Source organism: Gadus morhua, chromosome 3 (assembly GCF_902167405.1).
Source record: "Gadus morhua chromosome 3, gadMor3.0, whole genome shotgun sequence".
Lineage (NCBI taxonomy): Eukaryota > Metazoa > Chordata > Actinopteri > Gadiformes > Gadidae > Gadus > Gadus morhua.
The window spans coordinates 26,216,063-26,288,151 of NC_044050.1; the positions used below are offsets into that span (position 1 = coordinate 26,216,063).

The following is a 72,089-nucleotide window of genomic DNA, read 5'->3' on the forward strand; positions in this document are numbered from 1 at the left end:
ACCTCCTCTTCCCAAAAGGACACTGTACCGGGTTTAGTCCCTCCACCCCCAATTTCAAAGACGACATAAGGAATGTAAACACTAACAAGGGGGCCATCTTACGCGGTTGTCTGCCCCTGGGTCCTGGGAACCTTGGAACCGCGAAGGCTGCTGGACCACGGTAGACACCTGGTGGAAACTGGTTGGGCCCTGGACCACGGTAGACACCTGGTGGAAACTGGTTGGGCCCCGGACCGGGGTAGACACCTGGTTGACCATAGAAGGTCACGGGACCCGGGATTAGCCCAGGACTCGGGAATGGCTCATACATCAACGGACCTGGACCACGGGACCTCGCGCGGCTGGAAGACCTAACATGGTTTTGGGAAGGTTCGGGTACCTGGGGTGGCTCTGTTGAAATGAAAAGGCCGGCCATGTTATTCCATATCTATAGGCTTTCAGAGCATGGATTTGGAATTGATTTCAGTTTTATACTGGATTGTGCCAATGTGGCAAAAATTTGATCGGCGAGTATTAGTTCCTTGCAGGCTTTAAATCAGAAGATTGAAAGTTAAGCCAGTCACTTTGAACAAGTTTTCATCAAGTTAATCAAGAACTAAACTGCAGTAGAGGCATTTTATTAATCATTGAATCATTAATTCAATTTGAAATAAAGTATTAAAATGTTTGTTGATTGATTTATGCAATTTATCATCCTCGCCTTCGCATATAACTCACCAGTAGCAAATATTCCATTATTGAATTCTGGAAACAAGAAAGGATATTGGCTTAGGGCTCTGCCGAAGATTTGGAATCACCCAGAATATTAGTATTTCAAGCGAGCTCTATTGCTTTTGGTTGCAAAGAGCTATTTTGACAATTTAAATGTATTTTGGATGGGTCTTTAACCTCATGATCCCAAAAGGACCCTGTACCGGGTTTAGTCCCCCCCCCCCCCAATTTCAAAGACGTAATAAGGAATTTAAACACATGAGAAAGTAGACATGTGACACAACAATTCCACCTTTTTTAAATGCCGAACGACGTATTTGATAGAGTGGATAGAGAGGATTGGCTTTTCGGGTTGAAGAGGTTAAACCCGAGGGAAATTAGTACCAGATTAATTAGTACCACTATCAACCTAGACTACACTGTTACTTTTTCAGCTCAGTTTCAGTATATAGTGGTACTAATCACATTGGTTGAAAATGATTTTACCTTACACTAATGCATTGAGGTTAACCTGCACTATTTGTCACAGGAATTTTGTCCTTATTTATTTGTGATTTTATTAGTAGTAATTATAATGATAAAACCCATCCACTGCTTCAAAACTTGACATAGTGCAGGTATGATAACCTGATAACAGCTTCAGTAACAATAAAAACACAGCCAGCCTCGGGTTGTAATGTTGCAAAGTCCAGCAATAACAACCACAGCTGCTGTGCAGAAGAGACAGTTTAAAGGCCCACCTGGTTTCAGTATCGTTAGTCTCTTCGCAACAGGTTGTTTCAACAGGTCACACAGATAATTCTTGAAGACAACGATGAACGTCTGGGCGCCAATCACGTCTGTGGTGTCCAAATTCACCAGAGGAGTCTTGCACTCAGCATTGACAACAGAAGGCAGGTCCACTGAAGAATCCTTTCCAAAAACAACATAGATATAATTTTTTGGTATATGCTACACGTGTAGTGAATAGTATTCATGGAGCCTGAGGCGATTAATTGTTAAGTATTACGATATAACAAGTTACTGAAGGAAAAGGTTGACCATTGGCTCATTTAAATCAGACACTAGGAGCATATTGCCAAATAGCAGCCAATACAGATGGCTATTTGTGTGCTGTGTCTAACCGAAATTAAGGGGAGCTGAAGTCTTGTCGTCTCACCTGCAGAAAGGCTAGGGTGGCTGACTGACTCAGAAGATCGCTGATGCCGCGTTTGGCATTGTCCATCTCCTGGATATTCTGGGAGAACCTCTTTGTGACCTTATTGTACTTGTCCTCTCCACTCTGCAGCTTGCGGTCCACTGTGTTCATGGCTTCACGCTCCTCTTTGTCCAGCATCTCTCGGATCTGCTGGTACTCTGCCTCCAGGATCTTCTTCCTGCTGGTCACAGATTCCTAACGGGAGCCCATAACATACATGACAACGTTATACAGGGCTGGGTAATAATTCTATGTCATGATTTATCGTCGTAGAATGGTATTGCATTATCATGAAATCAAGATATGGATTTATCGCGACACCCTGTTTTATCTAGCATATGATGTTTCATGACAGTTTTAATCTGATACCATTCTGAAAAGGTCCATATTCTTCAGTGTAATGAACCGCGGTTAGACTGACATTTTTATTTTCTAATTCAGAAGGGGATCGTGATATTTATCGATTTTGTGTCAAATTTCCCATGATTATCATAATACATTTCTTCAAGGGGTGTAACCAGCACTCGAGTTGAGGGGGGATGAGGGGGGAAGGCATTCCCCTTTGGAATTAAAATGATCAAAATCATCCCCCTTCTGAAACAGCCATCCCCCCTTCTCATCCCCTGTTATTTTATCAATTAATGTGGAAATATTACCGCCATTTCATTATAGCGGTTTCCTTTTTCACTTCGGCGCAATGTAGGGTTGCCGCGGCTAGGACATTTTCACACCGAGTAATACACTCGTGTCAACACCGGTATTACCGAGTATAAACGATATAAACTTTGAAACTAGGTCAACCGCCATCTTCTCCGTCAACTCTCTTCTCACACTCGATGACAGCGTCTGGCAGCGCGCTAATTCTCGGTGACAGCGTCTTATAACGTTCTATAATAGTATAATATAATTTTATATATCATAATATCACGGCCAAAAGCTCTGTGCGCCTCCGGATGGCCGTAGCGCGGGAAGCTCTCGTAGGGATTGAGCTTCACAGGGATTGTTTACTGGTGTTGCTATGGTTACCGGTCTTGTGTTCCAACGGTTTATTAGGTAGCCTATCTATTATTATATCTATTTATTATTATTATTACATTATTATTTTCTTAATTATAGCCTATTATTAATTTCTACTGAAAAAATGAATTATTACTAGAAAAAAAAAAAGAACTGTGTTGCCAGTATCCTCAACACCGGTAACACCAGTAATACCTCATACCGTGGCAACTCTAGCGCCAAGTTACTTTTCCCAGGGACAGATTTGATAGAGATACTGCATTCTCGGGCAGTATGCTATTGCACAAGCATACAGGCGTACTTCCACAAAAGTGCCCTTACGTGCTCCACCATAAGCGCAGTCATCAGCACAAATGATCTGTCCCTTTAAGTAAAAATCCACCATCCCCCCTGGCTTTTTTTTTACAACTCGACCACTGGGTGTAACGGTACACTAAAGTCCCGGTTCGGTAACCACCTCGGTTTTGAAGCCACGGTACGGTACAGGAGGGTACGGTTCAAAGTTAAGGGGAACATTTAAAAAAAACGTCTTGTTTGTAAACAACAGAGAATCGCCGTAGAACGGCAGTAATGAAAACACCAATTGACTCGGTTAAGGCATTTGCCTGTTCTGAATTCCCAGACGAGTTGTTGAAATAGTGTCGTGAGCTGGGTTTGGACAGCTTGTTCTTTTTTTCACAGCAACAGTGATAGTAACACCTTGATGGTGCCTTTTCAAATGCGTACATGTGTGTGTACATGTGCAGTACGTAGTCATGGAGAGCCCTCTCTGTAGACGGAGAGCTTGTCGGAGACCCTCTCCGTAGCTTACGTGCACATCCAAAAAATTTTAACTATCCGTCGACGCATCGGGTACGGCATGGGCCGTGATTGGTCCTCCAAGAAAATCATTTCCGGAATCACTTCTCCGGTTTGACTTTGGACCTTATTTACTTTGTACATTGTTTCCTTTGCACATTAAGGACCAATAAAACACCAAATAAGTTTTGAAAAGCTTTGGACGTTTATTTACATCCCGACGGAGAACTGCGAATACTCGAGGGGTCTCCGTAGTTACGGAGTTGGAGTAGTATACTTTGGCTAAACAGTCCGGGGGGAACTCCGAGTTCAAAGTTTTAAATTCCGCATCGCAAAACAAGCCTTTACATTCGCAATAATTAACTACGTACACCACATTTACGCCCCGCGGTCCACCTCTGTAACCGCCCAGAAGTGCCTATACCGTGACGGTTCAGGACAAATACGTGTATCGTTACACCCCTAATTTCTTCAGAAAGTCCTGCCCTGAGAGGAGCAAGGGAGCAAATTAGTTTCTTCTCGTACTCTCTGACAGACAGAACGGAGTAGCAAGTGTAGTTTGCAAATAACATGAAATTCTGTCTTCCCTTTTTAAGGTTATCATTGATTTATAGTACATCATACGATTACAGTGGTCTTTGACCGTGAGGACCCCAATGCACGTACGCAAACAGCAAAGTAATGTTAAATATAATGTATTTACTGTACCTTTAACTTGTTCTTTTCCACTGTCACCTGGAAAATGGCAGCCTCGGTCTTTTCAATCTTTGAATCCAGCGACAACAATTTGGATTTCAAATCAGACTACAGAAAAGAAGAAGAATTAGTTACACACTGAAAAGATGAGCTCTATCCACAAGTTTCCACCATCCTGTGATGCTTTGCGTGAATTGTGGGCTTCACTACCGGTTGCTACGAGATCGATGTAAACAATCGCCGTCTGTCATTCATTAATTCATTACAATGTGGGAACACAACCTCACGAGTTATAAAACGGCAATATAATAATACCTTTGCCCTCCGCAGTTACTGTATGGGAAGACGAAGTTAAAAACACAGCTGACTAAGTTAAAAACACAGCTGAGGCGTCCGGAAGTGTGGCCCACAAGCGGTAACCACCCCAGGAAACTTGTGGATAACTTTCAATCTTTGAATCCAGCAACACCAATTTGGATTCAAAGTCAGACTGCAGAATAACAATAAGTAAAAAGTTAAAAATAGTAACACACTTTTACAATAACAAAAGATGGACACACAATAGGGCTTTGACTCCGAACTTCGTTATTTTAATATAATTTGAATATCAAAAAATAAATCAAAATTCGAACTAATATTAGGCAGCCCTTAATATTCGAACCTGTTATGGGCAGGCCAAGAGGGAGAGACGTCGGAGAACCCCAAGCAGTCTATTCATAATATTGTAATGACCACGGAAGAGGCAGTGAATGAAGTATTGATTATTAGACAGCGAATTATTAGAAACCTAATAAACCGTTGGAACACGCAAGACCGGTAACCATAGCAACGCCGGTAAACAAACCTCGCGAAGCCCAATCCAGGTCTTACTGAAGGCATTTAATGGTCAAAAGGTTATTAATAAATATTCGAATATATTCTAATATTAATATTAATAAACAAACAAACTTCGAATATGATTTTTCTGGGCAAAAGTCAAAGCCCTAACACACACACACACCTCTTTCAGAGCCTTTTGTTCATTGGGAGTCGAGAAGGCGCATCCCTTGTGGACCTGCTGCAGGCAGAAGCTGCAGATACAGCGGCTGTGTTGGACGCAGAAGAACTCCATCAGCTTGTGGTGGTCGGGGCAGACGCGCTCGCTCATGTCCGCGAGCGGCTCTCTGAGCTGGTGCGCGCGGTAGTTTGGGTTGTCGTGGTGGGGCCGAACGTGCTCGAGGCAGAACGACGCCATGCAGGTGAGGCAGGTCTTGTCCGCCTCGGAGGCCATACACGTATCGCACATCACAATGGGCTTTTTGACGGCTTCCTCTTCCTTCCTCTCGAGCCCGAACTCGGTCATACTGGAGCGGGTTCTGAACTTTTCCACTACAGTACTGAGTACCGTGTTCTTCTTGAGCTCTGGCCTGGTGGGGAAGTGGGCCCGACATTGAGGGCAGTCATAACTCTCCTTCCAGCTGGAGGTAAGACAGTCTTGACAGAAGTTGTGTCCGCATGAAATCGTCACCGGGCATTGGAAGAGAGAGAGGCAAATGCTGCAGGTGAGCTCGTCCTCCATGTCTTTTAGATATTGATCATGGCTGGTTGACTCTATTTCTGCCATGGTGTTCTGCAGTGGTGGACAAAGAACACAACTACTTTACTTGAGTCAAAGTATAGATCCTCTTCGCCAAATACTACCCCAATACAAGTTAAGTTGTTAATTTCTCCTTCTTGACTGGAGTTCTTCAAAATACCTTGCCCCAAGGCATTGACAGAACATAATGACTCAAACAAAAATATACTGAATGCAGTGGAGTAATAGTCAGACGTTTCCAAATAAAAGTACAGATATCCTACTATATAATAACAGTACTCAAATAAATGTATTTCGTTACTGTCGACCCCTTGGTCTGTTGCAATAGAAAAACGTATTCACACCAGGAAATTCCTTTAGTTCGCTTTCTTTGGTCCGGACCACAACACAGTGTTTTATTTTTTGGTTGAACGGTCGAACTCCTTCTCCCTCATCCTGGTGCTGAATGTGTTAAATGCATTGGCATTTTTACGTGTGTTTTTAACGGCATCGTTTTTCCGTCGGGTGAAAAGTAGTCGTGGTTAAACATGGAGCAAAGAGGAGACGGAATGTCTATTGGATATCGGACCCAAATATCCAACAGATGTTCTTCTCCTCTTTGCTCCAAGATGAGCAATGACTAATTTTCACCCGACGGTCCGACAATGTGCTGCTAACTGCAGATGCCGCTAATCAAACACTATTTTCCATAATGTGCGCGGCCGAGCGGTTGCCCGTGCCATGTCCAAAGAGGCGTATGATTTCTAACTAGATCGGACAGTGGTACGATCGCTTTCACATCTCAAGCGAACCGTACACCAGGGTTCGTTTGGAAGTGAATCGAGACCAACTTTCTCGATTTTCTCAAGGACAGTACTGTTTGGTCCGCACCAGAGTCCGATGGTTTGTATTCACACCAGCCCAAAAGGTCCGCACCAGCGACCTTTTTGGTTTGGTTTGAACCAAACAAGGCAGGTGTGAATACGCCCGTGCCGTGGCGTAGGCCTACACGACAACATGCCGAGGCCAGCTGTCAGTAACCGGATAATAGAATGACCCGTAAAACATTTGTCATCACATTTCCAATCATATTTGCACGCACACTTGACACTTAAACAATCCTAAACCGAAGCCTACTATGTTTTTTGGGTTACTATATGGACTTTAATTCTTCCGTCCTTCAGTTATCTGGTAAACGTTTGGGTGATGGGGTTTATGTCAATAACAGAAATAAAAACAAAGGGTAACTTACACCGAGGGCTGTGTGTTTCTGGAGCTCCAGCTTGACGGCGAGGTGGCTCCGGTATTGAGGGCAGTCGTCGGCCATGCGTATTGCTTAGTGAGGAGCTCAGTCTACGGAGAAACGCAATAGTAGAGAAACGAAACTAGGGAGCGGGTGACGCGAGGTTGGGAAAACGAAACCTAACTAAAAGATAACGACACGATGTGGGCGTATTGAGTCATAGCCTACTGTGGGCAAAACTCTTTACTTATTTTATTTAAGAACACTTATGTTACCCGTTAAGTAGTAAATTATATTGTGATTCTTATTTTTTATATAAAAAATAAGAATAGGCCTACATATTGTATGTGTAGCCTTCTTGGTAAATTACATTTGAGCCAAACTCATTTATTTATTTTATTTGATAAATAAGAAGACATAGGCTACATAGTAAGGTTTACTTCAGGTAAACAGGTGTGTTTTTAGCTGACACATTACATGAACTGTTTACATGCGCTTGAAATTAAACAGGAACAGTGAGCCCCAAATCATTAACTTACGATTTTAAGTTGTTTGTTTTTTTGCCAGTCTCCGCCAAGTTTGGGTCTACTCCTAACTCTTGTTGTAGCCTATTAATTCGGGGGTTAAAGCCGAGGAGGGGTATGCTTTCATATAGGCCCACAACATCGCTCATTACAACGTTCACCAAGTGAAGGAATGTCGCCATTGCATTTGGCTAATTTATTACAAAGCATCACTCATTATAACGCTCATATCGCTGACATAAATCAAGATAAGCACGCCATTTATATTAAAACAACGACCTACCTTTATATCTTTATGCCTGCACAGACAAGGCTGTCACGGCAACCACTTCAATCCATTAGTTGTTTTCTCTACAGGTGCGGCCCATCTTGTATCACTTGGTTGCACTTCCTCATCATGTGACTCGTACAGTCCAGAATGGAAAAGCTGGCTGTGCAGGTTAGCCAAATGTAACTATGTGTCACTCTCTTTATTACACATACTGGGGTGTGTATCAGCGGCTGGTGTTTTTTTAAAGGTCCCATGACATGCTATTTTATGTATTCTTTAATATAGGTATTAGTGGGCAACTAACACAGTATTCAAAGACGTTCCCGAAATTCAGCCGTGGTGCAGAGTTACAGCCACTCCGAGCCAGTCGCACATTGAGCTTCCCCCAAATGCGCTGTTTTGGTGTCTGTAGCTATAATGCAAATGAGGAGGAGCGAGGCGGGTCAAGGAGGAGGGTGGGGGTGTGGCCCTGAGCAGCTTGCAGCCACGGTACCATGCGCTCTGTTTACAGTGGATGTATCGCAATGGCGAGGCGCACAGCCTTTAGCCGAATATTCTGTAAATATTCTAGAACACACGGGAGTCCTGGAGCTCTATATCTAAATATTATCATATAGCCTACATAGATATCTATATCATATAATATATATTATCACGGCCAAAAACTGTGTGAGCCGATATTATGAATCTCAAACGACCGCGTTGGGTTCTCCGACGTTCCTGGTTCTTCAACGTCCTCATCAATGTGAAGTAGACTGAACCGCGACAAGGAGGAGGAAGGGATCGTTGCCGGGCAGCGCTTAGGCACCTCCGCCTCCGGCGGTGGTCCCTCAGCGTGTCTCAAGCGGGAGACATTCACCGCCAACAATCCCTTTCTCCTCCATGTCGTGGTTCATGTTCTTGAGGGAGGCAAAGCCAAAGTTCCCTCCCCCCAATTCATTCTCAACCTTGTCTGAGATAACCCCCAATACGAGTCTCGTTGTAGAAATACCAGAGACGAGAGTCTGACGTGTTATGCGCCATAACACCAAAAGCAGAACGGTTATCCAAATAACAAGGAAGTGTACAACACTTGCGTTACAGTCCTGGATCTCTATATCTAAATAATATCATATAATACATAGAAATCCAGATCATGTAATACATATTATCACGGACAAAAGCTGTGTGCGCCTCCAGACGATATTATGAATCACAAACGACTTTGTCGGGTTCTGCGACGTCTCTGGTTCTTCCACTTTCACATCAACCTGAAGTCGACTGAACCGCGCGCTGCCTGCTGCCGGCTGCCCGCTGCCGGGCGATGGTGCCTCGCGGCAACGGCGGCATGTCGCAGTTCATGTACTTCAGCGAGTCAAAGCCAAAGTTCCTTTCCCCCAATTCCTTCTCAACCATGGCTCAGATAACCCCCAATACGAGTCTCGTTGTAGAAATACCAGAGACGAGAGTCCGACGTGTTATGTGCCATAACACCAAAAGCAGAACGGTTATCCAAATAATAAGGAAGTGTACAACCAACACAGTCTCACTCCCAGTCCCTACTCGTCAAATGTGCGACGCATGGCCATGGATCCCTGGCGTCAATTTCCGACGAAAAATTTGTACCTTTTTCGTCATTTTTCAACGCCAGATAGACATTCATGTTAATCCCTCACCGTCGGATACGAAAGGAAATCAATGTCTATCAACGGTGATGCCTTCACGTTATGCAACTATTGTCGATTGATTTGTTTGACAGATTCACCATTAAACGTGTTTCTGATGACATTTCTAGTGAGAAATGTACTTTTTCCTTGAATAATCTTCAGTCAGTGAATGTGTATGATCTTTATTAATCTTTATTATCTGAATGGGAAATGCAATATTTTAGGACCGATTCACCGTTTAACGTGTTTCTAATAACATTTCTAGCAAGAAATATGATTTTTTACTTGCATAATCTTCAATCAGTGATTGTGTCTGATCTTTAGTTTTATAGTTATTAGGAAGATTTTATCGGCTCGCTCGCATGTTTCAACGACGTCAGGTTGCTATGGACGCTGCTTTTCGCTAAACTAGCAGCTCACGTGTTTCCTGCGTTTGTGTTATTAAACCGTTACTTTACGAAATGTAAACCCATACAAATAAAGACTTCATGGTCATAATCATTTAAAAATCATTAATCTATCTATATTAATTAATAAATCATTAAAGAGTGTGTAGGGTGGTATTCTATTTCTTTCAACGGGGCTGCATCCAGTCACTTGACCGTCATGGTTGCTATGGTGGTTGCTATCGACCACCCCCTCTAATCCTTATGGCTCCAAAAAAATAGACAGATATTCCAAGGTATCCTTAAAAGGCACCTTGGATGTTTTTATTTTCTGCAGCTTAGACTTCTTCTATAATCTATTTTTGAAAGCAAAACACCAAACTCATTGATTTAACGAGGCAGGGTTATTTGAAACAATTTATTAAGTAAATATTTGCGAGAGGTCATTCCATCTCCTGAGTTTGCTTCCTAATTATGTCTAGTGTACACCCCTACTGTCCACAAGTACCCCCCCCCCCTTCCCCATATGGATTTGGATAATTGTTGCCACGTCCCAGTAGTGGTGGTATCATGTATATGAAAGAGGGCATTGAATTATGATCAATTAGGAGGCCGAAGCCCTAAAGGAAGTGATGCAATAGGTGACAACATTTAAGTAAGCTGTACCTTGGGATCTCTTATATATCAAAGGGGGTCTCAAAGGACGCATGTACGCTTCAACCTGTGGCTCCAGCCATACAGGAAATGACTCAGCAAGTGCTCCATCTCGTTGCACCTCACCCAGCGGCCCGCTCGCTCGCTGAAGTTCTTCCCAGACCTACACCCTAGCCATCCAACATGCACATTAACTTTTGTCTCATAAGCGGCGTGGTGCCGGCTCCTTTTGACCTTTTGACCCCAGACTTCAAAAACATGGCCACAGGCCAGCTGTGTCTACACACCTTAAGCCACAAAGTCAGCGGACGCTAACATTATGAAAATGTTTTCATATCTGTCATTAGTGACGCTGTAACGTTAACGTAGGCATGAGATTAGCAGGTGATGACATTGTATGTGGCTCTGTTTTGGAAGAGGGGGAGGTGGAAGACTGCTTTGGTAACATATGATTTTCCTGTAGGCATAGGAACATGAGACAATGTTAAAAATAATTAATTAATTAATAATAAATCAATGGTTGATAGTTGTGTGTGTTAGGCTAACTTCTGTATTTTGTGTCGGGCTGTGTGGGGGGGGGAGGGGGGTTTGCAAAAATGCAAACATGTTATATGCAATCTAACAACTGCATATAGACTTATGGCATGTGTCTTTGAGTGTTATTAATTATTATTATTCTTCATGTTTAACCTCTGTTTTCCTTTTATTCCTAGTCTGTTTTACATAGTTTTGAATGATGACTATATGCTCTGTAAGGTGACCTTGGGTGTCTTGAAAGGCGCCTCTAAATTAAATGTATTATTATTATTATTATTAAAAGAGTGACAGTATTGCGAAGTGAATAAAAAAAAAAAAAAAATTAAAATAAATAAATAATCTTTCTCTGCGGACCGGTACCAAATGACCCACGGACCGGCACCGGTCCGCGGACCGGGGGTTGGGGACCGCTGATGTAGCCTATAATATTAATATACTCGTATGTTTTGACTTGGTAATCATTATTAATTACATCTTGATGATATTTACGATGCGGTTTTCGCCCCGGACGTGGAACTACGGACCACCTCTTCACTCTCGCAAGGATCCTGGAGGGGGCCTGGGAGTATGCCCATCCGGTCTACATGTGTTTTGTGGATCTGGAGAAGGCGTATGACTGGGTCCCCCGGGAGAAACTGTGGGAGGTGCTGCGGGAGTATGGGGTAAGGGGTTCTCTCCTCAGGGCCATCCAATCTCTGTACTCCCAAAGCGAGAGCTGTGTTCGCGTCCTCGGCAGCCAGTCAGTTTCGTTCTCAGTGGGTGCTGGTCTCCGCCAGGGCTGCGCCTTGTCACCAATCCTGTTTGTGATATACATGGACAGGATATCGAGGCGTAGTCGTGGTGGGGAGGGGTTGCAGTTCGGTGGTCTGAGGATCTCGTCACTGCTTTTTGCAGATGATGTGGTCCTCATTGGATCATCGGCCTGTGACCTTCAGCACTCACTGGATCGGCTGGCGGCCGAGTGTCAAGCAGCTGGGATGAGGATCAGCACCGCTAAATCTGAGGCCATGACTCTTAGCAGGAAACCGGTGGATTGCTTACTCCGGGTAGGAAATGAGTCCTTGGCCCAAGTGAAGGAGTTCAAGTACCTCGGGGTCTTGTTCGCGAGTGAGGGTACTATGGAGCGTGAGATTGGCCGGAGAATCGGAGCAGCGGGGGCAGTATTGCGTTCGCTTTACCGCACCGTTGTTACGAAAAGAGAGCTGAGCCGCAAGGCAAAGCTCTCGATCTACGGGTCGATCTTCGTTCCTATCCTCACCTATGGTCATGAGGGTTGGGTGATGACCGAAAGGACGAGATCGCGGGTACAAGCGGCCCAGATGAGTTTTCTCAGAAGGGTGGCTGGCGTCTCCCTTAGGGATAGGGTGAGAAGCTCAGCCATCCGTGAGGAACTCGGATTAGAGCCGCTGCTCCTTTACTTAGAAAGGAGTCAGCTGAGGTGGTTCGGGCATCTGGCAAGGATGCCCACTGGGCGCCTCCCTTGGGAGGTGTTTCAGGCACGTCCAGTGGGGAGGAGACCTCGGGGAAGACCCAGGACTAGGTGGAGAGATTATATCTCAACACTGGCCTGGGAACGCCTCGGGATCCCCCCGTCAGAGCTGGTCAATGTGGCCCGGGAAAGGGAAGTCTGGGGCCCCCTGCTTGAGCTGCTCCCCCTGCGACCCGACCCTGGATAAGCGGATGACGATGAGGATGATGAGGTATGAGTCTTTCAGAATGTTGTGTGTCTTCTGCAAGCATCGGGAGTTGAAGATCGTGTCCATGGTAGGTCGCTGTTGGTTGATGATGTTATGAGCGGTTTTTATAATCCTCTGCAGTGACTTTCTGTCTGCAGCAGAACTGCTACCAAACCACGACAGGATTCCGTAGGTGAGCACACTCTCGATGGAGCAGTGATAGAAGGACCTTAGGTGCTGTTGTGAGATATTGGCTTTCCTGAGTGTGCGGAGAAAGAATAACCGCTGCTGTGCTTTCTTTACTATTGCTATTGTGTTTATTGCCCATGATTAGTTCTCTGAGATGTGTTTGCCCAAGAATTTGAAGCTGGACACTCTCCACCGTCTCCCCGTTGATGTGTAGCGGTGTGTGTGTGTCCTGCTTTTTCCTGTAATCAATGATCAGTTCTTTCGTTTTTTTGATGTTGAGGCTCAGGTTGTTCTCTGAGCACCACTCTGTCAGCCTTTGAACCTCCTCTTTGTAAGCGGCCTTATCACCTTTGGTGATCAGTCCCACCACAGTTGTGTCATCTGCGAATTTCACTATGGTGTTGGTAGTGTGAGATGGAGCACAGTCATGTGTGTACAAAGAGTAGAGTAAAGGGCTCAGTACACAACCCTGTGCTGAGTGTCAGAGTGGGGGAAAGGTGCGGTTCCATTCTGACCGCCTGTGGCCTGTTTGTCAGGAAGTCTTTAATCCAAAGGCAGAGGTTGAGTGGTGTACCTAGGTAGGACATCTTGGAGAACAGTCTAATGGAGACGATGGTATTAAACGCAGAGCTGTAGTCCACAAACCGTAGCCGTGCATAGGTCCATAATTTCAGGTGTCGGTGCCAAAGGCCTGTAGTCATTGAAAGATGTTATTGAAGTCTGTTTGGGAACTGGAACTATGGTGGATGTCTTCAGGCAGGTGGGGACAGTGCACTGTGATAGAGAGAGATGGAAGATATTTGTGAATACTTCACCTAACTCTGCAGCACAGTCTCTGAAGACCCGTCCTGGGACCCCATCTGGGCCGGCTGCCTTCCGTGTGTTGATCCTGCGGAGAGTGCGGATGCCGTCAGCAGGCTGAAGGACGAGGGTCTGGCTGTTGGTGTCTGGAGCCAGACTGGTGGTTGTCATTCCCTCCAGTTCAAAGCGGGCGAAGAACCGGTTCAGCTGCTCCGCCTCCAAGGTACTTCCGCTGGTAGTGCTGCTGGTGTTGTTTTGCCTGGTGATGCAACGTATCCCCTGCCATGCCCGGCGGGGGTCAGAGCTGCTAAAGAGGTCCTCGATCTTCTGTTTGTATGCTGCTTTAGCATCCATGATTCCCCTCTTACGGTTTGCCCTGGCGGTCTTGTACCGTTGCACGTCACCGGAATGGAAAGCAGTGTTCTGAGAAGAAGATGTAACCTGTGTTACATGTCTTGCAGATGCGGGTCGTCTTCGAGTCCATAATATCTATTTATATACTTCAGTATGCTACAAGATCGTCCTGAAGAAAATGGGAGCAGAGCGTCCACCAGCGCACGGTTATAAGGTCGGACCGCGGACGTGATTGAGGCCCACGCTGTTGGTGGGCGGGGATACAAATTTTTCAGTGCTACGGCTCACGCCTAGGGAAAACCCAATAGCGATAGCCTTAAAAGGCGAAGCCTATACGACATAGAAGCCTGTTCACTAACATCACAACCCGGCGGGGCAAGCGCGAACCCGCAGGGGCCAGCGTTCATAGGGGCAAGGGTCATTGGTGGACCTTTGCATGGTTAATGGAGGATCCATAGTCTGTTCCATAAGTTAATATAGGGAAACTAACGTAACCTGTAGGATTACACGTTTATGTGAATAAACAGGGTTTATAGAGAAATTTGTAAGTTGAATTTACTACCTTTTAATACCTTCACCATATTTTTTTAATGCCAGCCCGACTTCAAGAGAGAGACCATAGGAGTTGGATTAATCAAGATGTCCCAACGGGACTTGGTCCATAGTTTTTAATCAATATATCACAAGGTAGACAGACAGAGGGTGCCAGAGAGAGAGAGTTTTTGTGTCCAGTGTTGAAGTTAAGTTATAATTACCTCGTTAATATTGTTATTACAGTATAAAGGTTTTACATGAAAAAGAACCACGTAGTAACGCGTTACACACAACAGTATGTCTACTTCCAATGCAGATAGAAATATGGGACAGTTGCTTAATTTAGTTTATATGCTACAGGCCGAAAGACTAAATTAATATGCAACTTGTCTTACTTGCTCCTGCATGGGGAGTCCAATTCCGCTACTGAAATGGGTGGAAAGTGCTTACAACTCTCTGTTAGTTAGCGATCTATATCTTCTCTACATATAGTTGTGTTGCGCGAATGGTGCTGAGGGAGGTAGCCTATTTGATTGATTCGCTGAATTGTCCAATCATGTGGTGACAACAAAAAAGAAAAGCGATACCATTGGCCTTGGGCACACTGGTGCGACCCGAGGGCGAATTTTCTTGCGCCAATGAAAAGCTGTCTCTGCTTGATAGACAGCAAAAAGTTAGCGCGCTTACAGTACTCCAACGTGGCCGGCGCCCCTGACTTGGAGGAGGACTTTATTTCGAATGACCAATAACTAGCCTAGCTCAAATCATTGAGGTGGAGACACATTTAAATGGTTGCTGGCAGTGAAAAGTATATCACACAATTAAACGAGGATAAACGCTATGTATTCTTGTTGATTTATTTCGTATTGATAATAGATGATTAATAGTTGGCAGATATATTCAAATTAATATTTCACGGAGGGGCGGCGTCCTAGCGCCCTCCATTGACCCACCGCCACTGGAGTCATTGGTTCATCAGTTCTTCTCGAAGGGGACCTGAAACACAGAGACGTTTGGACCTTCTGGGGTACAATAGAATAACAGATTGTGGGTCATTGAGTAACAAATATGTGCCCAAATGTTGAGGTGAAGTGAAGCACATGAGAATGATGTATTGAATCACGGTAGATTGTGGCCTGTGGGTGAGAGTTTAAATGAGGTGGAAAGCCTTAGGTAAAAGTGATAAGGCTTAGAGTTGACTAAATATGCAGTGTTTTGGGACAGAGATATAATCATGTGCTAGATTAGGCCTTGGAACACTTCTTTACAATTCACAAAACGGATGAAAAAAAGGATTTACTCGCGCGCGCGCGCGCACACAGACACGCGCACACACACGCACACGCACACACAATCTACTGGTATAAGAAACATGAATTAGATAAGGATATCTTACTACTACAACAGCAGGCCTGTCGCACCAGTTACTCATGTGCCAAGCAGCCTGGAGCTCACACACACACACAGCAGGCTCGAGCGCATACATACTGTACACCGCAAGCACGCACATACACGCACATGCGCACCAACATACACGGAAACACACACACACACACAGGCGCGCACACACGCACGCGCGCACACCGCACGTCAAAACAAAGGCAGCAACACACTCGCCGAGGTAAAAGCGTTCACACCAAACGCGACGGGGCGACAGGATCCCATACAAAGTGAACGTAGAGACGCGTATCGGGCAAATTTTTCACACGAGAAAACCGGGGACAAGTTTTGATTTGTCGCGCCACACTTTCGCCGTGCACAGGCAAGCGCGTTCACGAGGATTTGTGGCGCCACAAATTCGCTCGAGTTGAAATATTTCAACTTTGACGCAAATTTCGTGTGATGACAGCCAATCAGCGTTCAACAGCGTGGCCACTGAGTGACATGTGTAAGTAACAGCCAATCAGCGTTCAACCGTCAAACTCAGTGCAGTGCAAAACTCAGTGCAACGGGGTGAACTGCAGCATGGAGGAGAAAGTGAATGTTGCCGTTTGCGACTCCCGGAGCTCTATATATAATATAATAGTATATAATATAATATAATTGTATATATAATATCACGGCCAAAAGCTCTGTGCGCCTCCGGATGGCCGTAGCGCGGGGAGCTCTCATAGGGATTGGGCTTCTCGGGGTTTGTTTACCGGCGTTGCCATGTTTCCGGTCTTGTGTGTTCCAACGGTTTATTAGGTAGGCCTATCTAATAAAGCTCTGTCTATTCAATACTTCATTCACTGCCTCTTCCGTGGTCATTACAATATTATGAATATACTGCGTCGGGTCCTCCGATGTCTCCCTCTTCCACAAAAGGTAAAGACATGCAATGGTGGTTACCTTGTTGTGGCGCGACAAATTCGACAAACTTGCACAGCGACAGATTATGATATGTGGCGCGACAAAACTTCGGCGACAAATTTCGCGTTTGGTGTGAACGCACACGTAAGCATGACGACTCCGCCATCGACACACTCGCAGGTAAGAACACACGCACGCGCACACACCGCAGCGACACTCACAATTTCTCACCTCGACAAGCAACGGCAGGTCGTTCTTTTGTCATATAAAAAACGTTAAATTCAAACATCGCGCAGACCGGCATAGCAACACACAAGTAAAGTGATCTTAAAGAAACAGCGTCCCTATAACACAACGAAAACATGTCAATAACACAGTATGGCGAATAATGTCTATAGAGTCCACCACAAGACTACACTTTGTTGCTCAAATGTAATATTACCCCCCTCCTTGACCCTCCTGAAATGTCTTGCGATATTGATATCCCCCCTTCCCCCTGCGGACTGTTTTAGTTGTTTTATTTTTTTTATGTTTTGTGTGTATGCTATGTGGGACTTTAGGCTACTGCTGCCTGTCTTGGCCAGGACACCGGAAGTGATGTTTAATCTCAATTATGATTATTATTTTCAACTAACCAATAGTAGTTGCCTTGAATTTTGAAATGTCAATGCACTTTTCAACCCTGAATAACAGTAAAAGCTATTTAATAATTGATTTGCATGCATAGTATACTACACTTTCCATTGAACAATTACCCCTGTTAATAATTACAACTAGAGGTTGAGCGAAAATTCTAGTCAAAATAAAATAACAGACAATTATCGGAAAATAGGGTCTAGGTGCAAAGAAATCCCGTAGTTTTCGTTTGTGGTAATTCAAAGTGGTATTATTGCAAATGATAATATGGTATCTTCTAGAAATGATCTACACAGGCATGCAAATCTGCAAAGGCGAAGGCATAATAAACATTATCAAACAAATAAACATTGATCAAATTTGCATCTATGTCCTCGAGATCTATGTTTTCGAGATATAGTTTGTAATGGTATTTTACCAATGCATGCAAGAAATCCCTTCTGATACAGATATATCCAGATCTGTTAGAGCTTCCACCATTTAGTTATCAACATACCTCAGTAGCAGTCTGTGTGGCGCTGTCTGCATTCAGGATGTTAGCGGCTTTCTCGCTTTCATGTTGAGTATAGTTCAGTCTGATGACGACGGGTGATAACGTATCGTACACACAGAACTACAAAGAGAAACGTGTCAGTGGTACAGGACATCTTTCTTCTTATTTCTATTTCTCTCTGTCACACAGTATAAAATCCAACCATTAGTATCACATGGCACTTAATGTAGCCTATGCCTTTATTGTATGTTGTACAAATGTAAAAATGTGTACTTAGCATTATGTAGCGTCTTATCCTAGCTATCTTTGTTGTAATCAGGGAATTGGTTCACCTTACAATTGTTAGTGCTTAGTTCTATGAACATCCTTACTGTACCGACCGTGCTATATTGTTTCTCTTCTGACAAATGTACTTATTGTAAGTCGCTTTGGACAAAAGGTTTCCAAATTGTTAAATGCACCAAATGTAAATTTGTATTTTTTTAAATAAGGCATTATCAACCAACTTTTCTAAAAGTGAAACAAGGAGTGAATCATTAGTGGGGTCAGCGCACCGGCATGCTGACGGAGTGATTGAAGCAGTGTTTGGTCGCCAGCTCCACGGTCTGATGAAGATCTCGTTTGCCTGTTTCACTGAAGAACCCACGGACTGCAGTGTTCAGAGGATCCACATCCAGGCTGTAGGAGATGTTCAGCCCCGTGGTCGTAGTTCCTAGGCACACGTTTAAGGTGAATTGTATTTTAGTGCTTCAGCTTGTCCACGCCCTTAAGGCATGGGTATTAGGCTATTAGTCTATTTAGTATTCTTCTATAAACTTAAACATATTAATTTATCAGGATATTTTCCCACATGGGGGCGGCGTGTGGCTCAGGAGGCAGAGCGGGTTGGCCGGTAACCGGGAGGTTGCTAGTTCGATCCCTGGAGTGTCGAGGTGTCCCTGAGCAACACACCTCGACCTAACTGCTCCCGACGAGCTGGCTGTCTCCTCGCATGGTTGACATCGCCGTCGCCGTCGGTGTGTGAATGTGTGCATAAATGGCTGAATGTTAGGCAGTATTGTAAAGCGCTTTGAGTAGCCACTGGTTAGAAAAGCGCAATATAAAGCATATAACCATTTACATTTGTGGTAAATCGTTTATCGGCTCTTTACAAGATGTCAGACTAGCTTTCTGGGGGTAGATGGGCGTGGTGTAAGGAGTGTGGTCGGTGTGTTCAACTGTAGAATTGTTTGGCCTTCATGTGATTGGCTCACCCATATCTTCCTCAATAGTCGAGTGGGCGGAGTCTAGCTGAACCATAATGCTCACTTACAAACATGTTTGGGTCGATCCCAAGCATCAGGCAGGGTTATGCTTCATGCCGTCGCTTACCAGTCTTACTGCGTGTCACTTCAGCCAAGTCGAAGCACACGGTGAGGACGACCATGGGCAGAGTCCCAGTCTGGGTTTTCGGACACTGGATGCTGGCAGTGCTTATCTCTGCAGGTTCAAAGTGCAGACGCGCCTTGACGTTCACCACTGGCTTGGACCTGGATGACACCAGAGGATCGGGTTAAAGGGGTGCTATCATGCCACCAGGTGTCAGTATGATTAGCCATCACAAGCCATTTCCCCCTGGGCCCTGGTGACATCACTAGTAGGCGTGTCCACCTAGATGTATGATTAATAGATCAGCATAGATCGTGTACCATTAAGGCTCAGTCCTTACGGCAGCGACCTGGGTTCGATTCCTGCCCGTGGTCCTTCGCTGCATGTCCTCCCCTCTCTCCCCCAAACCTTCATGTCTAACTCACTGTATCTTCATGAATAAAGCATAAAAATGCAAATCTAAAATCAACCTAACGTTGTAGACTTATAGTCACAAAATGCAATTCATTTAAAAGTCTGTCCTTTGCCGATCTTTCTAAAGGTGAACATTAGCCTGTCGCTGAAGTGCTGATTATGGTTCCACGTTCACGCAACGCAATGACCACGCAGACGCTTCGACGCAGTCGTGAACCTTGATGGTTCTGCGTCGGGTTTTAGTAAGCGGACCAATCACAGCCCTTGCTGCTGCTTCGCCTCGACGGAAGGTTAACATTTTTGGGAGGCGCACGTCCGGCCCTTGGGGTGGACGCAAGGAGGGGCCGCAAGGACGTAAGGGGTCCGTAACCCCCTTGCGTTGCGTGAACGTTGGGCCGTGGTCAGCCCTTAAACGTTTCCACGGCGGTGAAGTAACGGGACACATACCTCAAGACGACGACAGCGCCACGCGAGCCGACCACCAGGTCAGCCAGCCCGTCCTCCCCCAGGTCGGCGCTGCCGTCCACCGACTGGCCGAAGAAACGGATCCGGGCGTTCGCTGGATCGGCTGTGATCCTCTGAAACACGGCAGACGGCAGGGTCACCCAGGGGCCGCAGGGTTTGACCCCCGAGCCGAACGGTACAGGGCTCTGTCCCCCAAGTACGCAGCTTAGGCATCCTGGAGCAAGATGGCCTCCTCCTCGTACCTACTTTAGTATGACTGTCAGCGAGTTTATTTTGGATATAACGAATAACATATAGATATAACAAATAGCAATGTGTTGTCACACACATTGATACTTATATTATCGTATTATCCTGTATCACATTTTCAACGATTACCAAAACGACCAATAAGTATGTTGTTTTAACATGGAATTCACTTCATATTAAAAATGCAGTTCATAAACATAACTTATTTTTACATCTGTTATTCAGCTACATGTCAACCATGATGAACTTCTTTTAAGTAAAGAAGACTGGACTGTTTGCCCCAGCATCTCTCCAAGGACGAGGTCACTACGTTGGTGTGTGGTCAATGAGTGCAGAAACGACATCAATGAAACAAGCACAGACAACATGTCACCTCGGTGTACTTATCGTTTAACAGCGGTGCCTTACTGACCTGGCTGAAGGCGGGGCGGATCCCGGTGTGTTGGTGACCGAGGTAGATGTACACGGCCCCCCTGAGGTCGTCCTCCATGGGGGCCCCCACGGCCACGTCCCTGAGCCCGTCCCCGTTGAGGTCGGCCAGGGATGAGACCGTGGTGCCGAAGCGGCCCCGCGACGGCACCGTCACGTTCAGCACGCTCTCCAGCTCCAGCTGCCAGAACGTTAGCATTTCGTTAGCCTCTTAGCATAATTGTCTTTAGTCATATTTTAAGGTTTATCTTGGCTTTAGTGTCAAAATTCACACCAAAATAGAGGGGCGGCGCGACTCCATACAAAGTCAATGCAAAGACGCATTTAGACGCAAATTTGTCACCCGATAAAACCTGCGATGCGAATTGATGAATTGCGCGGAATGAACGCCCTCAGTCAAATGGAGGCAGATAGTGATTATGGAGTGTAAAAAGCACTCTGATTGGCTTGGGATACAGCCAATGAGGCACAGTGAATCAGCAGCATTAAGGATAGTAGAGTTAGGTAAGATATCACAATTTGGCCAAAATATGATTTAAGCAATTATGCTATGAGGCTAACGGCTTAGTAATTTGGCAGAACGTGAAGATTATTCACATTTGCAGATGAACAAGAGCTCCACAGTTGAACCCTTGGCCAGGACACTCTACCATTGAGGAGGCCTCACCTTCTTGGTCAGTTTGTAGATGTATATCTGCCCCTCCCTCTTCTCCTGAGGGCAGTGGAACATGGGCGCACCCACCAGGAGGAAGTCAACGTGGCCGTCTGATTGGACGTCTACCAGGCACAGCTCCGCCCCAAAGTATGAGCCAATCTGGGCAGGCGGGGCATTCAAATAGAAAGGTACATTTGAAGGTATAAAGTTACAATAGGGTGGAAAAGTGATTGTTGGTTTGGACTAGGGCCCGACCGATTCATCGGCCTGCCGATTTAATCGGCCGATTATAGCCTTTTTGAAAATAATCGACATCTGCCAAAAAGACGCAGATTACAACCGATTATTATTTTTTTTTTAGAAATGTTATTGCGCTTAGTATCCTGCAGTTTGCGCTCCTACTCGCCTAGCTAACTAACAACTTTAGCTGGAGTAAAAAAGAGGAGATTGAATTTTACCGTACAACATGAAAGCACGCTCGCTCAGGCAGCTGCGCGCTCACCTCCCCAATGTACACAAGACGCATTGTTTGAGCATGTTGTGCCTGTTTTTCTTTAGGTCCCAGGCCATGTTAATTTGTTATACTGTAGACTAACGGTGAGACCATACTGCTCAGCACGCACGTGTTAGTCACTGCTCACAAGCGCAGCACATTGGGAGTTAGTTATTTATTTTACATTTTAAATTACACTAATTTTTGACTGTAAATGTATTCTAAAACACTCAAAGGTTCTGCATTCAATTCACATATTCGTCAAAAGTGTTTAAAGTATATTTAAGGTATCAAAAACTACGTTTTATATGCTTTTTTTTTTTCTTTTTTTAATCGGCCGATTAAATCGTAATCGTAATTTTTCTCTGAAAATAATCGGCATCGGCACTCAAAAATCAATATCGGTCGGGCCCTAGTTTGGACTATGAGAGCGATGTTACGTATACATGAAACTACAGTACATTTTGTTTCTGGATGGAAACGTCCATTTCTCTGCTATTTATTCTAATGATGGTATTCTGAATACATCTGATTGTAGGTTTCTGTGTGTTTACAGACTAGAAAGTGGGTTGAGAGAGAATATCATGTGGAATAGGACCGCAGCTGGTCGGAATCGAACCTTGGGCCCTTTGAAGCATATTACAGAGAGTAACGTATGTAATTAGAGTTCTCTGGATTTTGGATGTCAGAGTCAGAGCTCTGGACTTTGGGCGTTGATTCCTATAGTATCTTCCAACCGAACTTCTGAGTGAAAAACAACACTGGTGGTCCTTCAGAATTCATAGAACCCTGGTCACAAGCGTAAATCTCGTTCTATTTCCTTCTCACTGACCACGAGAGGCCGTAGCAGGAGTTCCAAGGCAGGTTTCGGCAGCTAATGGAGGGGAACCGATTTCTTTCGACTGCAAGAAGCGCATTTCTTTGGGCGCAACCTAAGAATACTCTGGATCCTCCAGCCCGCTCAGAGAATATTCTCCATTGGGCCGCGTCGAGGGACCAGATAGACGGTGCTCTGGAATTCAAAATGACTCGACCACATGCCCTCTATCGGCTTCAAGCCCTCAGAGGCCAAAGCCACTACTGCAGTCAATCGTCCCGGGAATGAACGACGATTGTAACCTTTCTCACCAGGTAAGAAAGCCAGATGCTAGTGGTTGTTAGTGGGACTTTTCCAGTCTGCCCAGTGGGAAAGGGGCTTTTAAATGACAGAGGACTACATGGATAGCGCTCTTGTTGGTTTATTAGGGGCGGCAGAGCGAGCGCTGGCCGTTTCGGCGCCCTAGGCGACTCGACATCAACTTGCGCCCTGGACAGGTCTTCTGAGCGGCAGTAGCTCAGGAGGTAGAGCGGGTCGGCTGGTAACCTGAAGGTTGTTGGTTCGATCCCTGGCTCCTCCTCGCTGAGTGTCGAGGTGTCCTTGAGCAAGGCACCTAACCCTAACTGCTCCCGACCAGCTGGCTGTCGCCCTGCATGGCTGACTCCGCCGTCGGTGTGTGAATGGTGAATGTGAGGCAATATTGTACAGCGCTTTGGGTGGCCACTGGTTAGAAAAACGCTGTATAAATGCAGTCCATTTACATTTATTATTCTAGCTGTATAGATAATAATTAAGAAATGAGGCCCCACCTGTTCTCCGGTCACTCTTTGCAGCACGTTCCAGGTGTTGTCCGTCTTTCTGAAGACCACCACCTCTCCTGTGTGTTTGTACCGCGGTGCCCCGGTGAAGTACAGGGACACCGAATCCTTTTCTCCAGCAGCCACAGAGTAGCCTGCGTGATGGCACACACTGTGTTTAATGACACGTGATTATACCACCGTCACTGATCAATGCTTTGATTTACAGCTCATCGCTCAGCGGGGCGTCACAGACAGATTCTGAATTGTACTACTTTAATAATGGCTCACACTTCTCTCTCTCTGTTAAGGAGTCAATAGGATTCTTTCACCACCTTTTTGTCAAATCTCTCATTAAGATAAAGAGCAGCTGCCATCCTATTACGTCTGTTAGTAAATAAAAAGTACATTCTTGTTACTGCTTTGGGGTCAATTCTTAATGTGGACATTCATATTTTTAATAATGCTAGTTAAGTTAGATGGTTCCTTGTACATTTTACTGAATCTATATCACATTCAAGCAAAATTGGTATTGCAACTGAAATATCCCTAACTGAATCGATTATTTCGATTCCGGACCTTGTGAATCGAAATTGAATCGTTTTGGGAAATCAGTGGCGATACCCAGCCCTTTAAATAAGCATTTATTAAAACCATATGTAGATTCAACGTATTTTCGTTTAGATTATTACCCATGTAGGAGCTGTGCTTCATGTCAGGGTCCTCAATGTGTATCCCTGGTTCTGCCCCGTTCCGTTCATACAGCGAGCCACGCCAGTCTTTAGACCCCACCGAACCCAGCACCAAGGCACCCTGTAGATCAAACAGAAGATCATTTACTTTACATTCACATTCAGCAGACCCGTTTATCCAAAGCGACTTACAATAAGTACATTTGTCATAAGAAAATGAAACAATATATCGCTGTCGGTACAATAAGGATGTTCATAGAACCAAGTGCAAAGCACCAACAATCGCTAGGTTAACCCATTCCCGTGTTCAACATAGATAGCTATGATAAGATGCTACATAACTAAGTACTATAACTAAATACGACATTCAATAAGTGTGTACATTAAGTGCAAGGACGTACAACATACAACAAGTAGGAGGGGAGGGACTTAAGATCACCATTACATCTTATGAATATACTGTATGATTTAACTCAAAAACTGAAATATTAAGGGAAAATAAAATTCCTTTACCTTGTGGTAGACACTACTAAACCCACTCTGAGACATTTCATACTGCAGTTTTTCAGAAAGTGCTGTTCGAGAATCTAAAAAACAAAATTGTATTAAAATATAGAATTAAGAATAGGAGAATTCAAAGACGTTGATACAGAGGGAAAACACCACAGTACCTTCTATGTTAAAGATCTTTTCTTCAAAGTTCTTCAGGATTCCGGCGAGTCCGTTGTAGTTATTGATGTGAAAAGTGTTGTTGGTCTTGGGCTCTGAGGCGAGGGCGTAAAGGTTGTCCAGCTTCACCTGTTGGACCTATCCAGATAAAGCATAAAGTCAATGGCAGCCTGATGTAAACAGGTTCATTGTGCGTCGGTTTCAGGTACGAACTCCACTGCTGGTTATGCATTAGACACGATATATGTATATATGTGTATATGTATATGTATGTATGTTTATATATGTGTGTGTGTGTGTGTGTGTGTGTGTGTGTGTGTGTGTGTGTGTGTATATATGTATACGTATATATATATTAGGGATGGGCCGATAGTCGATTCTATCGACTATCGACGATAGATGGATTCCATCGTCGATCGTCTCAAGTAGCCGATAAAAAGGCGATAATTATATTTTAATAATTAATTATTATTATTATTTATTTATTTATTTATTTTTTAAAAGCGCTGTGGTAGCTATTTTTTCAACTTAAAAAGCACCGCAAATTGTAATTGAAATGAACTGGCACCGGTGGAAAACATACTATGTAGCGCTGACCTGCCGTATTCACTCACTGCTGCGAGAGGAGAGGGGAGGGGCTCGAAACCTACCGGTCTGCTCGCACGGCGAAATGACATCACACCCCGCTGCAACATTTCCGGGTCACGGCTGTGGTACATGAGCTGTGTTCGAAATCGTTCCCTATTCACTCACTGACTATTCCCTATAGTGTCCATGATATAGTGCACTACATAGGGAACGAACAAACGAGAATTCGGACACTACGCTGAACATTTCTAAACGTCATTTGCGTCAGTAAGTGCGCCGGGTATTTGTGTGACGCAGACAGATGCGCCCAGATTGTGTAGACAAACCGGGCACTCTAGAGGAAAGCTGGGGGTTGTATTGATGTTGAATGTTACATTTCCTTTTAACAAGGTTTTTCTTATTATTGTTAAATTGTTAAATCCCAAATAAATTGTTGATATTTCTAAACGAAAGCCGGAGACTCCATCATTAAATGTAGTCGTTTTCGCCGCTTGCGGTTATTGAGCTTCTTCTTCTCCTCCGGAAAAACACGACTGCATTGTATTGTGGTATATGGGAGTAACACGTAGGGAACATCATATGTACACTCACATTTTGGGTATTTTAAGTGCATATAGGGCATGAAATTAACCAGTGAGAATTCGAACAACACTACAAAATAGCGAGCACCCTATATAGTGCACTATATCCGTGATAGGGAACGATTTCGAACACAGCTACGAGCTGTGTGTCATCAGCGTGTGTCATGACAGCGCCGCCGGCGCCGACTTATCGAAACTTAAATCAGCGGAGGCTCAAATATATATATTATAAATGGCCTATTGTTAACATGGGCTATTAACATGATTGATAAATGTGCCCCTTGTTTTCTCTGATTAATAATGTCTCTGTGTTTAGGACAATTTTGGAGAAAATAGGCCTGCAGGGGAAGGTGACTCCCCGGCAGGCAAAGAAAAAAATGAAGTATGTAGGCTACATGTCATTTTAAATATACATTATTTGTTTTAACCATGCAAGTTAATAAACACTTTTGCTGAAATTTGTTTTGATACTGCTGTTGTTGTTAACTGCCATGATTGATTTCCTCTGCCTTAGGATTGCAAGTATCCAGGTTCAGGAGAGGGGGTAGGTGGGAAACCCGGTGCTGCCACTTGGCCCTGGTTGGTCCCCATGGATAAGGTATGGGGACAGAGGCATTCCACCAACCCCCCTGTCCTAATTGCCTCCATCCCTGAGAACACACCAGGGCCAAGTACAGCAAGTACAGCAGTGGTGGATCAGGAGGTGGAGGACAAGGATCAGGACGAGGAAAGACAGCGAGGGCCAAGGTCCAGAAAGAGGGACAGAGATGAAGACATGTTCCAGAGTCGCTCACTATCTTCCGAAAAGGACTCAAGACTCACCTGTTCAGAGTCCACCTCGACTCTGCATAGCAATCCTCCCCCTTCTGGCCACCATTGTAAACTGTGTTGTTTTGTATTGTATTATAGTACTTAACTGTGTAGCAACTGCAGTAGCTGCTATCATGGCTGAAACACAGGGAATTGGTTAGCCTAGCGATTGTGGTACTTGCACTTGGTTCTATGAACATCCTTTCTGTACCGACAGCGATATATTGATGCACTTCTTATGACAAATGTACTGATTGTAAGTCGCTTTGGATAAAAGCGTCTGCTAAATGTAAAATGTAAATGTTCCAGTTAATAAAAGAGGACATGAGGCTACAAAGGGAGGCAGAGGAGAGAAGAGCCCAGGAGAGCAGGGAAAGAATGGATAGGTTTTTCTCAATTTTGGAGCGTTTGGTGGACAAATAACTTGTGTTCTGTTCTATTTAACACATTGTTTATTATTATTTACATATTTATTGAAACTTATTTAACTAACTATTTAACTAACTTTTTTGACTAACTTTATTAAAACCCTAACTATTTTTTTGTATTGACTAATGTATTCATATATAACTTATAAAACATATATACAACAATAAAACTATTTACAACAAAAAACATTCATGTGACTATTTGCAACAATTATTATAAAACTACTATATAGAAAACATAATGATCAATAATAATTTTTGTTGGTTTCTTTGTACTTTCTTTCGCGCTGTCCGGTTTAACTTCTGTTTACTAACAGGTCAGGTCAGCTGTCAGGGTTGCTAGGTGACAGGAGCAGCGCGTGGTCACGCAAGATAAAGGGCGGTAACGGTTTGTTACGTAAACCGGAAATGCTCCGTAGGCTAGACCGTCCCATTTCTTCGGCCTTCGGAGTGTCCTTCGCGGTCTACGAAGGCCGCATCCTTCGAAGGACGCGGTCTACGAAGGATGCGTCCTATGAATTGGGACACAGCCTTAGACTGAGCGGCAATGCAGGCAGAGCGGGTTTGTTATCGACAGTATTGCCAGATTGGGCAAATTTCCCGCCCAATGATAATTTCCCCAGCCTAACGTGGTTAAAAGTAGCCCAATTGGGAGGGAAATCTGCCCAATCTGGCAACACTGCTCACCAGCCAGGGATCCTGCTGATTGGTTCATAGCGCAGCGCGACTAGATTATTGCGCGAATCAGACGCCTGTAAGGTCACACCCACTCAGAGGAGGACTTTCCTCCACTCTCCCATTGAAACTCATGTTATTCACCGGCCGCCAGTACTTTCTGGGAAATGAATTGGAGTCAACGGAGGCTGAGGGAGGACCTTCCTCCCTGAAGTGATTGTCAAAAGGCGATAGGGGGTGCTAACGTCCCTTTACCCAGGGAAACAAACATTATATATTCAAAGCCATTAAAGTAGTCATATTTAAGGGCATTAATTCATTACAGTAGTCTGGGCAATCTACATTTTTTATTCTCAACAATGTTAAGGAGGATCTTCCTCCCTCTCCTCAATGGAGAAGCCTCCACTGATGCCCTAAACAGGGCATCTTTAGATTTAGCATGCAAAAAAAATGTTTCACATGTAAGTCTAAACCAACATTACTCATGCAACACAATCAGGTGAAGTAGAATGCAGGGTGAAAGAGAGTTCAAGGTATACACCTAGGTTTCAGGTTTACCAATAATTGACCAAAATTCAACCACAAGCGTTTCCAGAAGCCTTCCCCCAACCTGAAAAGGAGCCTGACTGACGGTCTGACCCCAGCCCGCGTTCAGCGGGTTAATGCTGACACCCCCCCGAGGGGAGGTTTCATGTTTCCAACTCACCCCAATCACAAGGCGTATGATTTCTTTCTCATCATATTTCTTCACAATCCCATTCCTGTCTCTGTCGCTGGGGTCCCCGTCTGTGATGATCACCAGGACCTTGGTGGCGTCAGGAGAGGCCCCCGCAGTCTGGTTCTCAAAGAGTTCGTCCCTGAAACCGACGCACAATGAACCTGTTTATTAGTGCTGATGACGAAGAGTAGGCTCATCTTGGGTCTTCAACCACGGGACCAGCAGTGTGCACGTAAACGCAGGTCCACTGTGACACTTTCACTGGGTCAACGAGTGGTGATGGCCAGTGATGTGGGGTAACAAGCACAAACTATATTCACAGACTCTGTCTTATTTCCCATTCAAGATCTTGCACTTAATGTACGCACTTATTGTATGTTGTACGTCCTTACACTTAAAAAATTGTGTGTGGCATCTTATCCTAGTTATCTTTGTTGTGTACGGGGAATGGGTTAACCCAGCGATTATTGGTGCTTGGCACTTGGTTCTATGAACATCCTTACTGTACCAACAGCGACGTATTGTTTCTCTTTCTTCTGAGAAATGTACTTATTGTAAGTCGCTTTGGATAAAAGCCACTGCTAAATGCCCTTCATGTAAATGTTAATGTAAATCCTTGAATATCCCTGAAACAAGGCAATTTCATGCAAAGGCAGAAAGAGGTTTGTCTCAACCCACAGAGTGTAGTCCAGCGCCTTGTACGTATTGGTGATAGACTGCATGAACCCCTCGTTCCTCAGTAGCTTCGTGGCCTTCCCGCTGTGGTAATCGTTGAAGTCGAACACTTTCCTAGGCTTTAACGAAAACTGGACTGCAGCAAACTGAAAATAGGATTCAGGATAATACGATGATATTAGTGTTAGTAAGCGTGACAAAAAATAGCACAAGATCACTATGATATGATGCGATTTGTGATGCGTTTTGTTACTTTGATGGAGGAGTTCTTGATGCTGTTCATGATATCCAGAATGAATTCTTTGCTCTGGTTGAATACATCCCTGGTCATACTTGCAGAGCCGTCAAATAGAAAGACGAGGTCCACTGTTTTCTTTGTACTATCTGTGAATGAACGACCAAACAATGAGATATGTCATTAATTATACAAGGGATGAAATAAGAATTTTGTTAATGAAGTAATGTAAATCTTGACTATGCAAATGTGTCTAAGCATAAATATAATAGGCGTTATCCCTATATATTAAAATATATATTTTGGGTTAACCTGCAGCTGCGTTTTACCTTGATCTCAAATGCTGTGTCTTCCGAGAAATTCACATCAGACACTAGAGGGCGTATTTTGTGCGTGTTAGTCTAATCTAAGAGACTAAACCAGTTTGCAGGATGAAACAAGGCTCCATCATAACCAACACACATACAGAATTAGTTTTATGAATAATAGGTATGATACATTTACACTTATTACACCAGGTAGGCCTTCAGTACAATACAGGCTACAATATAGGAGTTGCTTAAAGTGCCCAACTAAAACTCTACAAACAGATTATTTGTATGTAAAAAAAAAATGAACGCACAGAGGATCGTACCATTCAACAAAACATATAAACTCCTTCTCCGAGAATTGAAAGGCGTGACATTATCCTAATTACTCACATGGGCCTATAATTCGTCTTCAATTAATTAAGTAATCACGTTTGCATACACACACCAAGAGAAAACCATGACAAGTAATTGATTGACGTAGGTGAGGGCAGATTCCAGACTCAGATTTCCACAAAAAGTAGCCTAGACTATTTCATAATATATGTCAACATTTTTAATTTTTATTATATTAAAGTTCATTTTACATTCCCATTAAGTTTTTGTTGGTAATTATAGCACAAAATGCATCCACCATGAAGGTAAGATTGCATCTGCTCTGGGGTATACTAGAAATCAGGTTTCCAAGCAGTTTAAACCGAGTCAGCTAGGAATCAGCTGATCCTGTACGAGTCGTTACACAGCAATGACGTTCAACCTCGTGCTTAGCTGCGTGTTAAACTCCGAAACCTCAGTTTTAAGGAGTACGGTTTTAAAGCGCAGCACAGCTAGCGCAATGCTAACTGACAGAGCAATCGGCCCATCATGTTCAAGCGAAAGTGTACTTTCATTTTATTTATTAGTTTATTTAGCAGGGACAATGCACAGCTCATTAGCAGTACCCGAGTTAGCTAAAAGCTAAATTTCATCTGTAGTCCCTGGGCAGAAAACAGAGGATAACATCTCTGTCAAAAGGGAAACCTAACACTGAAGTATCGAAACAATAACACACAATTTTACCACAGTAAAACACAACAACACAATACGAACAATAAAATCACAACATTAGGACACCACAACAACAGCAACAACAGCATAACAACAGTCTATGCATGATGAGTTCATGCTTGGGTCAATTTCAGCCATGATTTCATCTTACATTTAAAACCAGCAAAGGTGTTCCACTCTCTTATCTCGCTTGGTACTGAGTTCCAAGACTTTGTGGCTCTTACTGAAAAAACGGACAGGCCAAACTCAGTGGATCTGTGCTGTACTACACATTCCCCTCTGTTGGACGTTCTAGTTCTCCTTCCATTGTCTGAGCGCAATGACACAAACTCAATCAACGGAGGCGCGGGCAAATCGTGCATTATTTTATAAACAAAACATACATCAGCAAGAAACCCAAAACTTCCAAAGGTCGTAAGATTATGTCTTTGAATTATGTTACAGTGGTGATATCTTAATCGCTTTTTGTCCAGTACTTTGAGTGTTTGTTTGTAAAGTGTTTGCAGTGGAGCAAGTGTTGTTTCTCCAGTTTGTGACCAGCTTGTAATACAGTATGAGATGTGTGAAAAGATCATGGAGTGCATGTAAAGTTTGGCTGCATCTAGAGGGAGCTGGTTCCTGATGTGCCTAAAATTCCTTAAATTGAATTTGACTCTATTACACACCTGCTTCAAATGTTTCTTAAATGAGCTGTGAATCAACAGTTATTCCATGTCACACACTGTGTTTAATGACACGTGATTATACCACCGTCACTGATCAATACTTTGATTTATAGCTCATCGCTCAGCGGGGCGTCACACACAGATTCTGAATTGTAGTCCTTTATTATGTCCATGATTGTAGTACTTTAACAATCGCTCACTCTTCTCTCTCTCTGTTAAGGAGTCAATAGGATTCTTTCACCACCTTTTTGTCAAAGCTCTCATTAAGATAAAGAGCAGCTGCCATCCTATTACGTCTATTAGTAAATAAAAAGTACATTCATGTTACTGCTTTGGGGTCAATTCTTAATGTGGAGATTCATATTTTTAATAATGCACCAGGTTAGATGGTTACTTGTACATTTTACAGAATCTATTTCACATTCAAACAAAATTGGTATTGCAACTGAAATATCCCTAACTGAATCGATTATTTCGATTCCGGACCTTGTGAATTGAATTCGAATCGTTTTGGGAAATCAGTGGCGATACCCAGCCCTTTAATTAAGCATTTTTTAAAACAATATGCAGATTCAACGTATTTTCGTTTTGATTATTACCCATGTAGGAGCTGTGCTTCATGTCAGGGTCCTCAATGTGTATTCCTGGTTCTGCCCCGTTCCGTTCATACAGCGAGCCACGCCAGTCTTTAGACCCCACCGAACCCAGCACCAAGGCACCCTGTAGATCAAACAGAAGATCATTTACTTTACATTTACATTCAAGGCATTCAGCAGACCCTTTTATCCAAAGCGACTTACAATAAGTACATTTGTCATAAGAAAGTGAAACAATATATCGCTGTCTGTACAATAAGGATGTTCATAGAACCAAGTGCAAAGCACCAACAATCGCTAGGTTAACCCATTCCCCGTGTTCAACATAGATAGCTATGATAAGATGCTACATAACTAAGTACTATAACTAAATACGACATTCAATAAGTGTGTACATTAAGTGCAAGGACGTACAACATACAACAAGTAGGAGGGCAGGGTCTTAAGATCACCATTACATCTTATGAATATACTGTATGATTCAACTCAAAAACTGAAATATTAAGGGAAAATAAAATTCCTTTACCTTGTGGTAGACACTACTAAACCCACTCTGAGACTTTTCATACTGCAGTTTTTCAGAAAGTGCCGTTCGAGAATCTAAAAAACAAAATTGTATTAAAATATAGAATTAAGGATAGGAGAATTCAAAGACGTTGATACAGAGGGAAAACACCACAGTACCTTCTATGTTTAAGATCTTTTCTTCAAAGTTCTTCAGGATTCCGGCGAGTCCGTTGTAGTTATCGATGTGAAAAGTGTTCACGGTCTTGGGCTCTGAGGCGAGGGCGTAAAGGGTGTCCAGCCTCACCCATTTGACCTATCCAGATAAAGAATAAAGTCATTGGCAGCCTGATGTCTGAGGAAAGGCACCACAACGTTGGTTCTGGTAACTGCAAATAAGCTACTGCTGGTTATGCATTAGACACGATGTATGTATATGTAAGGGATAATGTATAGAACGCCGGTCATTATCGAGAAAATAAGCCCCGACAGGGCGAACAGGACACCGACGCGCAGCGGAGGTGTCTTGCTTCGCCATGAAGGGGCTTATTTTTCGATAATGACCGGTGAAGTTCTATACATTAACCCGCTTATTACACGGCTACTTGCCAAAACGAAACAATTTATTTACAATGTATTTGTTACCAGCATTCATAGTGATGATCAGCAGAGAAATAGTCCGCCCAAGATGTTGACGTCGTCGCTTAGCAACCGACAGCGCTTGGGTTGATACATATCCCGCTTATTACATTGACAAGTTACCGGACTACGTGCAGAGTGATACCAAAGGCAAAAATTCATTTTGTTTACCTTGACAGCGGTCATTATTCATCCGTTGCCAATGAATTATCAAAAAATAATTGACTGCCGGAAGTTGTGAAGTGCCCATGCAAGTGAACGGAACATTGAAAAGACCTGTGTAATATATATATATATATATATATATATATATATATATATATATATATATATATATATATATATATATATATATATATATATATATATATACATTCATAGACACATATGTGTATATATATATACATATATATATATATATATATATATATATATATATATATATATATATATATATATATATATATATATATATATATATATACACACACATAGACACATATGTGTATATATACACACATATGTGTCTATGTGTGTGTGTATATATATATGTATATTTATGTATATTCTGGACTGTATAGTAGTTAATATTAACCAAATTGTAAAACTAAAATAAGTAAATAGGGCATCTTTAGATTTAGCATGCAAAAAAAAGGTTTCACATGTAAGTCTAAACCAACAGTTCTACTTCATTTATTAGGACTCAGGATATAATGGATTAACATCTTACTCATACAGCACGATCAGGTGAAGTAGAATGCAGGGTGAAAGAGAGTTCAAGGTATAGACCCAGGTTTCAGGTTTACCAATAATTGACCAAAATTCAACCACAAGCGTTTCCAGAAGGCTTCCCCCAACCTGAAAAGGAGCCTGACTGACCCCAGCCCGCGTTCAGCGGGTTAATGCTGACACCCCCCCGAGGGGAGGTTTCATGTTTCCAACTCACCCCAATCACAAGGCGTATGATTTCTTTGTCATTATATTTCTTCACAATCCCATTCCTGTCTCTGTCGCTGGGGTCCCCGTCTGTGATGATCACCAGGACCTTGGTGGCGTCGGGAGAGGCCCCCGCAGCCTGGTTCTCAAAGAGTTCGTCCCTGAAACCAACACACAATGAACCTGTTTATTAGTGCTGATGACGAAGAGTAGGCTCATCTTGTGTCTTAAACCACGTGACCAGCAGTGTGCACGTAAACGCAGGTCCACTGTGACACTTTCACTGGGTCATCAATCAGAGTGGTGAGGGCCAGTGATGTGGGGTAACAAGCAAAAACTATATTCACAGACTCTGTCTTATTTCCTATTCAAGATCTTGCACTTAATGTACGCACTTATTGTATGTTGTACGTCCTTGCACTTAAAAAATAGTATGTGCCATCTTATCCTAGCTATCTTTGAGGTATAGGTTAACCCAGCGATTATTGGTGCTTGGCACTTGGTTCTATGAACATCCTTATTGTACCAACAGCGACAGATTGTTTCTCTTTCTTCTGAAAAATGTACTTATTGTAAGTCGCTTTGGATAAAAGCGACTGCTAAATGCCCTTCATGTAAACGTTAATGTAAATCCTGAAACAAGGCAATTTCATGCAAAGGCAGAAAGACGTTTGTCTCAACCCACAGAGGGTAGTCCAGCGCCCGGTACGTGTTGGTGAGAGACTCCATGAACGGCTCGTTCCTCAGTAGCTCCGTGGCCTCCCCGCTGTGGTAATCGTTGAAGTCGAACACTTTCCTAGGCTGTGACGAAAACTGGACTGCAGCAAACTGAAAATAGGATTCAGGATAATACGATGATATTAGTGTTAGTAAGCGTGACAAAAAATAGCACAAGATCACTATGATATGATGCGATTTGTGATGCGTTTTGTTACTTTGATGGAGGAGTTCTTGATGCTGTTCATGATGTCCACAATGAAGTCTTTGTTCTTGTTGAATTCATCCCTGGTCATACTTGCAGAGCCGTCAAATAAAAAGACGAGGTCAACTGTTTTCTTTGTACTATCTGTGAATGAACGACCAAACAATGAGATATGTCATTAATTATACAAGGGATGAAATAAGAATTTTGTTAATGAAGTAATGTAAATCTTGACTATGCAAATGTGTCTAAGCATAAATATAATAGGCGTTATCCCTATATATTAAAATATATATTTTGGGTTAACCTGCAGCTGCGTTTTACCTTGATCTCAAATGCTGTGTCTTCCGAGAAATTCACATCAGACACTAGAGGGCGTATTTTGTGCGTGCTAGTCTAATCTAAGAGACTAAACCAGTTTGCAGGATGAAACAAGGCTCCATCATAACCAACACACATACAGAATTAGTTTTATGAATAATAGGTATGATACATTTACACTTATTACACCAGGTAGGCCTTCAGTACAATACAGGCTACAATATAGGAGTTGCTTAATGTGCCCAACTAAAACTCTACAAAGAACAGATTATTTGTATGTAAAAAAAAAATGAACGCACAGAGGATCGTACCATTCAACAAAACATAAAAACTCCTTCTCCGAGAATTGAAAGGCGTGACATTATCCTAATTACTCACATGGGCCTATAATTCGTCTTCAATTAATTAAGTAATCACGTTTGCATACACACACCAAGAGAAAACAATGACAAGTAATTGATTGACGTAGGTGAGGGCAGATTCCAGACTCAGATTTCCACAAAAAGTAGCCTAGACTATTTCATAATATATGTCAACATTATTAGCGTTTTTATTATATTAAAGTTAATTTTACATTCCCATTAAGTTTTTGTTGGTAATTATAGCACAAAATGCATCCACCATGAAGGTAAGATTGCATCTGCTCTGGGGTATACAAGAAATCAGGTTTCCAAGCAGTTTAAACCGAGTCAGCTAGGAATCAGCTGATCCTGTACGAGTCGTTACACAGCAATGACGTTCAACCTCGTGCTTAGCTGCGTGTTAAACTCCGAAACCTCAGTTTTAAGGAGTACGGTTTTAAAGCGCAGCACAGCTAGCGCAATGCTAACTGACAGAGCAATCGGCCCATCATGTTCAAGCGAAAGTGTACTTTTATTTTATTTATTAGTTTATTTAGCAGGGACAATGCACAGCTCATTAGCAGTACCCGAGTTAGCTATAAGCTAAATTTCATCTGTAGTCCCTGGGCAGGAAACAGAGGATAACATCTCTGTCAAAAGGGAAACCTAACACTGAAGTATCGAAACAATAACACACAATTTTACCACAGTAAAACACAACAACACAATACGAACAATAAAATCACAACATTAGGACACCACAACAACAGCAACAACAGCATAACAACAGTCTATGCATGATGAGTTCATGCTTGGGTCAATTTCAGCCATGATTTCATCTTACATTTAAAACCAGCAAAGGTGTTCCACTCTCTTATCTCGCTTGGTACTGAGTTCCAAGACTTTGTGGCTCTTACTGAAAAAACGGACATGCCAAACTCAGTGGATCTGTGCTGTACTACACATTCCCCTCTGTTGGACGTTCTAGTTCTCCTTCCATTGTCTGAGCGCAATGACACAAACTCAATCAACGGAGGCGCGGGCAAATCGTGCATTATTTTATAAACAAAACATACATCAGCAAGAAACACAAAACTTCCAAAGGTCGTAAGATTATGTCTTTGAATTATGTTACAGTGGTGATATCTTAATCGCTTTTTGTCCAGTACTTTGAGTGTTTGTTTGTAAAGTGTTTGCAGTGGAGCAAGTGTTGTTTCTCCAGTTTGTGACCAGCTTGTAATACAGTATGAGATGTGTGAAAAGATCATGGAGTACCATGTAAAGTTTGGCTGCATCTAGAGGGAGCTGGTTCCTGATGTACCTAAAATTCCTTAAATTGAATGTGACTCTATTACACACCTGCTGCCCATATTTCTTAAATGAGAGCTGTGATTCAACCATTATTCCTATATATTTAAAATGTGAAACAGTCTGGATCCTTTCTCCATTAACAATAATATAAGGCTGATTTCCATTTTTCCTATTATAAAAGTACATGCTTGCTGTATTACTGATGTTGAAGAGTGTCAGGCAGGACTTTGAGAGCCAACCAGAAATTTGGGCCATTGCTTCTGTTAATTTGGCGGCCACCTCACGTCGGTTCTTTCCATGTGCAAGGATGACCGTGTCACCTGTAGGGATGGGAATCGAGAACCGGTTCTTGTTCAGAACCGATGCAGTCAACCGATTCCTTGGAATCATTAGCAAGCCTGCTTAACGATTCCGCTTATCGGTTCCGGTCAGAGACGTGCGGTGAGGTCCGTGGCTGGTGAGGCACTGACTTTTTCAGAGTCAGATTTACAAATACATGAACCCAATTGTTATATAGTACCGGCCTATTACAGTAGAGAATCTATTCTTGATGATCCAAAGGTTTTCAAAGAAATTTGGTTTTGAATGCGAGTTGTCGATCTTTCATGTTTGATCAGGCTTCTTGGTAGGTTTTTCAAGTCACCAAATCCCGTGATTGTCCAGACATTTTGTTGAGATGTTGAGAACAGAAGACAGGGAAAGCAGAAAAGGCGATTTCTTGTAGCACAGCCACACAGTCAGTCTTTTCGGCGGTACCACTCTGTTTGAAAAGACCGTGTTAATTTCTGTCCCGTTGTTTGAAGCAACCCGTTAAGCTCCGGCATTGGTCTTCCATCATCTATTACCTCTTTTTTTGATTGAAAGTCCAGTTTTGAGAAATTTCTGAGCTTGGCTTTTGAATCATTATCTTCCATGTTTGCAGTCAGAAATGTTTTTTTTTTTAAAATAAACAAACTGATGTAGAGCACTTGACTGCTTAAAAGAAGTTAACGGAAGCATCCTGTAAGGGCTCCCTTCTACGCCCCCTTCAGTGTGGCAGAGGAATGAAATGAGGCAGCCAGTACGGCTGCCTCATTTCATGCTTTTTCAGCGCGGTTTTAGGTCAGATCAGCATATTTAGTCTTGCTGCAATGCTAATTATGTTATACACATACCTCAAATACATTAACTAGTTTAAGTAAAGTGCGATCATACAATAGAAGTGTCTACAAACATTACAATGGTGCCAACGGTGAAATAGCAAACTGGGTTTAGCGCATGCGCTCTGAGGGATTTCTCCATTCTCGGTGAGGCAGCACTGCTCGCTGCCTCACCCAACATTACATTGGTGAATGCGGTGAAATAGCAAACTGGGTTGAGCGCATGCGCTCTGAGGGATTTCTCAATTCTCGGTGAGGCAGCACTGCTCGCTGCCTCAGCCGGCCTCAGCTCGCTGCCTCAGCCGGCCTCAGCTCGCGTATCTCAGCGATTTTGATAATAAAAATTATTTAAATTATTGGAATCGCAAATTAATTACATTTAGACCAAAGATCAGTAATAAATACCAATATATAATATTTTTTAATTATTACATTTTATCATAATTCGGTTTTTCTTTTCATGATGACAGAGGGATTTAGATTTCAAACTTACCACAAGGAAGTGTACAATACTTGCGTTACAGTCCTGGAGCTCTACATCTAAATAATATCATATAATGCATAGATATCTATATCAAATAATACATATTATCACGGCCAAAAGCTGTGTGCACGTCCAGACGATATAATGAATCACAAAGGGCTTTGTCGGGTTCTCCGACGTCTCTGGTTCTTCCACTTCCACATCAATCTGTAGTAGACAGAACCGCGCGCTGCCTGCTGCCTGCTGCCGGCGCGAGGCACCAATGTTCTTTCTTCTGCCTTTTTCCTTTCATTGGCTATTGCATACAGCAGACAAACTGCATAGATTTCAAACTTACCACAGGTCACAAACTTATTCTGACCTATGTTATTTAACAAACAATAGGAAAAATGTGATTTTAATGACATGGGCTCTTTAAGTTTCTTTCTTGTGTTTTTTTTCTGCCCAGTTTAAATTAAAATCACCTAGAACTGTACATTATTTTTTAGTATCTAATTCTTTAAGCAGGTTTTTGAAATGTTTACAAAACATAATGTCAGATGAGGGAGGTCTATATACATCAATAACATTAAATTACATTTGCTGAGACAAGGTGATAGTTATGGCAATACATTCCATGTCATTTGCGCATGCCAGGTCAATCTGTTTACATTTAATGTCGTCTTTCACGTACATGAGCAGTCCACCGCCCATTTCTTTATTTCTGTCTTTTCTAAAAACATTGTAGCCAGGCATTGTGGAGGACGCTACAGGCGATGATGTTGTCAGCCATGTTTCAGATAAACACAGGATGTCCAGATTTGAGTCGGTGAAAAGTATTTCAAGTTGTTCGGTTTTTGCTTTAAAGCTACGAATGTTCAAATGTCCCCCAAGGAGACCTTTCGGTTTTGCGTGTGGATCCCAGATGATTTTCGAATGTTGGACAGTGGACAGTGGAAGAGACCAATGTCAAAGTGTTTTGTGACTGCCGGGTTTCGGGATGAATGTCCCGGTTGATTGGAATTACCTTGGTCCGAGAAGAGTATACCGGCTGGAGGCTGCAGATCGTGCGTAATGACGGGCCCCGGGTTCAGCTGCACATCGCCGGCAAGGAGAAGGGTTGTCAACAGTTAGGCGAGTAGGTTTCTGTATGTTCGATCCTCATAAGATCACGTATATGTGATAATCAACTCATCAGTGGGTCTGATTTCTTACCCTGAATCTCGACCGAGTTGGTTCCTCAGCGATTGACCATCCGAACAGCCTGCCTGGCATGGCCTCTGGAAGAGATGAGGAAGACAGCAGGGAAGTTACAGTCAGAAAGAAGGTTTACCCGTAACAATGATCACACTCATATTCTTGAATTAATTCAAGTGATTATGGTGACTGTTAATGTCTTCAGACCAGCAAGACGGCAGTGGGAATACAGTTCAGAAAGGAGGTTTACCTGTTACAATAATCAGATACATATTCTTGAATTAATTCAAGTAATTGTGGTTACTGTTAAGGCCTCATCGCTGCTATATCTTCTATTTAGTTTACTACCTTGAGGGGTGAAGCAGCTGTTTGCGTGTGTCATGTATCTGCAGACTGTTCCTGAACCATTTTGCTGCAGGGAAGCAGTGACCAAAATCCTGCACGGACAAGACATGGACAAGGTATAACAGTACCATTACTACAAATTATTTGCAGTGGGCTTATGGACAAGGTACTCATACTACGAATTCTTTGCAGTGGGCTTGGGCAAGGTATAACATACCTATTACTACGAGATATTTGCAGTCGGCTTCTCCACATTTTGAAACCAGAGGTGGTGGGTCCTTTATTTTAATGTTTTTAATGTCATTCAATTCACAAATGTATATATTAGCGCTGTCAAGCCATTAAAGTATTTAATCGCGATTAATCGCATTGATGTCATAGTTAACTCACGATTAACTATGACATGGGCATATACTGATCAAAACAGGACGAGAAAAAAAAAGCCTATAGTGCACTTAAACGATGAACATACAAACATACTGCCTTGAACATAGCAGTCAGGCTACTGCTTCTTTGTTTTGAGCCAAAGAAAAAATAAAAGAAATGAACGCCGTTAAAATCGGTTTGCGTTAACGCCGTTAATAACACGTTTAACTGACAGCACTAGTATATATACTCGTATAATATATATACATTAAGACAACCTCATCCAACATTCAAAACAACATCCCCTACTCAAAACATTTCATTAAGAGGTCTTAACAGCCTCAGTTATTGATAAATCACACATTCATTTCAGCATCAACTCTTTAAACGATGTGAGTTTCATCAGAAACTGCTCTGATGTACATACCCTTTGTCTTCGCCAGCGGTGACCTGCAGCACCTTGTGTCCAAAGAAACCATTTCCATCTCCATAGTAGATACTGGGGTCAGCCGTGTCAATGTTAAAGGCCAGGCAGAAAGGCTGCAACAACGCTGAAAAGGTTTGGAAAGATGTTTCAAAATCCCCCCAGAAATAATAATGGTCTTACTCTATAACAAAAAAAAATGTGGTTGCTTTTGAGGAGGTTCATGTTTTTTGGCTGACGTCGCAAACCAACCAAGATTTCAGATTGTATTCAGTCAAAGTGGTGGAGCTTAGTTGTGGTGTGGTTTAGGTTAAGTGGTTCAGCTGAACTTTCCTCCACTGATTCTAAGTAACCCATAAGGGAAAATGTTGATACTCCAAAACAGCAATCACTCAATAATGCAGACGGTAATAGATGTTTGTCTGTGATACAACCCAATTAGTTTCTCATAGTAACATAGTAACATCTCATAGTTATTTTTGCAAACATGTGACCAATACAACTTTGAACCACTATGAACCCCAAGGCCATATTGAACACTATTAAGACAGAGGTCAAATCACAAACACCCAATATTTCCATGCGATTGCTATAATTTTGAAGGTTTACAAAGCTTAATCTTACCAATCAGCCCGAAAAAGGACAGCAGATGGGAGCCAGTGCGGTCGTACATGTTTCCCACAGCAGTTCTCATCGCTAAAGAAGAAATAGAAGGTTACACCTTACAGAGAATCAGAATCAGAATCAAAACCAGAATATCTTCATTGCCATTGCACAAAGTGCAACGAAATTGGGCTAGAGGCTCTCAAAATAAGTGCTTTAAAAAAAAAAAAAAAAATTAAAACAAAAACAAAATGAGAGAAGGGTTATTAAAAAAAAAAATATATATATATATATATATATATATATTGAATGTTAAAGAATTCAAAAACAAATATATATATATTTAAAAATGTCAGCCAATTTTAAAGGTAAGATTGATATGATAATTTAATTATAATTCTGCATTATTAGAGAAATAACAGCTCTGGGGTAGAAAAAGTTTTTTAGCCTGTTTGTTTTTGATCTGATTGCCCTGTAGCACCTCCCAGAGGGCAACAGTTCGAACAGGGTATGGCCTGGGTGGGATGAGTCTCTCAGGATGCTATGAGCTCTCCTGAGGCAGTGTCTGTAGACATCCTCAAGAGAGAGAAGAGGATATCAATTACTTTTTGGGCCGTTTTTATGACCCTCTGGAGCGCTTTCCTCTCAGCTGCAGTGCAACTGGCAAACCACAGCGAGATGCCGTAGCTTAGGACAGTCTCAATGGTGCAGCGAGAGGGTGTCTTACTTCCTGCAATTTTTGCGAAAAGGGTGTTTCCATCACAGATTGTATCGTGGTTTCCGTTCTTGAGTCTTTAAGTTGGTTTGAGGAGGGTGGTGATGTAAATTATTTTAGTCTATGCTATTTCTGATGGCATGTTTCAAGCTAACCACGGTTATGAATGGTTTCTTCACCACATAATGGACAACACCATATAAGGTTTTACTGATTTTATAGATAAATTAAAGACTACAAACATGGCCACTTTGGCTTTTCCGTTTAAGCCATGACAGACCAAAGGTTTACCTGGGTAAATTCAAACATGTAGGCGTGGCCTGTTTACCGTTCCGACCACTCCCAATATAAAGGTTTGGGAGATGCTTCATGAACCACCTCCAGAACGCAAGCTCATTTTACCTTGTGTCTCTGTTAGATTAAACCACGTGTTGAACATTTAGCGCTCTCCGAGTCATACCTAGCACGGGACCACTATACCACAAAGGGATGAATTAGTTTATTCCACATCAATTGGTGCTGGTGTCACGTTAAAATTGTACCGGGGGCGAAAATTGTACCGGCCTACGTCATCGTTTGTTTACATCCTGACAACCTGCCCGGCAACAGACGACGCGATGCAGAAAACATGTTTCCAAACGACGAAATAACATAATACAGATAGCGGATCGCTATCTGTATTATGATAGATAGCGATAACACTTGTTTTTACTTTATATTTGTATTGTATTTAATTGTTTAATCAAAACAATAAAAAAATTTGCCCGCGAAACGGGCGATCGCGTCAAATGACAAATGTTTTGCCCGCGAAACGGGCGATCGCGTCAAATGACGTAGGAGGGTTCTTGAAACATAATACAGATAACGGATCGCTAGATAACACTTGTTTTTACTTTATATTTGTATAGGCCCCTGATCGTCGTAGGCTTCAGCCCAAGTAAGTCTGTTTCTGAATCGATTTGAATCACAAGCCAAAAAATTCCTCTAGAATGTGATAGGCTGTTTAGTCATGGTGTATTTTGCCTCGTGATAGGCCCCATGATCTTTGTAGGCCCCAAACAAAAATCAATTATTTTGGACCTACGCCGTTTTAGGTCGGGGCCAGGGGCCCGTCGGGGGGCCTATCATGAGCAAGCATAAAAAAAATAAAATAAAAAAAAAACTGCAGCTCATGATAGGCCCCTGATCATCGTAGGCCCTGGGGCTTCAGCCCAGGTAAGCCTGTGCATTAAGGCGGCCTTGGACGTGTGCAGTGTTTCCCCCGGCACTGTATGGTTAAGGCGGCCCTCTTTACAATAATAGGGTCTACCAATGTATTAAAGGGACACGGTGTAATATTTTAAGTCATTTATTACCTCAAATCAACGTATTCATTCATAAATAAGTCCTCATTGGTGTAAAATTATCTCTGCCAAGAATCTCACTTATCCTCCTGAGCGAAGAATAATTTATGTGTAGTTACATAGGACGGGTAAGCTTCATGGAGGCTTCCATGTTCTTCCGGTCTATGAACTGCCGAGAGGGACAAAAAGCACTACGTGGTACAGGAAATGCAAACGCGTTTTCACTCTGAGCCAGTGTGAATGATGACTGAAATAATTCACTATCTTGCTCGAGGAATAATTACTCCTACATCATTAGCTTACACTAATGATTCAATGCTTGTTTGAAATAACGAACCTCATCATCACTCGAATGACTCGATGAGGTAGTATTGGATGTCATGACACAGCTTCTTGGAACATACTGCCCACCGTTGTTTTTGAACAAGCGAGCACTATTAGTTTGAATGCAATATACAATTGTACCACTAGATGAGAGTAATTTTTACACAGTGTCCCTTTAAAAAAATATAGATATATGTTTTTATAAATATTTTTTCATTATTATGTATTAAAGGAGACATATTATGGTGTTTTCCCAACAAGTAAACATGGTATTTGAGTTCCAGAAAACATCTTTTTGAAGCTGTTTGCTGGAAATAGCTTTTAGGAAAAAAAATATCGTCTACCGCTATTCCCCTCTGTTTTAGTCCCTTCAGCATGCGCTGTTTCTGGTGTCTGTAGCATTGATGCAAATGAGCTGCTGCCCATTGACCAATGAGCTGTCAGACTGAACCACAGCATGGAGGAGAAGGGATTGTTGCCGTTTGCTCCTGGAGCTCTATATCTATATTATATAATATAACATAATAATAATATTATATACAGGTATTTATATAATCTATCTAATATCACGGCCAAAAGCTATGTGCGCCTCGGATGACATTATGAATAATAAAGACTGTGTCACGTCTCTGGTACTTCCACAAGTAAACACTCGTAGTGGGGGATATCTCGGCCATGGTTGAGAAGAATTGGGGGGAAGGAACTTTGGCATTGACTCTCTGAAGTCCATGAACCGTGACATGGAGAAGAAAAGGATTGTACTCCGGGAGCTGAGCTGTCCGGACTGCCTCCGAGCTCCCCGCGCCGGAGCTGCCAGCCAGCTGAACTGGCGCTGAAGCTAGGCGGCAGCTCCAGCGGACGAGCACCTCCGGCTGGGGTAGCTCGGCGGCAGTCCGGCAGCTCAGCTCCGGGAGTACAATCCCTTTCTACTCCATGTCTCCTCCTCCCGACTTCCCTTCGGCGGCAGCTCCGGCGGGGTGAGCTCGGCGCTAGAGATGGGATTGTACTCCCGGAGCTTAGCTGTAGGACTAGCGCCGAGTTCCCCCCGCCGGAGCTGCTCGTCCGCTGGTCCACAAAATCGTAGCGATGCTCTGATTGGAGGGGAGTGGGGAAGTGGGAGGTAATATTCAAATGTGCCCCCTTCCTACGTATGAGGGGGCGCCGAAACTGACTCGCTCGTTTGGTAGCTGGAGGCGGGCGGCTTCCAGAAATGCGTACCTCACTCAATATTATTTCAAAGTTTGTATGTGTGTGGGAGCACCATATACCCACAACAACACCCCAAATCCCAGGAAAAGTGCTGTTTTCATAATATGTCCCCTTTAATAAAGCACAAAACTGGTAGGGAGAGAAAACATACTTCCACCTACCAAAAATAAAGATAAATAATGCATCGGTAATACCGTTCACAACAATCGTTGCGCTATAAAGCGTTTTGAATGGAACGCTTTATGGCCTAACCCTAACCCTCACCGAAGACCGCAGGCCCACGAGACACGTGACCCTCCTAGGTTCGCAGGGGAGTGAGGGGGCATAATAAAGCCAATAAAAGCCTGTTCACTAACATCCCAACCCGGCGGGGGAAGCACGAACCCCGCGGGGTCAGCGTTCATAGGGGCAAGGGTCATTGGTGGACCTTTGCATGGTTAATGGAGGATCCATAGTCTGTTCCAGGGGCGGACTGGCCATCGGGAATACCGGGGACATCCCCGGTGGGCCGATGGCCGAAAATATAATCCCACCGGCCCATCATCGCATCAGCCGAATTGGTTAACACAGTGGCACAAGCGTAATTTTCTCCAAGAGCTATACCTATCTTAATCGCACTGACTGACTGACTGACTGACTGACTGACTGATTTTTATACTGCTACTCGCAATCGGTCTTCACACTCATGGTGACTATTTTTCGATTTTTATTTAAGTGTCTTCTAATATGTGTTTTACAGACTTCGGAAGTCCAAAGTAAGAAAAGATCTCCACCTTATTAATAAACACCTCTAAATTGGTTCTTACACAGCCGAAGTGTTCTCAACTGTGCGGATTGAGGTAGAGAATTTGGATTTGCATAAATACACGCAACGCGGCACCCAGTTCTACGCATGCGCTCAACCCATGAGGCCCAGTGATGCTGGTGGCGATACGATACAACGACCTACGGTAAGCTTACTGATCATGAATTAAAACGTCTCTAAAATATGTTTGACTTAGGACCTATGTTCTATGGCCAAGTTCGTTTGCATTGTAAATACAAGACAAGTCTGTAGCTGTTGCTAGCCCTCAGCCTACTCTACTCTGAAACTGCCAGCCGTTAGCCTACACTCTAATGTTGTGTGTTTGAGTGGTGGGCTAGCCCGTTAGCCTATTGGTGCGCGGTCCAGATACCGAATTATGATAGCCCTATACTCCGACAACAAGAAAGTCATTAGTCCGACAGCCCATTGTTCCGAAATTGTGAACATAGCAGTCCACTGGTAGGCTACATCAAATGAAAATGCTAGGCTACTGTGGTGAAGATATGGTGTTTCCATAGTAAATATATGCTGATGTTGAGAAGCACAGAGGTAAAGCAACAAGTTGTCTGAGAAAAAGTTGCGGGCAGGGAAAACACATGGATAGGGTGGTGTCATTTATGTGCCATGGTGTACTGTATGATTATGTTATGATGTTCATTTATGAAGACGTGAAAACAGTGGTAGCACTGGCGTGCGAAGTGCTGCAAGATGCGGCGGGAACCACACCACCTCCACCACAAAAAATGAATTCAGTTCACAATTTAGTGGGCACTACTCTTGATACAGTAGAGTAACATCTGATCCATCATTTATTCTCTTCTCTATTCTTTGTCTTTGTCTTCTATTTTTTGTCTTTCTCTTCTATTAAACGCAGGTACACACCCAGTCGGATGAACTCTACCCATTACTGTGATGGACGTGGAGTATACTTTTTTTGTTAATAAATAACACCTTTTGGAAGTGTATAATGCGTCCACTCTCACTGATTGCTATTAACTCATTGCATGGCTTAAGAGGTATGTGGAAAATAGTTGCACAGTTGGAGTCAGGCTTTTAGCTAGGATTTTTTGTACAGCACTTGATCGTTTTTAGCTAATATTGCAATTACACTGATTTTTTTATATGTTTAGTAATTTAATACATAATAACAGTGAGTGTAACTGAAACTAGGTAACAAGGTACAAAATTCAAGTAACAACTTTAACAAAAAGAAACAACTTTCTACACAACTTTAAAGTGAATGATGTATATTGTATTGTATTGAATTTAGATTAATTAAGACCACCACCTTAACACACAAACTCTTGTTGAACTCATAAAGTAGTAGGTTCAGTGACGTGCGGTGAGACAGCTGTCTTCTGTAGCTTCTGCGAGCCCGTGAATCAATGTTTCGTTGGAATTGTGATGTAACGTTGTTGTAGCGGGAATACAGCAATGCTATTTTCTAATTGGCAGGGCATATGTATGATTCTAGACTTCGCTAAGCACTGAAGCGACTGAAACTGTGAATTTTGATCACATTCAGCGAAGTTAACAGGTAAAACGGGAGAAAAATAGGGCGTCTTTAGGCCGTCCTGCCTAAAAGTAGGGCGTCCCATTTCTTCTTATTTTTTAGTAGACTATAGGGCAGACGCCCTGCTAGCTAAAAGCCTGGTTGGTGTAGACATTCGAGAGACCAAAAAGACTGAAAAGGTGTGTTATCGAATTTAGTGGGCCGGTCTGGTTCAAAATGCCCGGGCCGATTTTTTGTCCCAGTCCGCCCCTGGTCTGTTCCATAACTTAATGTAGGGAAACTAACGTAACCTGTAGGATTACACGTTTATGTGAATAAACAGGGTTTATGGAGAAATTTGTAAGTTGAATTTACTACCTTTTAATACCTTCGCCATATTTTTTAATACCGGCAGCACGACTTCAAGAGAGAGACCATAGGAGCTGGATTAATCAAGATGTCCCAACGGGACTTGGTCCATAGTTTTTAATCAATATGTCACAAAGTAAGTAGACATAGACAGAGGGTGCCAGAGAGAGAGAGTTTTTGTGTCCAGTGTTGAAGTTAAGTTATAATTACCTCGTTAATATTGTTATTACTGTCATACTGTGTAAAGGTTTTACATGAAAAAGAACCGCGTAGTAATGCGTTACACACAACACTATGTCTACTTCAGATTCAGATAGAAATATGGGACAGTTGCTTAATTTTGTTTATATGCTACAGGCCAAAAGACTAAATTAATATGTAACTTACTTGCTCCTGCTTGGGGGGAGTCCAATTCCTCTCTGCCAGTTAGCGATCTATCTCTTCTCTACATGTAGTTGTGTTGCGCGAATGGTGCTGAGGGAGGTAGCCGATTGATTCGCTGAATTGTCCAATCATGTGGTGACAACAAAAAAGAAAAGCGATACCATTTGCCTTGGGCGCACACTGGTGCGACCCGAGGGCGAGTATATCACACAAGTAAACGAGGATAAACGCTATGTATTTTTGTTGATTTATTTCGTATTGATAATAGTTGATTAATAGTTGGCACTTGGCAGATATATTCAAGTGATTATTTCACGGAGGGACGGCATCTTAGCGCCCTCCATTGACCCACCGCCACTGCTCTGGAGGGATGTTCTGATCTATGGCTAAGGTTTTGAAGACCTCACTCCTCTTCCTCTTCTTCTTCCCTCTGGCTGTTGACCCCGTCCAATTCCTCTTCCTTCCATTGTCAGACAATGTAACATTGTGTTGTGCTCCAGCTATATACTTGCCAGTTCATGGTTCATGAGTTGCACCTTTGAGCTATTTCAGTAATCTGGTTGATCTAACACTTTACACATTTCCCTTCTTTAGAGAAAGATTCACCTGGTAGCAATATACCAATTCAGGACAGATTTAGAAAAAAAGTCTAATGGAAATGTATAGAAATATGCTTGACATATTATGACAACTTGTTCAACCATTTTGTATGTAAAGTGGGGGTGAGACTATTAAAAAGTGTCCCATTACAATACATTTTGATCGACATGACAAGCAATCGATAATGTAGGAAAGAGCAGTGAATTGTACATAATCATTTGCATGAATGGACCGAAGCATTTGCAACTTGTTCAGAGAAATGAGAAACCACTTTTTTGATGTGCACACTAGACACAATGATGTGAAGATAGAACAGGTAGTTTTGACAGTGGTGGGCCGTCAGGGCCAGCAGGGCCTTCTCTGCTGGCCCTGTCAAAATCTAAATAATATATATATATTATTATTTTCAAAATTACATTAATTTGTGTCTGTACGCATCTTAATTCCATATTTTTTCAGTACAAACATAATTCCAGAAGGAAAACCGTTTGTTTTTTTGTAAGGCTTTTTTTGTTGTTTGTATAATTTGTTAAATTATATTTAATGTCATCGCAAGAGGGAGCGGGGGAGGTGGAGGAGGGTGAACGTGTGTTGTCTGTACACAGCGTTATAATGGAGAAGTTTCAAGACAGACAGCCAAAATTGACATTTCTATTCAGAAAATAGCCGGTCCTTTTGCTTCCGGTAAAAAGCATGTTTGTGACACTGGATAACCTTATGTGGAGGGCCACATAAGGTAAGTAATTGGTTTACGTAAACTTTGCTGCTGGTTTTGTTTGCTCGTGATGACCTGGCCAAAGGTTACCCACGGTCCTAAGCGATTGTGATCTGATTCTGGTTGGTGCTCCAGCTAGTATGCATATAGATTGCAGCTAGTAGCAGCTACACACACACGGTGCGATTGCTATGCCAATGTGGTTATAGTTGTTTTGTCTGATTGAGATATGTGACGTTAGACTTGGAGCCTGGTAGGCCTATCCTGACATAAATATGTTCTCGCATAACCTGTGTGATTATCCTACACTGTAGGGGATTTTATGTGCGGGCAATTTGCTTATGATGTTGTAACGAGTGAAGTCTACATTGGTCCTTCGATCGCGAGTGTTTACTGGTGGTCAGGATTTGGCAGATGCAATTCTCCTCCGGAAGCTTTTTTTTAATTTTTTTATTTAATGCAGCATATTTACTACCAGCAGCCCTTGCTCGTCTTCAAAAGGCTGATGCTCAGTACCTCCTTTCATTTCGTACCCTCTTTACAGTCTGGCATTGTTTGTCTGGTAAACTTTGTTGATGTCCAGCTAAGTGTGAAATTGCCAACACTGTTCTTTGTCCTGTGTGTATTAGTATTACATATCCCGAGCCAATACCGTGGTGTTTCCAACGCAGTTTTGCAAAACAAGCCAAAACACAAACTGTGGTTTTCAACTTTTATTGTTCGAATAGGATTTTCAACACCTGACAATACACTGTAGAGCATATTATAATGCAGCGTTGAATGGATGAATAGCTTACATAAGGGTACCCAGCACTTTTCAAACCACACTCAAGCTTATGGTTATTGTCCCCACCACTTCTAAAAACAAACTGACGCCCTTGGACATGGAATAGCGCTGGATTTAATCAAATTTCCCATCTCGGGTTAGATACTTGAATAGGAATCTTATCTTCTAAAGGTCCCACGACATGCCCTATACCACGAAGCTCGCTGAACATACCCAGGCTTTCTTGGGAAAACCTGGCTCGACAGAGCCGCAACTCGCAATCAGAGTTAAATGGTACCACGAAGCTCACTTTAGATTAAATTAGTCGAACCAGGTTTTCCGCTTTAGGTTCAGTGCGCGTTCACGTGAAAGGGGCGTTTTTTGCGTCATTTTTCTCACCTTTACGATAGATCAAGCAGTCTATATGCGTATAAGTGAAAATATTCTGCATATTGTCTGTAAAATAACTATGCCAAATGCAGAATTGTTCGCCATTAATCCAAATAGAATGATGATGATTTAAAAATGCATAAGCAACGTCCATCCTGCCTTATTCTATCATTTAGGGAATTCACTTTAAATACACCCTATTTAAGAAATGTATGGCATGTTTTCGACCGCTGAGAGGTAGCGGCTCTAGCGTATTGGAATGGTATAAGACCCGAACGCCAGCGACCGGGGTTCAATTTCGCCGGTCTATCATATGCATTTTACCCCCATAGATGTGGTGCCAGCACGGCCTTGAAAATATGGGTTCAAGTTCGAAATAAGCACAAAAATATAATTCCATAAGCTTTAGTGAATACGTATTCCATATGCATGAGAATTAGGACTTTTTAAGCTTCACATAAATCTGCATCACTTGGGAGTCGGACCCCAAGCGCAGATATTCAAGACTGACGCGCTACCTCCACTCTAGCACACTGTCACGGAGACACAATGCGCAACAGTAATCATTGTCTACATAAGGTCCAAAAGGACGATCAAATAACGAACACCCTCTGATGAGAATCTGTATCTCTCATGAAGAACCCCAATTTCGTTGTTTGCACAATGACAATAAAGTCTGAAATCAAATCTGAATATCGTCAGACAATGCCAAGGGATCGGTTCTGTCCCGTAAAACCCTCTGTCTCCGGAAAGACGCCTGCACGAGAAGTGCGCCGGGGTCCACGGGAACACCCAGAAATGGTGACGCCATTGTCAGAGGAGGGGCTAGGAAGCTGCGCACGCCGATTTAAGTAGCCGATCTCCGGCTAGACTAAGCCGAAAAACTGCTCCCGACCAGGTTTGGTTGCGAGCATAAGTCACCATGGTGATACAGCGACGCTAAAAGAGATCGACTTTCGTGGTACAACTAACCCAGGCTTGGAGCTCAACATACCTCGCTAACCCTCTAAGCGAGCTTCGTGGTACAGGGCCCAGTAGTGAGTGTGATTAGCCGTTACAAGCTGTTTTGAAAATCGGTCCCTTATGACATCACAAGTGGGCGTGGCCACCTAGATGTGTGCTGCATAGATCAGTCTACCAGCCTACCCAGTGGACTGTAGCAAACGTTGCTCATCTATCCGTCACACATCTAGGTGGACACACACGGCTTGCTGATCACACTCACACCTGGTGGCATGTCATGGGACCTTAAGAGAAAATAGGGTGTTGTCATCTAGCCTCACACATAATGGAACAATTAGACTTCACATTCACAGACCTTATCTGGGCTCAGTCACTGTGTACGTGTGACTCTCTGGGCGGCAGCTCGTCGTTTTCCGTGCAGAACTCCTTATTGAGCCGGTGGAGGCCCTTCAACATGTCTGCCAGCTGCTCCTCCTAAGAACACACAATCACTTTCCTCTTATCTTTCATTTATTAATATTTGCATTAGCAATTTTGGCCCAAAACAAAAATGTTGAAAGTCCTTTCTCTCTCTTACCAAGACATTAACTCGCTCTGCGGCTGCCAAGGCAACGTTCAGCTTCCTCTCATCCTCCTCCCTCTCCTCCTCGATCATACCTAGCCTAATACGAAACAGGTGAATCTGTGTTTGGTATAGCTCCTTCTTGTGATTTTGTTTGATCCAAGGAACTGGTTTAGGGGTTGGCTTAAAGGTCCCATGACATGAAATCTCACTTTATGAGGTTTTCTAACATAAATATGAGTTCCCCTAGCCTGCCTATGGTCCCCCAGTGGCTAAAACTTGCGTTTGGTGTAAAACGAGCACTAGCTGTTCTGCTCGCCTTTGAAAAAACCGAGGCTCAATTGCGCTGATTTGGAATGTCTTTATTTATGTCGTCATAAAGCATCTAAGCTCCTCCCCTTACTCTGCCTGGCCCGCCAATGAGACACGACCGTACGAGCGCCACATGTGTGTGTGTGAATACACACACTGTAACGCAAGTGTTTCTAGTCGGTTCTTTGACGTCTCTTGTATTTCCACAACGAGACAGTGGGGGTTATCTGAGCCATGGTTGAGAAGGAATTGGGGGAAAGGAACTTTGGCTTTGACTTGCTGAAGTACATGAACTGCGACATGCCGCCGGTTGCCGCGAGGCACCATCGCCCGGCAGCGGGCAGCCGGCAGATTGATGTGAAAGTGGAAGAACCAGAGACGTTGCAGAACCCGACAAAGTCGTTTGTGATTCATAATATCATCTGGAGGCGCACACAGCTTTTGGCCGTGATAATATGTATTATATGATATAGATATCTATGTCACGTGCTTGAGCTGCTCCCCCCGCGACCCGACCCCGGATAAGCGGATGACGATGAGGAATGAGGAAAAATGAGATATCTATGTATTATATGATATTATTTAGATTCAGAGCTCCAGGACTGTAACGCAAGTGTTGTACACTTCCTTGTTATTTAATTAACAGTTCTGCTTTTGGTGTTATGGCACATAACACGTCGGACTCTCATCTCTGGTATTTCTACAACGAGACTCGTAGTGGGGGTTATCTCAGCCAAGGTTGAGAATGAATTGGGGGGAAGGAACTTTGGCTTTGACTCCCTCAAGAACATGAACCACGACACGGAGGAGAAAGGGATTGCTGGCTGCGAATGTCTCCCGCTTGAGCCCCGCTGAGGGACCACCACCTGAGGCGGAGGTGCCTAAGCGCTGCCCGGCAACAATCCCTTTCTCCTCCTGGTCGCGGTTCAGTCTACTTCACATTGATGTTGACGTGGAAGAACCAGGAACGTCGGAGAACCCAACGCGGCCGTTTGAGATTCATAATATCGGCTCACACAGCTTTTGGCCGTGATAATATACTGTAGGCCTATATTAGGTATGGGCATTCGATTAAGTTGTCTTAGTCGATCGTCGGGAGAATTAACGATCAATTAGTCGATTAATCGTTAATATTTTACATTAAAAAAACAACAACAAATATATTCAAAATGAAATGAAAATACAAATGCAGCGTGTTTTCCTCATTGGGGTCTTTATTATAAGATGAACAACTCAGTTAAACCAGATCCGTTCAATAGTTATGCGCTACTCTGCTCTAAGCAACGGAGCATGCAGCTCGAAGCCGGTGCTCATAAACATAACAAAAAAAAACCACAACCCTAGTTTCTTCCCAAAATAATAACGATAATAATATAAAAAAAAACATAATGTTATAACTTAACCAACCAGTCTACGGATTTTTGTTCAGAAAGATGAGCATGTTGACATGCTCTCGGGTCAGATGCGACCGCAGCCATGGTGACCGTCAGTCCAGCCGCCGAAAACACCCGCTCTGAGGGGTCCGACGTTGCCGTGATGCACAAATACCTCCGTGCTAACTTGGCAAGGTGGGGGAACAACTTTCCACAATCCAGGGGCTCAGAAAGTTCTTTATTTCTGCTTCGATGCTAACCTCGCCTTGAGTGGTAGGCCTATAGTGCTCCCCAAGAAGTCATTTTTTAAATCATAATGGTCCCACACCAGACTTAGCCGTGGCCTCGTCCGCTTCATGATTACATCGCCGTGTTCCAATCAATACAGTCCGTACTTACTAGTCTAAGTTTGAGTACGTAGGGCGTTCCGATTCAGATCGGGCGAAAATAAGTGTGCTGAAAACGGTCAAATCGCGAAGTGTGTGGCGATGTACACTTTTCGTACTGAACAGCAGCCATCTTAGCTACGTAGCGGAAGAGGGCGGAGCCAGGCTGAGCCAAAGTCGGCGCATTTTCGAAAATAGCCTGCATTGATAGTCATTTTGTAGTTTTTATAGCTGTTTATAGCTGCTAGGCGTAAAGAGTTCATTGTTCAAAGCGGGATGTTTATTGCGGGGGAGGAGCCGCAAATTTAAATATTGCCCCCGTGTGGTAAAATGTTTAATTGCACACTGAAAAATGTATAGGCCTAATCGACGAAATTCAAAACGAAATTCGAAACGATCAATTAGTCGATCGTCGATTAATCATGGCCATCCCTAATATATATTATATGCTATAGATATCTATGTAGGCTATATGATAATATTTAGGTGTAGAGCTCCAGGACTCCCGTGTGTTCTAGAATATTTACAGAAATAAGAAGCAAAAAAAAGAAAGAAAGAAGCAATACATCCACTGTAAACAGAGCGCATGGTACCGTGGCTGCAAGCTGCTCAGGGCCACACCCCCACCCTCCTCCTTGACCCGCCTCGCTCCTCCTCATTTGCATTATAGCTACAGACACCAAAACAGCGCATTTGAGGGAAGCTCAATGTGCGACAGGCTCGGAGTTGCTGTAACTCTGCACCGTCTTTGAATACTGTGTTAGTTGCCCACTAATACCTATATTAAAGAATGCATAAAATAGCATGCCATGGGACCTTTAAGACTAACGCCCTGAAAGAAGAGAACAAGTTGTGTGCATAGTCTAAGACATCTTGTCATTTACATGGAAAATCAAATGGTAAATGTATTCATATAGCGCTTTTCTAACCAGTGGTACCTCAAACCTCATACAATATTGCCTCACATTCACCCGACACACACCGACGGCGGTGTCAACCATGCAAGGCGACAGCCAGCTCGTCAGGAGCAGTTAAGGTTGGGTCTCTTGCCCAGGGACACCTCGACACTCAACTAGGAGGAGCCGGGGATCGAACTAGCAACCTTCCGGTAACCAGCCAACCCGCTCTATCTCCTGAGCCACATGCCTCCTGCATGCTCAGCCAAGCGACGAGCTGTACCACTGCAGTAGACGATCTGCTTGTCTGCATGTACCGTCTGTGGGGATGGGATGTCCAGTAGGTGGGCGGCCCCCGGCTCGTGCTCCTGTTCAGGGCCGTCTATCTGCAGGTCCTCCGTGCTGGTCTGTCTCTTCAGGGCATATCTGTTGGGGCCTGGACGCCGGTGTGGATACAAGTATCCTCGTGCTAATAGTTGATGCTAATTTTCCCCACCCGTCCCTAGGGCAGGTTCTGTACGACCTGATGGTGCTGAGCTCCCACCTGCTGTTTCTTGGAGATGATGTCTACCAGCAGTCCGTGGAGCACAGCCAGACGCAAGGGCAGGTCGACGTAGCCGTCAAAGGAGGCCATCGGAAGGTCGGAGTCCGGGTTCGACACGGCTTGAAGGAAGCCTCTCATGGCCTTCCAGTGCTGCTGCAGGAAGTCATTTAAAATTCTGAACCTTGGTATACGTGGCTTATTTATTTTGCATGTCATTATTTGCTGTACAGTGTAAATTTTGAACAAACTCAATCACAACAAGTCAGTTTCAGAAGGTGGCAGGAACGTGCCATACATATAGAAGGCAAGGCACCCATTTAGCATGCGTGAAATGTTTGGTTTTGATACATCATTCCTCATTCCTCATAAGTGCAATGCACCACTTCGCCTCTAGGGGGCTAATTGGGGAGCGCACCTAAACGCCAACTACAATTAACCGGTGTGGGTCTGTGTGCTATGAGAGTTAAAAATAAACCATTTGAAAAAACTAGGCTTAATTGCGTCTAGGAGTAATGACAACGTCCCTGATTCGCTTAAAAAGGGCGTCTGCTGGCAAAGGCATTTTAGGGGCTTTGAATACTTTGTGACTGCTTGCAGTGTCGAAGAACATTAGCCTCTAATCTACCTATAATCTCATAAAAGGTATGTTTTGAGCGCAATCTCTATCGGTCGTCTGATGTTACTCATTTATCTGGTTCTGGATTATGTCTAAGCAAACCAGCCAGCTCGGGAATCAATGTGTCACAAGGCAGTAGCACTATTAGAGATTTATTTTTTATTCAGATACATGAAGCATGTTTAAATTTAGTTTAAGGGATGGAAGAGTTGTCTTCAGGCCTTGCGGATTTAGAGTACAGAATAGTAGACACGTACACAGAAAAGTCGCAGTCACAGTTAAAACAAGAACATACATGCATCACAGACCCGAGACAGTAGACGAATGTCACAGACAAGGACCGTGATAAGTTTAATGATACATGGTACAAATCCCAACAAGGTATACATTTATCAAAATAAATGTAGGACAAAATCAAATTTAATGTATCAGTTGACGTCGTGCATATCGCCCCCTAGCCAGTCATAAATCACAGCCTCTCATTACTTATTGCTTCATAAAGAAACAACCGATTTGAAGCATTCGAAAGAGAGGTTCCCAACACTTCTGATCGTCATTGAACATAATGTACAGCATTCAACTAAAATCGAAAACCCAAGACCCAATACATGTTACCTTAACATTGGGATTAAAGTGAATGTAATCTCTGATCTAGATATTTGACAATGCTATTGCTGAACATTCGTCCAGATTTCTTCCAGATTCAGAGAGAAACTCATTAGAGCGTGGCAAGATGGAGGGTTCAGAATATAACAGAATGTATTTCTACTGTGGCCAGTTTCCCACACAGGTTGGACTTTAACCCTTTACACTTTGTCTAAGGATGTTGATGGCCGGTCAGGATATACACATGTCTTCCTACAGGTAACAGGATAATGATATTGCAGCAACACTATGGGGATAGCGCAGTATAAGAGTCCTGCCATTGGTGCCCACCACCTTGGCACCGTCACTAATACCTACAGGTCATGTTTTAAAGAGTCAGAGGTGAGGCTGGGCGCTCGCAGAGTTTTCACCTAGCAGTGATTCATGTATTTTCTTTTGTGAAAGTCGAAGCCATGACAGCATAATCGACAGACATAAAACTTTCTTGATTGTTATCTGTCACTTCCAATCGATGGGGAACCATGTCACGTTTTCTGTGCTTCAGCCTGTCAGGTTGGTTCCAGTTGCGACTTCTCCGCTCCAGGAGGAACATGATTGGTCGAAACAAATTTGAAGTGAAAGAATGTAAAACGGCCCGTGTATAACATACAATTCAGTCTCACGTATCAGATTTAAGACACCCGTGTTTTACTTTTCATGACACATTTGAACTCCATTAATCATAAGACCTTTAGTGATTGAAGAGTAGAACAAGTGTTCATTTTTTTTAGCGGTCAAATAATCCGGATGGTTCAAGTAAATAAGCATTGTCCCCGTGTATCAAGAAAAGGGTAAATGTAGATCATACAATGTCACAAAGCCAATGTATGCATAGCCACCCCTCAGCCAGACAGCTTGCACAAGGCGATGGAAGAGGTGTTGGAGAAGATCCAGAATGCCGGATACACGGCTTGGGTGAAAGGAAACACAAAAGTGTGGAAGGGATTCGCCTTCTCACCAATGCTGTAAAACGTGGCCGTTCCCTCATCACAATCCACCAGCACGCCAATGCGGTTGGTACTGAGATTCTCTAGCACCGTTTCGCTGTTGGCGTGCCAGGCAGACAGCTTCAGGGTGAACCATTCCACGCACCAGGACTGGTCGTTACGGCCCAAGCGACTGGTGGGGCCTTTGCGATCCATGCTCTTGTAAGACAGCCCTATGCCCACAAAGTTGTTGCTACTCATCTGCACTTCCCAGTAGTGGCGTCCTTTGGAGAAACTCTCGGAGGTCAGCACCTGGGAGCAGAATGAGAACCGCGCAGGGCCGTCGGGGTAGTTCGCTGGCACGTCCATCACTGAGGCCTCGGTCAGGTCGTCGCTCAGCTTCACACGTCTGTGGGCCGTCTTTGGATCCAAGGTGAGCACCGCAGCGTCTGTTCAGGGGAAAGGTTTTTGTTCGAGTTTAGTTAATAATTGAGACCCTGAGATTCATTCGCTCTTGTTTGAGGTCATACAGTATCAACTGATAGCACTCTTCACATACATTTGAGAAGCTTGTGTCTGTCTATGAGGGAGGTAATGGTCGGCGGGACGTTCGAAGAATCTGAAAAACATAAATTAAACAAGAGGAAAACAAGGAACATTTTATAAGACAATTTTAATATATTCAGTGGTATGCACTCAACGATGCAAAATTGTGAAAGGTACTAGATTAAGGATTACCTTGATCCTCAGTTGATTTCCGTTCAGGTGTCCGGCCTCTGGATTGATCTCTCTTGTTTACATTCAGAAGGTTCTCCACAGAGCGGGATTCCTTCATCTTCGTCTCACCCTTTTCCTTTTGACCCTGGGCGGGTTTCCCTACATGAAGCAACGTTATAAAATATCTTACTCTCTGGAGCAATTTAATTGTAACACTAAACCAAGGATTACCAATGTTCCGATACATTTTTCCTTCCCGATACCAATTCTCATTCTGATTCCTGAAACTTGAGTATCGGCCGATACCGAGTACATCCGGATGTCGACAATTAATTTTTTTCAAAACTAGATGATCTACATTTTTAATCTATAATTATAATACATTTGTATTCTTGCTATCCATCCATGTTTTTCCGATTTGGTAGCTCGAACGCACGTAGGTCGTAGGTGGCATTTCCCTTTCCACCGCCGACGAAGTAACAAGCGTACAATAACACTGCATGTGTTTGTGATGTTTTTTGCCTGTCTAGTAAATTAGCGTGATGGATTCGGATCGGCACATAGACTTGCGTATTCGCCGATACCCGATTATTTTAGGCAGTATTGGTTGAATTTCCGATACTGGTATCGATAACGGAACAACTCTACCAAGGAAAGTATGGATTTGGAATTGATTTCAGTTTTTTTGTTTGGCGAGTATTAGTTCTTTGCAGGCTTTAAATCAGATGATGGAAAGTTAAGTTCAAATGCTGTAGAGGCATTTTTTTAATCATTGAATCAATCATTACTTTAATCGGAAAAGAAGATAGGAAACTGTATGTCATGGGATTGATGCAATTGATCCTCGTTTTCGCACATAACTCAACATTAGCATATATGCAGTGGTGGACGGTAACGAAGTACAAGTAATTTGTTACCGTACTTAAGTAACTTTTTTGTGTACTTTACTTGAGTATCATTATTTTGTGATACTCTGTACTTTGACTCAACTACATTTCATTGAAATCTGAAAACAAGAAAGGATATTGGCTTACGGCTCTGCCGATGATTTGGAATCTCCCAGAATATTACTATTTCAAACATGCTCAATTGCTTTTCATTGCAAAGAGCTATTGACTATTTAAATGTGTTTTGGATGGGTCTTTAACAGTGTTTGTAATAACGCAGTTTAAAAGAATGCCGTTTATTTTTTCAGCAACGGGGTAATCTAACTAATTACTGTTTCCGTCGTTACAACGCCGTTACCGTTACTGTACGTTAAATGCGGTGCGTTACTATGAATTGATTGAATAAACTGCGTAATCTGAACACACTCCTGGCTCCAAACACAAACTGCTAGTGAGGAAACCGGGTGGGTTAACGATGAGATAAGCGATTATGATTGGCTAAGGCAGTCATGTTTCATGGTAGCCAATCGGAGCCAGTGTTTTTACACACAAGCCAGGACATGCGAGCCACACACACGCACGCAACAAATAAATTTGATGAAGCAGCAGAAATGGCGAGTCCGGAGCAATCCGATGAAAAGTTGGCATTTTCTGTAGTATTCGGCAGATGCTCCAGAGCCTTTGCAACCAAGCAAATTAAATTTCAGTTGGAAGTGTATCAGGGCCTTGAATGGGCAGTTAAACCATTTAACACATAAGGCCAAGTGAAAACTGCTCAGAAAAATCCAAATTTTTGACATATAGCAACTTTTTTTTTTACAGTAACGCAAATAGTTACTTTCCCTGGTAAGTAGTTACTGATATTATAGAGTAATTCAGTTACTAACTCAGTTACTTTTTGGAACAAGTAGTGATTAACTATAACTAATTACTTTTTTAAAGTAACGTTCCCAACACTGGTCTTTAACCTCCTCATCCCAAAAGGACCCTGTACCGGGTTTAGTCCCTCCACCCCTAATTTCAAATACGTCATAAGGAATTTAAACACAAACAAGTGAGACATCTTACACGGATGTCTGCCCCTGGGTCCTGGGAGTCTTGGAACCGAGCAGGGTGCTGGACCAGGTTGGACACCTGGTTGACCATGGAAGTGCCCGGGACCCTGGAACTGCCCCGGACCCTGGAACTGCCTTGGACCCTGGAACTGCCTTGGACCCTGGAACTGCCCCGGACCCTGGAACTGCCTTGGACCCTGGAACTGCCTTGGACCCTGGAACTGCCTTGGACCCTGGAAGGGCCTGGGACCCTGGATGAGCCCGGTACCCTTGAAGTGCCCGGCACCCTGGAAGGTCCCTGGACCATGGAAGGGTTACCCTACACTGATGCACTGAGGTTAACCTGCACTAATTGTCACAAGAATTTTGTCCTAATTTATTTGTGATTATTATTAGTAGCAATTATATTGATTACACCCATCCACTGCTTCAAAACACTTTAAAATTGATGTCACTTCCACACCAGCTGTAGCTTTGGACCTCTATAAAAATATAAATTCAATCCATTATTATTATTATTATTCCATTCCACCAGTAATATAACACAAGCCTGAATCAACATTGTTCTCCATGGATCAAATGTATTTACCTAGTGCAGGTATGATAACCTCATAACAGCTTCCGTAACAATAAAAACACAGCCAACCTCGGGTTGTAATGGTGCAAAGTCCAGCATTAACAACCACCGTTGATGTGCAGAAGAGACAGTTTAAAATGCCCACCTGGTTTCAGTATCGCTAGTCTCTTCGCAACAGGTTTTTTCAACAGGTCACACAGATAATCCTTGAAGACAACGACGAACGTCTGGGCGCCAATCACGTCTGTGGTGTCCAGATTCACCCCAGGAGGCTTGTACTCAATATTGAAATGAGAAGGCAGGTCCAGTGGAGAAGCCTTTCCAAAAACAACGTAGAGACAACATCTTGTATTACGATGTAACAAGTTACTGAGGGTAAACGGTGACCATTGGCTCATTTAAATCAGACACTAGGAGCATATTGCCAAATAGCAGTCAATAAAAGATGGCTATTTGTGTGCTGTGTCTAACCGAAATTAAGGGGAGCTGAAGTCTTGTCGTCTCACCTGCAGAAAGGCTAGGATGTCTGACTGACTCAGAAGATCGCTGATGGCACGTTTGATGCTGTCCATCTCCTGGATATTCTTGGAGAAACTCTTTGTGAGGTTATTGTACTTGTCCTCTCCACTCTGCAGCTGGCTGTCCACTGTGTTCATGGCTTCACGCTCCTCTTTGTCCAGCATCTCTCGGATCTGCTGGTACTCTGTCTCCAGCATCTTCTTCCTGCTGGTCACAGATTCCTAGCGGGAGCCCATAACATACATGACAACGTTATACAGGGCCAGGCAATATTTTAATTTATCCTTTGTATGGTATTGCATTGTGATGAAATTAAGATATGGACTTGGATATGGATATGCATCGTGACACCCTGTTTTATCTAGCATATGATGAGATGCTCTGCCCTTTAAATAATCAAAATGAGTATTATACCAGTTTTAGTCTGAGGTCCATATTCTTCAGTGTAATGAACCGTGGTTAGACTGACATTTTTATTTTCTAATTCAGAAGGGGATCGTGATATTTATCGATGTTGTCTCAAATTTCCCATGATTATCATAATACATTTCTTCATAACGCCCCGGCCTGAGAGGAGCAAGGGAGCAAATTAGGTAAAAGGAAATAGCATTATAGGCAAGGATTTGGCTGAACACGGTTCATGAATCTTTTCACAAACTGACAGACCGAACAGAGTAGCAAGTGCGGTTTGCAAATATAACATGAAATTGTGTATTCCCCTTTTTAAGGTTATCATTGATTTATAGTTCATCATACGATTACGGTGGTCTTTGAAAGTGAGGACCCAAATGCACGTACGCACACATCAAAGTAATATTATATCTGTATTTACTGTACCTTTAACTTGTTCTGATCCACTGTTATCTGGGAAATTACAGCCTCGTCCTTTTCAATCTTTGAATCCAGGAACAACAATTTGGATTTCAAATCAGACTACAGAAAAGAAGAAGAATTAGTTACACGCTGAAAAGATGAGCTCTATCCACAAGTTTCCACCACCCTGTGACGCTTTGCGCGAATTGTGGGCTTCACTACCGGTTGCTACGAGATCGATGTAAACAATCGCCGTCTGTCATTCATTCATTCATTAAAATGTGGGAACACAACCTCATCGAGTTCTAAACCAGCAATATAATTAAACCTTTGCCCTCCGCAGTTACTGTATGGGAAGACGAAGTTAAAAACACAGCTGACAAAGTTAAAAACACAGCTGAGGCGTCCGGAAGTGTGGCCCACAAGCGGTAACCACCCCAGGAAACTTGTGGACAACTTTCAATCTTTGAATCCAGCAATACCAATTTGGATTCAAAGTCAGACTGCAGAATAACAATAAGCAAAAAGTTAGTAACACACTTATACACAAACAGAGAGATGGACGCACCCAAACACACGCACCTCTTTCAGAGCCTTTTGGTTATCGGGAGTCTTGAGGGTGCATCCCTTGTGGACCTGCTGCAGGCAGAGTTTGCAGATGCAGCGGCTGTGTTCGACGCAGAAGAACTCCATCGGCTTGTGGTGGTCGGGGCAGATGTGCTCGCTCATGTCCGCGAGCGGCTCTCTGAGCTGGTGCGCGCGGTAGTTCGGGTTGTCGAGGTGGGGACAAACGTGCTCGAGGCAGAACGACGCCATGCAGGTGGGACAGGTCTTGGCCGCCTCGGAGGACATACACGTATCGCACATCACGATGGGCTTTTTGACGGCTTCCTCCTCCTTCTCAAATCCGAACTCGGTCATACTGGAGCAGTTTTTGAACTTTTCCACCAAATTACTGAGCACTGTGTTCTTCTTGAGCTCTGGCCTGGTGGGGAAGTGGGCCCGACATTGAGGGCAGTCGTAGCTCTCCTTCCAGCTGGAGGTAAGACAGTCGTGACAGAAGTTGTGTCCGCATGAAATCGTCACCGGAATCTCGAAGAGAGAGAGGCAAATGCTGCAGGTGAGCTCTTCTTCCATATCTTTTTTATTTTTTTCTGCCATGTGGGTCTGCAATAGTGGACAAAGAACACAAGTAGGCTACTTTACTTGAGTCGGCTATAGATCTTCCTGGCCAAATATTACCCCAATACAAGTTAAGTAGTTTCTCCTTCTTGAAGTACTGCAGTTCTTCAAAATACCTCAGAATTCAAACGCATTGTTGTATCGTTGCCACAATGCATTTACATAACCCAATGACTCTGAAACAACCTACTGAATGCAGTGGAATAAAAATCATACCTTTCCAACAAAATGAATACTCATGTGAAGTACAGATACTATATAATAACAGTACTCAAATAAATGTACTTTGTTACTGTCGATCCCTTGGTCTGTTACAATAGAAAAACGTATTCTCACACCAGGCAAGGCAAGGCAACTTTATTTATACAGCACTTTTTATACACAAGGCAGACTCAAAGTGCTTCACATACTGTATTAACATTGTCATAAAATAAAATAATAGATAAGTAAAAGAAATCATATGCAAAGAAATTAGTAAAATAGAAAGTTAAAAAGGGCATCTTAGTATTGAAATAGAAAATAAAGGCAAAGTTAGAAAAGCTTTTTAGAAAGTGCAATGTATTTAAGAATTAGCAGAAAGCTAAAGCAAACATAAAAGTCTTCAGTCTTGTTTTAAAGGTGCTCAGATTTGGGGCAAGTCTTAAAACCTCTGAGTTTATTCCAGCTATTTGTTGCATAGTAACTAAATCCTGATTTCCCATGTTTCGTGTTTACTCTGGGGATAATTAACAGATTGGTCTCAGAGGATCTTAGTGGTCTAGAAGGATTATGTAGTGGAAGCATATCAGTTAAATATTTTGGGCCTAAACCATGTAGGGATTTATAGGTTAGCAATAGGGGTGTGACGAGATCTCGTGCCACGAGATCTCGCGAGATTAAACTCGACGATATTACCCGTCGCGGTAAAAATCTGTCTCGCGAGATTTCGGAGCTATCCAAACTTCTATTTGTGGCCTGTAGGGGCAGTAACGCGCCTTTGATACGTCTAGCCTGCCAGAACCTTGCGAAGGAGAAGGAAAACAAGAAGAGGAGGGGAAGCAGGGGAAGCAGCCATAGAGTGGCGAAGTCACGCCCCTTCCGGTAGAGCTCATGGGACCTATGAGATCGAAAAATATGAATGGGTGTCAATGGAGAGAAAATAATTATTTTCTGGTCCCAGTCTTTATATGACCTGGATTACACATATATTGTTTGTGGATTTGAATGATAATTTTTCATGCAAAGAAAACTAAAGATTTTCGTGAAGAAGATTGATAATTTTAGGTTTTATGTGAGGCCGCTTTGTGAACTACAGCTCTTCGCTGCTCTCGACGCATATGATATACGTCACAACACCCGCACTTGGAACTCGGCACAGAGATGGCGATCTCTCTGCCCCACTTCACCGCTGTTTCCAAGAGGAGGATAAAAGCATCGAAAGAGGTGAAAACCATCATAAGTCGGGGCACGTGCAGAGTTTCAGTTATGCCGATGGGAAGATTGTCGGTCTTCTCCACGCCAGTCGCAGGGAGCGTGACGTCACATACGAGCCGTGTAGTCTTTCTCGTTGTGTTTTCTCTACAGCCTTTATCTGAACAATTGCACAATAAACGGTTGAACTCTTTGCATGAAAAATTATCATTTAAATCCACAAACAACATATGTGTAATCCAGGGCATATAAAGACCGGGACCAGAAAATAATTATTTTCTCTCCATTGACACCCATTCATATTTTTCGATCTCATAGGTCCCATGAGCTCCACCGGAAGGGGCGTGACTTCGCCACTCTATAGGCAGCCAGAATGACGTCGGAAAATACCCGTATTACCGTCGAAGATGCCCCCGCCACTTTTAAATGATTTGTTTGGCCGCATTTTGGGTACCCGTTTGCACTATTTGCACCCTGTATTGATGGAGTAGAACTTTGATTTGGTTTTGCACATAATATTGTTTGCACTTGAAAAAAAAGAGAATTATTTAATTTAATTTATTTTACTTCAACTTTTATAAATTTTAGTTTTAGTTTCAATTTGATGAATGTTAAGAGTTATAATAAAACATTTCAAAATGCATGTGCAACTCGGTTAAATAAAAGTTGCTCCAGTCATATATTTTGTCATTGTAGTTTATTTAAAATCTCGTCTCGTCTCGATCTCGTGAACCGAATATCGTGTCTCGTCTCGTGAGCTGAGCTGAGTGTATCGTCACACCCCTAGTTAGCAACATGATTTTAAAATCAATTCTCTGACCTACAGGAAGCCAATGTAACGATTTAAGAATTGGTGTAATATGTTCAATTTTTTTGGTCTTTGTTAGAACTCTAGCAGCAGCATTCTGAACAAGCTGAAGCTTCCTCAGTTTGTTTTGGGAGACCTGTAAGGAGACCATTGCAGTAATCAAGCTTACTAGTGATAAAGGCATGTACAAGTTTTTGTAAGTCTTCGGTGGACATAAGCCCTCTAAGTCTTGCTACATTTTTAAGGTGATAATATGCAGATTTTGTAACTGATTTGATGTGACTGTCGAAATGTAAATCTGAATCCATGATAACCCCTAGATTTCTGGCTTTGATTGAGGTTTTCAGGGACAGAGAGTCTAGGTGTTGGGTTACTTTAAGCCTTTCCATTTTAGAATTATCTAATTATATAAATTATCTCTGTTTTGTCCTCATTTAGTTGAAGGAAATTTCGGCACATCCAGTCTTTCACTTGCTCAATGCACTGGCACAGCAGATCTATGGGCCGATAGTAATTTGGTGATAGTGATGCATAAATGTGCGTGTCATCAGCATAGCAATGATGGTCAATATTGTTATTTTGCATGATTTGTCCTAGTGGGAGCATGTAGATGTTGAATAAAGAAGGTCCTAAGATCGAACCTTGTGGGACTCCACATGTCACGTTGGTTGATTCTGATACAAAATTGCCAATGGAAACAAAGTAGTTCCTATTTTGTAGGTAGGACCTGAACCAATTTAAGACTGTGCCTGAAATCCCCACCCAGTTTTCTAACCTGTCCAAAAGTATTGTATGGTCTACAGTGTTGAATGCAGCACTGAGGTCAAGTAGCATTAGTATTGAGGTTTTGCCAGAGTCTGTGTTAAGACGGATGTCGTTTACAACTTTTATAAGGGCGGTCTCAGTGCTGTGCAGGGGTCGAAATCCTGATTGGAAGGTGTCATAGCAACCAGTTGATGCCAGGAAGTGATTAAGTTGCTGGAGGACAACTTTCTCAATGATTTTACTTATGAAGGGTAGATCTGATATTGGTCTGTAGTTACTAATAATAGAGGCATCTAGGCTCCGCTTTTTTAAAAGGGGTTTAATAACCGCAGTTTTCAAAGCTTTTGGGAAATTGCCTGACTGGAGAGAGTTGTTAACTATCTGCAATATGCCTACTGCTAGGCAATCGAAAACATTCTTAAAGAGGTTGGTAGGTAAAGTATCAAGGCAACAGGTGGATGGCTTTAGTTGTGTCACAGTTTCCACAAGAGTTTGAGAGTCTATAACATTAAAGCATGCCATCCTTGCCACACTACTTTTTCCTGAACAGGGTGGTAGTCCAACATTTTTGTTTGAAGTGGAGATATTGATGGCGCGTCTGATGCTTTCAATTTTATCAGTATAAAAAGCTGCAACCTCATTGCATTTCTGCGTGGAATGGAGATCAGGTGGAATTTGTGTTGCAACTGTCTGTCAACAGTTGCAAATAGGGTTTTTGCATTATTAGTATTGGTTTTAATGATATTGGAGAAAAATGTTTCTCTAGCACTTTTTAAGTCTAAATTGTAGGCACGGAGGCTCTCTTTATAGATATCATGTTGAATATGAAGTTTTGTTTTTCGCCAGATGCGTTCAACCTTCCTGCATTCTTTTTTCTGTGCTGTTACAGAAGCAGCTTTTCTCCAGGATGCCTTTTGCTTTCCAGAAATCGTTTTAATCTTATAAGGTGCAATGACAACTATGACTTTCAAAATTTTCAAATTAAAGTTTTCTACAAGATCATCAGCAGAACATGGGTTGAGAGGTGGTAGCAAGGAGATGGCCTTTTTAAAAAGTACGACTCATTTTCACCTGACGGTCCGAAAATGTGCTGCTAATCTTGGAGATCCCGCTATCAAACAATAATTCCCATAATGCGCGCGGCCGAGCGGGCCTGTTACATCCAAAGAGGCATATGCTTTTTAGAACTGGATCGGATCAAGATGCGTTCGCTTTCACATCTCAAGCGAACCGCACCAGGGTTCGATGTGAAGCGAACCGAGACCACCTCTCCGGCTGGGTCTCGGTCCTACTGTTTGGTCCACACTGTGGCGGATTTAGCAAATTGGGGGCCAAAGGCGCAGATATGTATGGGGCCCACCTCATCCGATCTTTAAACGAGAACAGAGAATTTTAGGCAGGTAAAGCTAATCTATGCAGAAGTAAAGGTTGGAGATGAGAAAAAATACCTTCCCCTTTAAAGCCTGAATACACTTCTGTACTCCAAAATGAAGTACGAAATTAGAGAACACACAAACAACACTTCTCTTTGCCAAAAAATAAATTTAAGATCAAATCAATTGCAATATAACCAGCAAGACAAGTAGTTAGGGTAAACCCCCACCAACAGTCATATACTTAGCAAAACATCACAAAAAGCCATATACTTAAAATAAAAATTGCCAAGATTAATAATTTGCTTTGTATGTGTGAATGAGGTTGCAATTGGCATTGCACTAGTGATTGACATTTCAATCATTCTACAAACAAACCCATGTACAAGGTACAGGATATTTTTGTTTGCACAGGATATCGTTTTTTTTTTTTTTTTTTTTTTTTTTTTTTTACTTGTTCTACCTCACCTGTTTTTAATATTTGTTAAATTTTGCTCATCTAATTTTTCTTACTTGTTTTACCTCACCTGTTTTTAATATTTGTTAAATTTTGCTCATCTAATTTTTCTTACTTGTTTTACCTCACCTGTTTTTAATATTTGTTAAATTTTGCTCATCTAATTTTTCTTACTTGTTTTACCTCACCTGTTTTTAATATTTGTTAAATTTTGCTCATCTAATTTTTCTTACTTGTTTTACCTCACCTGTTTTTAATATTTGTTAAATTTTGCTCATCTAATTTTTCTTACTTGTTTTACCTCACCTGTTTTTAATATTTGTTAAATTTTGCTCATCTAATTTTTCTTACTTGTTTTACCTCACCTGTTTTTAATATTTGTTAAATATTGCTCATCTAATTTTTCTTACTTGTTTTACCTCACCTGTTTTTAATATTTGTTAAATATTGCTCATCTAATTTTTCTTACTTGTTTTACCTCACCTGTTTTTAATATTTGTTAAATATTGCTCATCTAATTTTTCTTACTTGTTTTACCTCACCTGTTTTTAATATTTGTTAAATATTGCTCATCTAATTTTTCTTACTTGTTTTACCTCACCTGTTTTTAATATTTGTTAAATATTGTTTTTTATATTGAAGTTCAATAAATGTTCCTTTTTTTAAATTGAGACTTGTAACATTTGTTATCAGTGTAATTTTTATGATTGAGGGAGCAAAAGCAGTATCGGCTCTAAATATCGGTATCGGCTAAGGCTGATGAAAAAATATCGGTATCGTATCGGCCCTAAAAAATCTGTATCGGTCGATCCCTAGATTAGATTGAACATTCTGAGAGAGAGAGAGAGAGAGAGAGAGAGAGAGAGAGAGAGAGAGAGAGAGAGAGAGAGAGAGAGAGAGAGAGAGAGAGAGAGAGAGAGAGAGAGAGAGAGAGAGAGAGAGAGAGAGAGAGAGAGAGAGAGAGAGAGAGAGAGAGAGAGAGAGAGAGATTGTTCTCCACATTGCACGCTTCTGAAACAGTCCTACTTATTGACGTCTTCTCACAGGTCCTCACCTAGCGCCACTTCACAGCTAGCTGCTGCTGCTGTTGTGGCATGTTCAACGCTTTGGACATTGTTGTTCCTGTCTGTATCCCTAACAGTAGCCGTAAAAAAGTGTTATCTTTGGCAGGCGTCTTTCATACTTACCGGCGTCTTTTAACTTTTTTCTTTTATTTGAGCCGCTTGGGTAACTTTAACCCTTTTCCTAACCCTTAATTTTATTTTCGCGTTTAGACTCGTATTACTTCCCCCACCTATGGGGGCCCCAAGCGGCCGCGGCCTATGTCTATGTTAAGACCGCCACTGGGTCTGCACCGGAGTTCGATGGTTGGTATTCACACCAGCCCAAAAGGTCTGCACAAGCGATTTTTTTTGTTTGGTTTGAACCAAACAAGGCAGGTCTGAATACGCCCGTGCCGTGGCGTACACGACAACATGCCTGAGTAGAACTGTCAGTAACCTGCTGAGCGGGTGCCTGTTACGTCCAAAGAGGCGTATGATTTTTAGAACTGGATCTGACCGAGGTGCTGTCGCTTTCACATCTCAAGCGAACCGCACCAGGGTTCGTTTGGAGGCGAACAGAGATCACCTTTCCGGCTGGGTCTCGGCCCGAATGTTTGGTCTGCACCAGAGTTCGATTGTTTGTATTCACACCAGCCTAAAAGGTCCGCACCATCGATTTTTTTGGTTTCGTTCGAACCAAACAAGGCAGGTGTGAATCCGAAACAATCCTAAACCGAAGAAAATCTAGGTTTTTGGGTTACTTTAATTCTCCCGTCCTTCAGTTATCTGGTAATCTGGTTTTATATTGTAACTTTGTTACTTCTAATACTTTCCTGTATAATAAAAAAAAAGAAACGTATGGATGATGGGGTTTAAGTCAATAACAGAAATAAAAAGAAAGGGTAACTTACACCGACGGCTGTGTGTTTCTGGAGCTCCAGCTTGACGGCGAGGTGGGTCCGGTATTGAGGGCAGTCGTCCATCTCACGGCCCTCTCCGTCAACGGACGTGTAGGCCTACAGTGTGCAAGGGGTGTGTGAGGAATTCCGTCTACAGAGAAACGAAACTAGGGAGCAGGTTACGTGAGGTGAACAACACGATGTGGGCGTATTAAGTCATACTGTGGGCAAAACTCTTTACTTATTTTAATTAAGAAATAAGAACCCTATGTAACGTGTTACGTAGTAAATTATATTGTGAGCCAAAGTCTTTATTTAGTTATTTTACATAAGAAATAAGAACACTGTACATAGTAAATTATATTGTGAGCCATGATAAATAAGAATTCATAAATTGTATGTAATGTTTACTTCAACAGCACAAGATAAAAAGGTGTGTTTTATCTGACGCATTATATGAACTGTATACATAAGCTTGAAATTGAAAGGGGCAGTGACCCCCAAATCATTAGCTTATTGTTTTATGCTGACGACACGCTATTTCTCTCTTTCTCCTCATCTGATAAAGCCCTGATTGCAACACGCATATCGGAATGCACCTGGACCAGTTGTCCAGGTGCTGCGGACGTCAGCACCTGGACAACTGCCCATCACCTGAGGCTTAACCTCAACAAAACCGAGCTCCTCCTAATCCCAGGGAAAGATTGCCAACACATGGACTTACTGGTCACCGTTGAGAACATCACTGTATCTCCTTCTCCAACTGCCAGAAACCTCGGTGGCAATCGATGGAACTGCCCCTGCCTACCTCCAAGCATTGCTAAAGCCACACACCCCAGCTCGATCCCTCCGCTCAACTACCTCAGCTGGACGTCTGGTACCGCCATCGCTAATGTTACGACCCGGCTCGTTTTAAGAGCCGCAACACGTGATTGGGATGTTAAATGAAATGGATGGGAGACCATGGACAGATTCAGGTCAAAATCGGGGGTTTAATCAACTGAAAAGAGTGCACATGCACACAGAATTACAACAAAAGAAAACTACACAAGGTTAACAAAAGACACTGGCTGAAACCACTCAATCACAGCCAGGCAATACAACGACATCAAAACTCCAATTCCCTAAGCCACCACAAATGGTAGGCACCAAC

The 72,089-nt window shown here is 42.8% G+C and overlaps 3 protein-coding genes across 4 annotated transcripts in view; all 3 read right to left on the bottom strand.

The window, feature by feature from the left end:
• LOC115540806 (uncharacterized) overlaps positions 1 to 8,161 on the bottom strand; it is a 20,828-nt gene extending 12,667 nt beyond the window's left edge. The window contains exons 1-8 of the mRNA XM_030352382.1: positions 8,026 to 8,161; positions 7,228 to 7,328; positions 5,421 to 6,029; positions 4,433 to 4,528; positions 1,871 to 2,104; positions 1,452 to 1,623; positions 718 to 744; positions 103 to 390 (exon numbers count right to left, since the gene is read on the bottom strand). Coding sequence (XP_030208242.1) covers positions 103 to 390; positions 718 to 744; positions 1,452 to 1,623; positions 1,871 to 2,104; positions 4,433 to 4,528; positions 5,421 to 6,029; positions 7,228 to 7,302 — 1,501 coding nt within the window. The 5' untranslated portion in view covers positions 7,303 to 7,328; positions 8,026 to 8,161. The remainder of the gene's footprint in view (positions 1 to 102; positions 391 to 717; positions 745 to 1,451; positions 1,624 to 1,870; positions 2,105 to 4,432; positions 4,529 to 5,420; positions 6,030 to 7,227; positions 7,329 to 8,025) is intronic.
• Positions 8,162 to 14,909: 6,748 nt separating this feature from the next.
• LOC115539990 (integrin alpha-L) lies at positions 14,910 to 48,791 on the bottom strand. Of its 2 annotated transcripts, XM_030350941.1 has the most exons (26): positions 48,741 to 48,791; positions 42,118 to 42,189; positions 41,497 to 41,620; positions 40,707 to 40,795; positions 40,377 to 40,441; positions 40,189 to 40,255; positions 35,600 to 35,730; positions 35,350 to 35,492; positions 34,675 to 34,825; positions 33,270 to 33,405; positions 33,112 to 33,185; positions 32,589 to 32,709; positions 29,988 to 30,118; positions 29,738 to 29,880; positions 29,048 to 29,198; positions 25,262 to 25,397; positions 25,104 to 25,177; positions 24,591 to 24,711; positions 23,911 to 24,053; positions 21,804 to 21,950; positions 21,120 to 21,317; positions 20,441 to 20,571; positions 19,583 to 19,740; positions 18,766 to 18,923; positions 18,215 to 18,331; positions 14,910 to 15,786 (listed from the first exon to the last, which is right to left on the bottom strand). In XM_030350941.1, exons 2-26 carry the CDS (start codon positions 42,185 to 42,187, stop codon positions 15,766 to 15,768), a joined length of 3,000 nt encoding a protein of 999 aa, XP_030206801.1. In that variant the 5' UTR covers positions 42,188 to 42,189; positions 48,741 to 48,791; the 3' UTR covers positions 14,910 to 15,765. The 2 variants fall into 2 exon arrangements, with proteins under 2 accessions (XP_030206801.1, XP_030206802.1); XM_030350942.1 differs by lacking the exons at positions 25,262 to 25,397; positions 29,048 to 29,198; positions 29,738 to 29,880; ... (1 more) ...; positions 32,589 to 32,709; positions 33,112 to 33,185.
• Positions 48,792 to 57,962: 9,171 nt separating this feature from the next.
• On the bottom strand, positions 57,963 to 71,054 carry LOC115539993 (E3 ubiquitin/ISG15 ligase TRIM25). The gene is made up of 9 exons (XM_030350947.1): positions 70,949 to 71,054; positions 63,582 to 64,166; positions 63,024 to 63,119; positions 62,174 to 62,407; positions 61,813 to 61,984; positions 61,104 to 61,388; positions 59,170 to 59,307; positions 58,991 to 59,050; positions 57,963 to 58,880 (listed from the first exon to the last, which is right to left on the bottom strand). The coding sequence occupies exons 1-9, from the start codon at positions 71,018 to 71,020 to the stop codon at positions 58,348 to 58,350; spliced, it is 2,175 nt and encodes a 724-aa protein (XP_030206807.1). The 5' UTR covers positions 71,021 to 71,054; the 3' UTR covers positions 57,963 to 58,347.
• Positions 71,055 to 72,089: the final 1,035 nt, after the last annotated feature.

Bases quoted from the DNA above. Each gene is read 5' to 3' on its own strand.
- LOC115539990 (XM_030350941.1), bottom strand. From the start codon at position 42,187: ATGAGAACTGCTGTGGGAAACATGTACGACCGCACTGGCTCCCATCTG. The intron at 32,710-33,111 runs GTAAAGGAATTT...TTTGATCTACAG, and splicing joins TTAGTAGTGTCTACCACAAG to GGTGCCTTGGTGCTGGGTTC. The intron at 29,881-29,987 runs GTAACAAAACGC...TCCTATTTTCAG, and splicing joins TCAAGAACTCCTCCATCAAA to TTTGCTGCAGTCCAGTTTTC.
- LOC115539993 (XM_030350947.1), bottom strand. From the start codon at position 71,020: ATGGACGACTGCCCTCAATACCGGACCCACCTCGCCGTCAAGCTGGAG. The intron at 62,408-63,023 runs GTACAGTAAATA...GGCTCCCGCTAG, and splicing joins TGGATCAGAACAAGTTAAAG to GAATCTGTGACCAGCAGGAA. The intron at 61,985-62,173 runs GTGAGACGACAA...GTTTTTGGAAAG, and splicing joins ACATCCTAGCCTTTCTGCAG to GCTTCTCCACTGGACCTGCC.